This window comes from Patagioenas fasciata, chromosome W (genome assembly GCF_037038585.1).
Source record: "Patagioenas fasciata isolate bPatFas1 chromosome W, bPatFas1.hap1, whole genome shotgun sequence".
NCBI lineage: Eukaryota > Metazoa > Chordata > Aves > Columbiformes > Columbidae > Patagioenas > Patagioenas fasciata.
In genome coordinates, this window is record NC_092559.1 from 53624238 (window position 1) to 53696326 (window position 72089).

Sequence of the window (72089 nt, forward strand, 5' to 3'; positions counted from 1 at the left end):
TAGACAATGCAATACATTTTTTTGAATCGTACTATGCCTCCCTCCTCTATCAAAGCAGTGGAAAAATGCTTTCATGTTCCAGATTCACTATCTCAGAGACCAAAGGTTTTGTACTGGGATCCCCTATGCAACAGTCAGTGGCAAGGGCCTGTAGAGTTAATCACCTGGCGAAGGGGATCTGTGCGTGTTCTTCTTCCAACAGGACTGAAGTGGCTTCCTGCAAAATACGTTAAACCTGACTATGAGTTGGACGAACGAGACGCAGGACCTAATGCCAGAGATACAGCGTCTGTCCCTGCAGCAGAGGGCAACAAAGAAACAGAAGAGACCAAAGGAAGAAACCAGTGATGTTACCTGGAGGCAGCTAAAGAAGTTACAACAAAACGTAAGCACTATGATGGCAGCAGCAGGCCCCTCACTCCAATTAACACTTCCTTAGCCTATTTGGCTATCATGTCCTGCAACAGTGAAGTAACAATGACATGCACTGGGTAGGTGGTGCATGGATACCACCAGGTCAGTTGCTGGAAAACAAGGATTGGATTAAATTTGATCAAATACAAAAGTATTTTATTGAGACCCCTCCTGTATGTATTTCTGAGAAACCAATTAACAGGTGTTTGTTAGAGAAGTTTCACTTGTTTTATCAGTGATGGGGGATGGAGGGGTGGTTCAGAGAAATTTCGATTTTGTTTCCATTCTGGGTCTTAACGTGCAAAGTATCTAAAATAATCACAGAAGTCTGGGTCCCTTGTAAATTAGAGGCACTAGCATATGAGAATGATACAGATTTACATTATTTGGACCGGGGACTAAGTGGTGAAAAACTTTCAATGCATTTGTTTTCCTTATCAGGATGACTAACCTGCCTTCTTCAATATTTGTTAATAACTGTAATTGTTGTAATTTGCATTAAGGTATGATGATCCACAGTGGGCATTCAAACTCACCAATAGAATGCCCCGTTTTGACTTTGGAGGCAAGAGGTGACTGCACCACCACTCCGAAGTAGTCTGTCAGATGACTGTGGTCACAGTGGATTGTGTGGCAGTTGCACATCCCCCTGAGATCTGGAGCCTTCAATGGGGCTTTAGCACTTTTTGTGCCCCACTGTGCCTGTCCCCACATACATACCTAAGGTGGTACCAAGGTGCTGTCAGTCACATCCTTCCCTGCCTCGGGGCAGGGTGATTTCACCTCTACCAGCTGGTGGGACAGGAGAGGTGGGACCCTCCGTCAGTTGACAGGGTCCTCAACAAAGGAGGTGCCCAGAGCAGCTGTGAAGCTTCTGGACTATGTTGTAATGCCCACAGCCACATCTGACCAGACTATAAAATGGGGTTCCCACCGAAGACGCCCTTTGAGTGGTCTTCTTGGAGCTGCGAGTCTGTAAACTGGAGCCCTTGTCTTAGACAGGAACACCATCTAAGGAGACTTCCTGGGACTGAGAACACCTCACCTCTTCATTTGGGTGAGTGACTATTTGCTAGATATATCTTTGAATCAGTCCTCGCCTAATCTAGGCGACTGATTATTTATTGTGAGTATCCTGAAGTGAGAGACCTCTTGTTTCTTGGAGTAGCTATATGCATGTTGTGGATCCTCATTATTCTTACGTTGTTGCACCCCAATAATCTCCTCAACTGATATCTGAACCTGTATTTTCTGTTGCTGGAGTGCTAAATAATTGTACAAACCCTGTTTCTAGTCGGTTTACTGGCTACACATTTCCAGCTAGAATTAAGTCTGTTTTGGAACTTGTTGTCCACCTAAAGCTGACTTTCAAGTGCCTCAGATAAAGAGTCAAACTTCTTTCTGTAAAGACAGTTTCTGCTGAGACTGGAGAGCAGTCACCTAAGAGGAAGAATAAAACTCAACAACTATTCACACCTCTGCAATAAATATATGTGAAGCAGCCCTGTTGTGGATAGGAGAGGTGGGAGATTTGAAGGATTTTCTTGAAGTTAATGTGTGGATGGGTGGGTGGTGGGAGATATCAGGGATTTTCTTGAAGCTAATGTGTGGATGGGTTTCTATTAGATGGAGATTTGTTATTAAACTAGCCAGGCCCAAAAGAATTTCAAGGCCACCTTGGAAAGCTGAAAACATGATGTAAATCAACAGACTTATTAGCAGTGAGACTTGGGCGTGTGGACAGCTCGTGAACATGGACAATATCCAATCAGCTAATGCATGCTTGGAGCGTGGACGCATGATCAGGAAATAACTGCATATATAAGGAGGCTTGTTTCTGTAATAAATGGCTTCACTTGAATTCATATTGGATTGTGTGGAGTCCATGATTTTTTGCCCTCGCAGGAGATGGACAGAACACTTTGGCTACCAGAATAAAATTGCATTGTGATTGGGAATATACTCAAAAGAATTTATGTGTAACACCATTGAAATGGAATTATAGTGTTCATGGGAAACAACATCTCCAGAGAATTTTTCCAGCTAATATGCAAAGCCTGGTTCAGGATTTAGTCAGTGCCATGCAAAAACAACTGCATGATTTGCAAGAATTAACACTGCAAGACATAATGGATGACATTTACTAGTAGCGTAAAGTGGTTGGTCCCAAAAACATGGTTTTCAGGCCTCAATCTGCATATATGGGTTGTTGTGGGAATTGGATGTGCTTGTGTAATATTTTTTCTTGTCGTCCTCCGAATCATCTGGAGAATGATACAGAATGAAAAGAAGAATAAAGCCAGGGTTCTTGCTGCACTCACTGTGAACCTGATGTTCAAAAACAAAAAATGGGGAGATGTGGGAACAGCAGGATGTGCAGTTCCAGCTAAAGGGTCTTGGACAGATTATACAGAAGTATGTTTTTGTGAGTGTAAGGAGTGATAGCCCAGGCCAGTGAGAATGATATATTGAGTCAGAAAACCACCCCCATATGTATGATATGTGAATGTTGGGCCTGGGTGTGTGAATGAGCGGGTCGGAACGCCACCCACAAGACATGCATGGGAACGTGACTGAAAACAGTCACAAGATGAGTGTGGTGTATTTGGAATAACATTTTTTGAAAAAATGTCCAGGCCCGTATCTGTAAACCTATAAACTGAGAACTGTTAATAAAAGTGAGCTCAACCTGGCTCAGATTTCTGCTCTGCCCAGCTCTACTCTTGCTGCTAACAAGATCTCTGCCTGTGTGTGCATCTTTGTCTGCGTCCCAGTGTGCGTTTTTCCTCATTGCTGCAATATCAGTGTTTGTGTGCAGCAGTTTTAACAGAATATGATGAACCTGTTGAATCTGTATTGTCCCGTGGAAATCAGTGCACAATTGACGAGGATATTGATTTAGTGTGGCAGATGGGGGTGGCATCTGCATTGATTATGGGATCTGATCCAGACAGGGTAACAGTGACAAGAAGTATTAAAATACAACTTCTGAGAGGAGCATCTGCCTCAATAAAACCCATGATTCTCCCAACAGTGACAAATGCCATGGGTAATGCAGGCACTCTAGCAAATGCCTTGAAAGGAATTGGGGCTGTAAGTTCAGAACCTTCTGTTTGGGTGGTGCATAAAGGAAAGTCGGCAAAACCAAAAGGAGTTATAGCACAAGTGATGAGAATACAAATGTGGAATGATTTTGTACAAGCTGGTATCCCACAATCAAAAATAGGTGGGATCATACCATCAAAAATGTTTTGCTGCTTGTAAAAGTTAATACTTATGCAAAAAAAGCCAATCATCCCTAGCCCCACTGTCAACACTGCACCCACCCTCCACCCTGCCTGCCACCTCAGTGCAAGACCAGTTTGCCTTTACCTGGCAACAAAAGCAATATACTTGCCGAGTATTGTCTCAGAGATACAAACACAGTCCCTCCGTTTGCCACCAAATGATAGCAGCTGATATAGCGCTATGGTCGGGTACCGTTACTGATTGCCATGATATTGATGATCTGTTGATAATGGCAGTGTCACAACAAGAAACTGAAGCAACTGCTGAATTTTTGAAGGTGCATTTGCAGGACCAAGTCTGGGAAATTAATCTGACTAAAACGCAGGGCCCTAGTGCTACTGTACTGTTTTTAAAAATAGTTTGGCATGGACAGCTTAGAGGAATACCAGATAAGGTACAGCACACAGTCCAGCAGGTTTCTGTACCAGCCATAGTAAAACAATTACATGCCTTTTTAGGATTTTTAGGGCACCGGAGAACTTTTATCCCTACATCTTCTGTGGAGGAGGATTCCCCTTGTGAAGGGCTAATAGAAGAGCACGATAAATTTGATTCACTTGAGTCTCAAAACAGTAAGAAAGAAGATATGATGTCTGCTGAGCTGCATGCTCAAGTTCTAAGTATGCATATAGCTTGTGGACATGGATCAGCTTATACTGCATGTGCATGGGACATTGCTCACAATCAAACCCCTTTGCTATTATATACTTATAAAACATGCTCACATCATTGCACTACTTGGACACAGTTACATTTAAGAGCATGGGGAAAGGTAAAACGGGGTCAGTGGGCCTTGAATACCTGTCAGGTTGATTATATCAGCCCCCTGCCCCTGTCTAGGGGGTGGCAACATGTAGACTCTTCTGTGGATACAGTGTCAGGACTAACTACAGGGGAAATGGAATTATTCACACCAATGGATTGTGAAGTGGGCCTGCAGCCTATTGATCTAGATGTAAAAATTCATATGACTCCAGAGAATGCTGTATGGTTTTGAATCCTGACTTCTCCTCTTATGTTACATGCTTTGCTAATATCAGATTCTCGAGTTCTTGCATTTCGAGTATCTTCAGTGAACACCTGTGTTTTATCTAGAGAAGACAGCACTGGAACAATGTTCTTGGTGCCACAGACCCAACATCTAACTGAAGTCCAATCTGAAAAAGTGCAGACCATGACTTTCCAGTCTTTGTGGGCAATTAACCCACACCAGCTTTTTGAACCCAGAGTAATACTAGCTGAAGGAGCTGGAACAACAGTGTATGTATTACTGGAAAGTGACAACACTCCTGTTGATTAACTTAGATTTTTCCTGGTAAATTTAATTTTGTTCAGCTGCTACTGTACCCTAATAATTTGCCTTTAATGTTTAGGAGAAATTAACAGCTGCAGATCTCTTAACAATGTGTTTCACTAGCATGACAATCCTTGTAACTATATTACAGAATTGTGCTATGCTAAGGGATTTTAAAATTAAACAAGCTGTGACAGCTGTACTGGAACAATGAGGACATCAGTGGATATCACCGAACCATATGGTACAGTACCAGGTGATTTTACTGGAACAAGATGATATAAGTTTAAAGGTAACCTCCTCTTTAAATTCTGCTACTTCACTACCAATATCGACAGGTGAGAATCCGGAACATGACTGCATATTAACCATTGAACAAGTGTATTCCAGCACGTCAGACTTGAAGGATACCCGACTGGAAAATCTGGATTGGACTCTCTACACGGATGGAAGCAGTTTCAACTGTGAATGGAGAATGGAAGGCTGGCTATGTGGTGCTAACACTGAAAGAAGTGGTAGAATCTAAACCTCTATCACCTAACAACTCTGCACAGAAAGCTGAGTTGATTACTTTGACCAGAGCTTTAGAATTGTCACAAGATAAGCAAGCTAATATATATATATATATATACATAAACCCTAAATATGCTTCTGGAGTGGTGCATGCACATGGGGCAATATGGAAAGAAAGAAGACTTCTGACTTCATGAGGGTCACCTATTGAACATGGGCAAGATATATTGAAGCTATTAGAAGCCGTTCTAAAACCTAAAGAGGTGGCAGTAATGCACTGTAAGGCTTACCAATTTGGCCAATCTGAACTGCAAAGAAAGTGTTCAGTGGAGTGTCCTGATTTCACAAAACCCATATGAGAGCAGAATCTATAACAGCAAAGTTTAATAGATATGCAATTGGATCTAAAATACAAAGTTGTGTGTGCTGGTTTGACTGAAAATGAGTTCATTTTCTTCATGCAGTTAGAAACCTTTCTTTTTCATAGCTAGCACAGTCATTATTTGGACTTAGTTTGAGAAGAAGATATAACACCCCAGCACAGAATTAATGTTTTTAATTGCTCTTGTCTGAGAGCCAAGGATACTCTGAGCGCTCTGCCCACAGGTGTGAGGCATTGAGGAAGTGGGGCATAGACGGGTCAGGCCTTGACTGATATCCAGAGTAATCAATAAGAGTATTCCATCCCATTATGCCTTCTTTGCTCTTTTTGTCAGGACATTTAGTTCGGCTTTTTGCCATATTGCAGAGGCCTCTGGGCCTTTCTGCCTCTTTTTTCCTTTTTTCTCTCGCTGGGATCAGCTGTTTGGGACCAGGGTGCTGCTTCCTGGGACTGGCTACTTGATGTGGACCGAGTTAGTGAGGAATTGCCTTGAGTATCATTTATTTTATATTCTATTTCTATTATATATATATATTTACTAGTAGTGTATTATTATTTTGCTATTTTATTAAACTGTGTTTATCTCAATCCAAGTTTCTCCCTTCCCTTTCAATTCTCTTCCCTATTTGGGGGGATGGAGAGGGGGGCGAGTGAGTGGCTATTGTGGCTGTATTGCTAACTTGGGTTAAACCATGACATTGTGCTAATCAAGTAGTGGAGCAATGTGTAATATGTTTTAAAAATAGTCCTAAGATAGGGTTAAAACCTCCACTTGGAGAGGTAAAAAGAGATAATTTTCTGGGACAATATTGGCAAATTGATTTTTATAAATATCTTTTGGTATGAGTAGATACCTTTTCTAGATGGCCTGAAGCTTTTCCATGCTGGACAAACAAAGCTAGAGAAGTAGCAAAGAAATTATTGAATGAAATCATACCAAGGTTTGGGGTTCCATGCAATATCTCATCAGATCAAGGCACACATTTTATAGCAGAAGTAATACAAACAGGAACCAAATCCTCACTGAATATATGTCGTCTTTGGAAAAGAAAGCTTTCTTGTCATTACATGTGGAGAGGTTTCGTTAGGAGGAGATATGTTGTTGAATTAGTCAGGCCCAAAGGAATCTCAAGGCCACTTCGAGAAGCTGAGAACAGAATCTGCTGTGAGAAAGAGGGGCGTTTCTTCATTAACAGGGCCTCAGCATGGCGTGAGTCATCGGACCTATCATCGGTGGGGCTCCAGCGTGTGGACTGCCCATGATACTCATTTAGCAAATCCATGCTTGGAGCGTGGATTCGTGATTAGAGAATAGTTGCGTATATAAGGAAACATGTTTCTGTAATAAAGGGCTTTGCGTGATTCACATTGAATCGGAGTGCTGAGTCCTTTATCGCTCCAACAAATGGTGACCTCGACGTGATACTCCGAACGGCGGCTCACTAAGATCGGGGAAAAGCCTGGAGCGGCCCAGCCGGAGGCGGATCAGCTGGACTGAGAACTGGGCAGAGGCGTACGGACATTCCGCAGATAAATTTGCTGAAGAAGTCCCCGGAAAAGGTGAGCGGCTGGGAACAGGAGGAGGGAAGAGTGAAGTTATGGGGCAAAATATATCCTCTGAGGAAGAAGTCATAGTTAAACTCCTCCTGCATATTCTCTCTATGAGAGGACTTAAATATGAAGAAAGTAACATACGTAGACTGTTGGTTTGGTGTAGAACTAACGGCTACCCGACAGAAGCTGAGAAAGCTTTTAAAATTGAACTTTGGGATGATAAAGGGCATAAATTATGGGATAAGGTTAGCGATGGAGATAAAGAAGCTAAATCATTAGTAACTATATGGAAGCTTATAATTTCCACCTTAAAAGAATTTAAGGCTGAACGGGCTGCGGTTACCAGAATTTTTGCAGCGTTGCAGTCTGATAAGAACTCTAAAAATAACTGTGAAGCTTACCCAGTTCGTGTTTTCGATACCCTTCCTGCTCCATCCCCTGTTGTGCCTTCGGCACCCCCAATGTTAAAACAGTCTGGGGCGGAGGGAGGAAAATTACCGAGTGGATGACCTCCTGTACCATCACACGACCTTAGAGAGACCAAGAAGTCCAAAGAACTGGAGTCAGATAATTTGTCAAAAGGACTGGTGAAAGTTGAGAATGCTAAAGTCGTAAATAAGCGTAATATCAATTCTTTTACTGATTCGTGTCCGCCTTCGCCACCTTCTACCCTTCTAACTCCTACAAGAGAACAGAAGGAGTCGCCGGATAAGAACTGGGCAAAAGAACTGTGTGAAAGATCAGATCAGCTATTAGCGAGTGAATCCAACAGTCAGCAATATCAAGCTATGAGAGAGGTGCCTGAAACCAACAAAGCAGCCAAATCATTTGCAACTATTAATCAGGGTCCCAATGAGAACTACATGCAATTTATTGACCACCTTCAAGAGGCCATCAATAAGCAGGTTGAAAACTTAGAAGTTAAGGAAGCACTGGTGTTGAAATTAGCAGTAGAGAATGCTAATGATTGCTATCAGCATGTTATTTGCGAGTTTTACAGTACCTATTATGTGCTCCTGTGTACCGTCTCTCTGAAAATCAAGCAGCTTGTCAGGAATGTGAGTTAATTGTTTTACTAGTTGTTTTTAAGTGCGCCATAAAACCTTCTGCCTGCTCTTCCCACTCAGGCTGCAAGCAGCCCTGTGCTCCCCACCCCCACCTTCTCAAGGTTTTTACTTTCAAGATGAGGTCAGGAATGATTGTTTTCAGTTGTGTTCCTAAAAAATCGGTATTGGGAGGTGTTTTAAAACATAGGAAAGAACTCGAACAAGAAATCATTAAATCTTTTCAGACAGTTGTACAGGCGGGGCGATTTGAACTTCAACAAGCTGAGAGAGAGTTAACTGATAACACACAGGTCAGAAAACTTGTTAAAGTCTGCAAGATACTTTCCTTATTAACCTGTTTTCTTTGTGGGTATCTGTTTAAGCATGTTGCAATTTTGGTAGGTCTTTGTTATATAGTATGATAAGTTCACAGTCTGTTAAATCATGAGATTTTATTGGCTCAAAATGTGCATTTTGTGATAATACAGAAGAACATGAGTAATTTAGTTCTTTACTGCGTGAATGTGATGTCTATCCCTGTTTCTCTATTAGGACGGGATGTGTTAGGACAACTAGGAGCAACTCTGGTGACAAAACAACAGCATTTCTAGAAGCGACCATTGATGATGGGCGACCAGTACTGAAATTACAGTGGAAAAATGATTATCCAGTACGGGTAAATCAATGGCCACTCAGTAAAGAAAAACTCGCCCATGTCGAAGAGCTAGTACAGGAACAGCTTGAAAAAGGGCATTTAGAGCCGTCTACCAGTCCCTGGAATACTCCTGTGTTTACTATTCAGAAAAAATCAAACAAATGGAGGTTGTTACATGATCTTCGAAAAATTAATGATACGAGAAACTAGTGGGTGATCTGAATTGGGTCCGGACCATTTGTGGGATCACTAATGAGAATTTAGTTCCAATTGTAAAACTGCTAAAAGGGGATAGTGACATTAGCTCTCCTAGAACGCTTACTGCTGAGGCGGAAGTTGCTCTGAAAAAGATTATGTCCAAACTTGTAAAAGGTTTCAGCCATAGGTGGAACCCAGATTATGTAATCGGACTACTAATTGTAAACAATACTAACTATCCTTTTGCTCTCATAATGCAATGGACAACTGGTAAGGAGCTGTTAAAGATCTTAGAGTGGGTGTTTTTGCCTTTTCAACTCAAACGAAGCATTACAACCAGGGCTAAGGTCTTTGCTCAGCTTATAATGAAAGGTAGGCAGAGAATAGTTGAAATTTCAGGGACTGAGCCTGCATATATCTTTGTTCCCCTCATTTCAGAATATTTACAGTGGGCTTTGCAGAACTCCTTACCTTTTCAGATTGCGTTATTAGATTCTCAAGCTTCAATTAAGACATTTTTCCCTCCACACAAGTTAATGTCAGTTTTGAATATGGGATCAATGGAGGAGGGTCCCCCTCTTCTCTCAGAATTTCCTGTTAAAGGGCCCACAGTGTTCACTGACGCAGGGGGTAAAATGCAGAAAGCAGCAATTACATGGAAAACAGATGGAAAATGGCACGATGTGATACTAACTGACCTGAAAGGCTCGACTCAGCATTTGGAACTCAGGGCTGTAATAGAAGTGTTTATCAGATTTGCTCACAGCCCAGTGAATATTGTTTGTGATTCTTTGTATGTGGTAGGTGTGGTAGCTCGCATTGAAAGATCATTGCTCAAAGAGGTTCAGGATGCACAACTGATGTCTTTGTTCAAGCAACTATGGTTGTTGGTCGAAGAGAGACAACACCGATACTTCATAACACATATCCATAGTCATCTGACAATTCAAGGCGATTTAGCTGAAGGAAACCGCCGAGCTGATTTTCTTGTATCTCCTGCCTGGGTTCCACCTCCAATAGATAGGTTTGGGCAAGCAGTACACTCTCATAGTTTCCTCCATCAGTCTGCTCAGGTCTTACAGCGGCAATTTTCATTGTCCGAAAGTGAAACCCGAGGTATTGTTAAAAGTTGTGCAGATTGTCAGCGCATCTCACTAGGGCTGGGTGCAGGAGTAAATTCAAGAGGATTAGGAGCCTTGGAATTGTGGCAAATGGATGTCACACATGTCCCTGAATTTGGCAGGCTGAAGTATGTGCATGTGTCGATTGATACATATTTTTACGCCATATGGGCCACTGCTCAGACTGGTGACACTAGTTCACATGTGCAACGACATTTACGTTCTGCTTTTGCAGCTTTGGGAGTTCCTGCACAGGTCAAGACAGACAACGCACCTGGTTATATCGCCAAAGCTACTGCCACCTTTTTTCAGTTGTGGGGTGTTAAGCATATTACAGGGATACCAAATTCTCCTACTGGTCAGGCCTTGGTAGAAAGGATGAATCGAACTCTCAAGCATCAGCTTGACAAACAAAAAGGGGGAACTGACTGTACTACTCCACATGACAGACTAAGCAAAGCATTATATGTCTTGAACTTTTTACGCCTTCCGCAAGGGTTCGACATTCCACCTATGATTCGTCATGGAACAAGCTTAAAAGGACGCTTGACAGACCTTAGGGAAAATCAATGTCAGGTCAAAATACGCAATGGAGTTACTGGTGAATGGGAGGGTCCTTTCCAATTAATAACTTGGGGAAAGGGTTATGCTTGTGTCATTACAGACCAAGGATCAAAATGGATTCCTGCGAAATGGATCAAGCCATGGCTGAATAAAGACAACAAAGATTCGACAGATGCAGAAGGACAGGAGGGAGATAAGTTGTGAGAATTGTCTCAAATGTAAACCATGAATTCTTATTCAGTGTTATAGATGCTCTTAGACCCAGTGGTCTAAAAGCTTATTAGTAAACAGATAAGGTACCTTCCATAGAGAATGCTAATTTGAACAGATAGTAAGAGTTCCAAAAGGGTGATATAACAATTAGACAATCTATGCATACATAAGGTAAAAGTATAAGATATTTCTACCATGGTAACCTAATTTAGCAACTGGTAAGATTTTAAGAGAGATATTAAGATTAAGCTATAGATCTTTTAAATAGGTTAATATAAGTTTTAAGATATTAAGTCAATAATTACCATATGCTGATGGTATTAAGAACATTACTCTATAAACTGCGCAGTTATAGATCTTTTAAGAATTTAAGAGAATATATTATATTAAGTTGTCTGACTATTCTAAAATAGTGCATTGGTAAGGTTGTCATAAGTAGAATTAAGGTTTTACATATGATATGAAGGTTTGAGTATAAGCAGATAGTTGTTTAATCTTATTAAGTAAGGTTTAGCTACATTATATGTAATTGTAATTATGTTGTTAATCACGTGTCCTATGTTGCAGTGTATTTCAAAGACGATTCAGCATGCTGTTTAAGGGGCCTGACTAGTTCAAGAACAAAAAGGGAGAATTGTGGAGGGGTTTCGTTAGAAGGAGATATGTTGTTGAATTAGTCAGGCCCAAAGGAATCTCAAGGCCACTTCGAGAAGCTGAGAACAGAATCTGCTGTGAGAAAGAGGGGCGTTTCTTCATTAACAGGGCCTCAGCATGGCGTGAGTCGTCGGACCTATCATCGGTGGGGCTCCAGCGTGTGGACTGCCCATGATACTCATTTAGCAAATCCATGCTTGGAGCGTGGATTCGTGATTAGAGAATAGTTGCGTATATAAGGAAACATGTTTCTGTAATAAAGGGCTTTGCGTGATTCACATTGAATCGGAGTGCTGAGTCCCTTATCGTTCCAACAATTACATATGTATATCCAGGAGAAAGCACCTGTGGCAATGGATATGCATGTACATCCCTTCTGACCTGGAGATCAAGTCTGGAGTCAATTCCTAGATTCACTACACTAGAATAAAGAAAAGTACAGAAACTGGGTGGAAAGCAGAAGAGATCACTCCTTTAAAACTAAAACTTAAGAAAACTTAATGAATTGCACTTGGACTGAAATAGAATCTTATAAAAAATTTAATTGTATTCTAGGAGGTTTATTAGTACTGATCGTAGCGTTAATATTAGCCTGTTTTCTTTGTAGATATCTGTTTAAACATGTGTTACAGTTACATAAGTCTTTGCCTGTTCTATAGTATAGTAAATTCACAGACTGTCAAATCAAGAGAATCCATGGACCCAAAATGTACATTTTATGATGATCCAGAAGACAGAAAGACAATACCTCTTATAAATGTCAAGAAATTTGGACATGGTTGGCATACTGGATTCCTGATTTACAGACATGGATTAAGAGGTTGATTGTAATTATTGTATTAGCAGTTGTTATATTTGTATGTTATGTTTCAACATATAGTGAGGTGGTGTGTTGCAGTCACTAAAAGTTTCGAAAAGGTGGGACTTATTTGATATATACAAATAAGTCCCAAAGGGGGAAGCTGTTGCTAGATAGGCCAAAAGACCTGACCATGAGACCTACTAGAAAGTTTCAATTATAGAATAAAACTTATCCTAGAATTGAGAAGTCAACCATGAACAGTTGATTATCTAGGGATTATAGCATCCAGACTCGCACAACTCTGTAATAAACCCAATATCTTGTCTCTGTGTGCAGAATTTGGCTCATTTGCATACACACCGGGTAAAGAACCCTGTTTTAGGGACAACACTACCATCATCACTGAAGTGCTAGCTTTGGCTAGCACTAGGTCTGTTTTGGAGCTGGCTGGAACTGGCTCTGTCTGACATGGGATCAGCTTCTAGCATCTTCTCACAGAAGCCTCCCCTGCAGCCCCCTTGATATCAAAACCTTGCCACATAAACCCAATACAATACTTTACAGATTTGCCTTTTTTTCCCCACAAATTGTGTGTTTTAACATTTAATATACTAATATTTAATAACATTTAATGTACTGACAGAATTAATATGATGCGAAATTCTTTGAAATGTCTAGGTACCAAAACAAAGGGAGATCCTGAAGACATCTCCTAAAGATTACATTTATGCTCCACATAAAATATTTGAAAAAGAAAACCAACCAAACATGTCTTGCTGAAAATTTAAACTTCTATGTTTCTCATGCAAAAACCAAGGCCATTAACCTTTACCAAGATTAAGACTACTGTATTTCACTGTTATTACAGTGCTTAAAATAATCTTAAAATAATCTAAAATTTTACATGCAGAACAAAGATATGCTGAGGTACTTGGGCTTTGTTTTCCCCTCTTAAAAACTGATTAACAGTATTAGATGCTGCTTGAACTTGCAGAAAAACATAGACCATTACAGGTTAGCAGCTACTTTAGATGTTCTTTCTATTATCACCCTGACCAAAATATCAAGTACCTAAATCTCATGGTAGCTTTGCTCACAAGTGGGTTCCTGCATCAATAACAGTCAATTGCACTGACAATCAGGTTCCATTTCTTTTCCATTATAATTTCTTTTGTATTTATTATCTTTAGACAGTCTTTATGAAAATATTTTTCTTCTTTGCTTTTCTGTATTCCAAGCTTGTACTGTTATGGTGATTTGAGAATTAATGAAGTTACTAAATCACAAGGGCTGAAAGCCCTTTGTTTTTATGCCCATGGATTTAATTGCAAACCCTAATTGGCCAAACAACATATTTTATTAAATATTCAGTCTCTTCTCCCTTATTAGGGATTATAGCCATTGTCCTGGAAAAAATTTTTCATTGCTAGAAATCCATAAATGTGGAGGGGTTTCGTTAGATGGAGATATGTGTTGAATTAGTCAGGCCCAAAGGAATCTCAAGACCACTTTGAGAAGCTGAGAACAGAATCTGCTGTGAGAAAGAGGGGTGTTTCTTCATTAACAGGGCCTCAGCATGGCGTGAGTCGTCAGACCTATCATCGGTGAGGCTCCAGCATGTGGACTGCCTGTGATACTCATTTAGCGAATCCATGCTTGGAGCATGGACACGTGATTAGAGAAAAGTTGCGTATAGAAGGAGGTTTGTTTCTGTAATAAATGGCTTTTGCGTGATTCACATTGAATCGGAATGCTGAGTCCTTTATCGCTCCAACACATAAGGACATTTGTGTTTTGTGGGGGACTACGGTGGGTCCGTGGATTCCCTGACGGAGGACATGGGAACAGAAATTAGCCTTGAAGATATGAAGGCCTACCCATGAGAAAGATGAGAGTAAAGGAGTATCCGGAGATATTAAGGATGTACTCGTGAGAGAGAAGGGAGTAGAAGAGTAACACTGATGACAGCAAAATTAGCCAATGAGATGTTACTGCTGTAACTTGTAACCAATAGTGAAGAGACACATGAATTGGTAAAACTGTATAAAAATGCACTTGTGGCAATAAATGGCATCTACTACTTTCATCCTGGAAGAACTTGGTCCATGTCGTTTGTCCATCTCAACCACGACATATGGTGACCCCGACGTGATCCTGCCTGAAGAGGATCTCGCATGAAGAAGGGGACAGCGTGAAGCTGTGACAGCCGAAGGAGAGCTGTGGAGACGGAGCCCGGTACAGCTGATAGAGCAGCCGAGGAGAGCTGCCGAAGATCCGGATTGTTGAAAAGACACCTCGCTAAGGAGTAGGTGAGCTACTGGGAACAGGAGGGGGTGGAACTTATCTAAAGAAGAGGGTATTATATTATCTACATGAAAGTTGCTTCTGAAGAAGCAGGGTATTAGCCCTCTGGAACTGACTTTATGAAGGAAGGACTGTGTTACTATGGGGCAAAGCACTGGTGAAAGATGCAAAGAAACAACTGAACTGCTAACAACATGTCACTTTTTGCTAGAGACTTTCAGAGGATTAAAAGACCAACGGGAACATGCAGAAACAGCGGGGAGGGATGGTCTTCCTGGCTCTCCTGGGCCAGATTTGGAGGAAAAGGCGAGATTAAGTACTACTCCGACCCCCCTGTTCCTAAAGGTTCGTCAACACTGCCCAAGTCCATATTATCTGATACGGATAAGGATCCGCGACACTTTCTTGGAAAGTTAAAAGGAATAGAGGAGGAGCGTACGTATGTGTGGCCCCAAGATCAGATAAAAGCTATGAAAGACTCACATGAAAAAACAGCGTTGGGTTATATACGATCTCGGGAGGGGCCCCCGGAGCACCGGTCGGAGCAGTGCATTCAACCGATTGCTCCGCTGTCATCAATCACGTCTCAAACGTCTGCTCCACCATCATCAGTCGTAGTTCCACCGTCTGCGTCACCGCCATTGATCACAGTTTGGCCTTCTGTCCTGCCGCTGTCAGTCGCAGAAGGAAAAAGTGGACTTTTTTTTTCCTATCCCCCCTTGCCTGGAGATTTAGGTGGGGAAGATCCTCCCGTGGTGAGCCAGACTGAGCCAAATAACGTAATTTCTATGAATTTGGGTCCCCCCAGCCTGCCCCCGCCCCCCTCCCACACTGCTGCAGAGCAAATTCCTGAGGGTGGGGGTAGAGTTCAGAGCGTAAACCGAACTTACCAAAAAGCTGGGATTTACCCCCCAACTCTTGGAACAGACACTAATTGACATACCACAATTACAGGCACGATAAATTCCTGAAATCCTGAGACAGTCAACAGACCTCGCATATCAAGCTATGATAAAGGTGCCTGAAACCGACAAAGCAACCAAATCATTTGCAACTATTAATCAGAGTCCCAATGAGAATTCATTGCAATTTTATTGACCATATTCAAGAGACCATCAATAAGCAGGTTGAAAACTTAGAAGCTAAGGAAGCACTGGTGTTGAAATTCGCAGTAGAGAATGCTAATGTTCGCTATCAACATGTTATCCGTGAGTTTTACAGTACATATTATGTGTTTCTGTGTGTTGCCTCTCTGAAAATCAAGCAGCTTGTCAGGACTGTGAGTTAATTGTTTCACTGGTTGTTGTTAGAATTGTTTCTTTGTGGTATAAGTGCGCCGTAAAACCTTCTCCCCACTTTTCCCACTTGCGCTGCAAGCAGTCCTGTGCTTTCCCCCCTCCCTCCCTCTTCTCGTAGTTTCTACTTACAAGATGGGGTCAGGAATGACTGTTTTCAGTCGTGTTCATAAGAAATCGGTATTGGGAGGTGTTTTAGAACATAGGAAAGCACTTGGAAATATGAGGAAGGAAGATCTTGTGAAATATTGTAATTAATGGTGGCTGCTGTGTGAGTTTGATGATTGGGAAAAGTGTCCTGAGAATAGAACCTTGAAGTATAACTCTTTGTTGTTTCTAAAGTGAGAAGAGCAGGACAAAAATACAACTCTAGAAGAGATCATTGAATCATTTCAGACAGTTTTACAGCTGGAACGGTTTGAACTTCAACAAGCTGAGAGAGAGTTAACTGATAACACACAGGTCACAGTAAACTTGCTGAAGTCTACAAGATGCTTTCTTCATTAACCTGTTTTCTTTGTGGGTATCTGTTTAAGCATGTTGCAGTTTTAGTAGGCCCTTTGTTGTGTGGTCCAGTGATTTCACAGACTGTTAAATAATGAGAATGAGACTCAAAGTGTGCGTTTTGTGATAATACAGAAGATCATGAGTAATTTCGTTCTTTCCTGCGTGAATGTGATGGTAAAATTTTGTGTGTAGTAGCTGTTATTTTTCCTTCTAGCATGCTAGATTTATTCCGGCATTCAGACTTGCACAACTCTGTGATGGGCTGTGTTTCATCACTATGTACTAAATTTGGCTCTTGTGTATGCACACCAATTAAAGAACCCTGTTTTTGGGATAACAGTTGTAGCACCCCAGATGAGACACTATTAAAAGCCTTGCCTGGTCCAGCTTGCTGCTGCAGTGGGGGGGCAGGTGCCGATGGGGCTCCAGCGCGCACTGACCTGTTTTGTCAGGGAGACCCAGCAGCACTGCTACCTGGTTGAGCAGTAAGTGGTTCAAAGGTGCAATGCAAAATATTGAGATATTGTCTTGAATAAGTGTAACTCTGATCTATCTGCATATTTGAACTTGGTATTTGGTTTTCGTATCTGAGCTCAGTATTTTAATTTGCATATTTCTATTTGGTACCAAAAGAATTTTGTTTGGGGAGATAATTACAAAACGGGAACCGGTTCCACTGCTAAAATTCCACCTTGCTCCCCCTTAGAATGCATCCTTCCGCATTAGAGTAATTGCTTATATTGTTATCTAGTAATTTTGAGACCAGAAAAGAATTTAAATTGTTAAATTCTGCTTTGCATTGAAAAAAAAAAAAAAAAAGACAAGCACTTAAATGGTATGATGGATGTGAACTTGGTATTGTATGAAGATGTATTTAAAAGTTGCTACAATATGAACTGATTTGGATTTAGGAAAATGGATAATGGATTGATGTTTAATATGCTGGTTTTTGACATCTGTAAAGTGTGAAAGGTAAATGGGGCTGAGGAATGTAACAACTGTTGAGCTAATTGGAATTGTTTATAAAACTAGCTCATTCAACCGAGGAGTTTGCCAGAGCCTCCTACTTCATACCAGCGATTACGTCAACTGCGTGGCCTTGGTACATCTGAACTGCAGTAAGAAAAAAGAAAAAAAAAAAAATAAAATGGAAAAACCTGTTTTCCTGCTGCTAAGCGGAGAAAGAGGGGCTTTACTCCCCCCGCTCTGTCTTTTATTTTCCCTGGAGTATTGTCACCCATCCTTGTTGTGGCACTGTGTTGCTTCTCGGCTTTGAATCAGGGGTTGCTGGTGTTGTTTCTTTTTGCTTCTGTCTTGTTTCCTAGGTTTTGGAACATCTGAGGAAAGAGCTCATCATTTTCCCTCCTTGCTGAAGTCAGTCTTTTCACACTGGTCAGCTTTTGGGGGTCAGAGCGCTCAGTGCTTCTCTGGGTCAGACTGGTACTGGTTTGGGTGTGGAGTGCAGCCAGGCTGGTTTGGCGTGGAGTTCAAACTGATTTGTTTTCATGCTGAGCTGGACGTCTTGCCATCTCAGATGGGGGTGGAGGGAGGTTTTATTCCCCCTCGTGCCCCTGCCCTAAGCAATGTTACTGCTAGAGACCTGTAATACTGCATGAAGGAGTCTGAGGGTGAAATTTAAAGGCATCACCAGTGGATCCATAGTTCTAGTGAAGCTGGGAAATTAAACAGAAATATTATATATATATATATGTATATATATAGACTTATTCTGTGGTAACTGGTTGTAAGAGACTTCTTAGTAAATTCACTGTGCTAGTTTTTGAGGTCATGGAAGAAAATGAAAGAAAAACTGTTTTTTGAGACTAATAGAATGCCAAATTTGGAACAAAGTTTTAATACGTGAATTCTTGTATTTGCCAGAAAGCCCTATACCTCTCTTGGGTCAAGATTTGTTAAGTAAATTGTAAGCTGAAATAACGTTTTCTGACAATTCTGTTTAGTCGCATGTCCTACAAGAAGCTGCTTAGATGGTGCAGATCTGCTTGCTGCAAGTCAAAAATCTCCAAGGAAATTTCAAATGCTGTATTTCCACTAATATTAAGAGCCAATGTTTCGATAAAGCAAACACTGCACTGATAGATCTGAAACAGGACTTCGATCCAGTAAGGGGAAACAATATCCAATAAATACGACAACCAAAATGGAGTTAGAGATTTTGAGGAATAAATTTATGACAACCTTACAGGCTGACTGCATTCGATTGGACTTGCAGATTTGTCTGTTTATAGCTACAACATAGAAAAAACCTGTGGCTCTTGTGGGACAGTATGATGAGATTGCTAACAGAATGATATACTGATTGTTACTCTGATCAAGAAAAGCAGGGAAAGAATTTAAGTCTCAATAGACCATGATCCTTTTGTCCTACATGTACCATTTGTGAAGTTTAATTTTTATTTTTTTTATTTGCAATCTATGTCTTTGTAAATTGCACTAACTGATTTTCTTAACAGCACAGCTTTTGGCATGCATAAATGTAAAATGTAAATTGCTCAGAACCTGTAATTCTTTAACATCAGGTCATAGACCATACTTGTATCTGGTCTGATTCTACATACTTGCACAGTTTTTGTTGATGGTTCTGGGATGTCTCATAAAGCTGTAGTGGTTTGGTGTGAAGATAACAATCGGCATCATTCTGTAAAAATTATTGAAGGTTCAACCCAATTAGTAGAACTTGGCGCAGCTTTACATTACTTAGAGTTTTTTAAGGAGGAACCTCTAAATTTGATTTGTGATTCTGAGTACGTAGTCAAGGTCCAACGTACGTATCTGATTCTGAACTGTGTTTTTGTTTTTGGTTTTTTTTTTTCTTTTTTTAAACAAAAAGGGGGGAGAAGTAGGGAAAACACCACAAAACCAATTGTCAAAAGTATTGAATGTGATGAAACACTTTGCAAGTATGACCCAAAAACATGCTGAGTCAGAAAGAACCTACATTAGTTGTGGTCAAATCACTAGTTAATGGTCAATGGAAAAGGCTGCATCAATTGATAACCTGGGAGAGAGGCTATGCTTGTGTCCTTACAGATGAAGGGCCACAATGGTTGCCAGCATGAAATGTGAAATCTGTGTTATCTTCCTGACAATGATTGCTGCATCTGCTGCACTTTGGATGCCTGCACAGACAAAGACTAACGTGGATTACTTTAGCCAACATGGCTGACCAGGACTGTACATGCCTAGCTATGGCATCTCCGGAAAACCTGTTCCACACATGCTTGGTTGGCATCCCCCTTTGTGAAGGGGTTTCGTTAGAAGGAGATATGTTGTTGAATTAGTCAGGCCCAAAGGAATCTCAAGGCCACTTCGAGAAGCTGAGAACAGAATCTGCTGTGAGAAAGAGGGGCATTTCTTCATTAACAGGGCCTCAGCATGGCGTGAGTCGTCGGACCTATCATCGGTGGGGCTCCAGCGTGTGGACTGCCCACGATACTCATTTAGCGAATCCATGCTTGGAGCGTGGATTCGTGATTAGAGAATAGTTGCGTATATAAGGAGACATGTTTCTGTAATAAATGGCTTTTGCGTGATTCACATTGAATCGGAGTGCTGAGTCCTTTATCGTTCCAACACCCCTTGATAACTACAGCAGCATCACACGACTGTTTCAAAATAGTGGTTGATCCAGAGGCATTGCAACAAACTGTAATAATACCAGCATGGCACTTTGGATTAATTGCCTCCTGGAAGCAGATATTGAACCACAGGAACTAGAATTGCTGGCATCTATGTCCGTGGACGCTTGTATCAGCCTGGTTTGTGAAAAGTGTCAGAACAATATACGAGAACATGAATGGATAAGACTGAAAAATGTTAATGCTACCCTTGGTGACTATAGAAATGAAACTCGATGGTGTAACACCTCGCAGAAGAATCCAAGGGCTGTCATTGATAATGTGGGACAGCGACCCCAAAAACCTCCTGTATGGTGTATTCTTGATCTGTGGAGATAGAACCTGACCAGGAATTCCTTCTAATGCTGTTGGAGGACTGTGTATTTTGGGACTATTAACTCTCTTAACGCCCAATGTATCTATGATAATAGATCACAGAAGAGCAAGACGAGAAAAATACTTTTTGCATGTATATGAGTCAAATGTGATGATAATGTAGACTTTTGGGGATCAGGGTTAAGGGTTTTAGAACCTCATGTATCTGGTGTTGGCACAGCTAAAGCTTTAGATACTTTAGAAAAATTAGGATGCTGGTTAGTTAAGCAAACTAACAGAACTTCTAAGGCTTCAAGTGGACTTTTATTAGATGTAGATTCTGTAAGACATGCCACATGGCAGAGTAGAGCTGCGATAGACTTCTTGTTATTAGCATTGCTTAGTGGTTGGGGGTTTTTAGGATGGTTGCTATCAGTAGTGAAAACGGGACTGACTGTTTTGATGATTGTTGTGGTTGTGTTAGTAATGTTGCCATGCATGATTTCTCTGCTGCAAAGGGCCCTGCAGTGGACAATGGAGGCAACTTTTTTTAGCACAAAAACAAAAAGGGGGAATTGTGGGGGACTACGGTGGGTCCGTGGATTCCCTGACGGAGGACATGGGAACAGAAATTAGCCTTGAAGATATGAAGGCCTACCCATGAGAAAGATGAGAATAAAGGAGTATCCGGAGATATTAAGGATGTACTCGTGAGAGAGAAGGGAGTAGAAGAGTAACACTGATGATAGCAAAATTAGCCAACGAGATGTTACTGCTGTAACTTGTAACCAATAGTGAAGAGACACATGAATTGGTAAAACTGTATAAAAATGCACTTGTGGCAATAAATGGCATCTACTACTTTCATCCTGGAAGAACTTGGTCCATGTCGTTTGTCCGTCTCAACCACGACAGTGTTTGGTCGTTTTTTTTTTTTGTTTGTTTTTATTTGTTTGTTTGGTTTTTTGTTTGTTTGTTTGTTTTTTGTTTGTTTTTAAAGAGGAAGAAAACAATTCTTGAAACATCCTAAACTCACAGGAGTGGTGCATAATATAAAAAATATATGTATCAAATTTAAAGCATATAGGAAAAATTGGTTTTAAAATTCTAAGACAAGTCAAACAGCAACTGGTAATAAAAGAACATATATGTCACACTCAAAACTGATTAACAGATTCCTATAATTGAAATTATCTTCGCAAAAGCTAACACTGCAGTGGAATAAAAGAAGCATAATTTTGGCAATGCAGCAGCACTGAGAGGGGGATGTTTGATGTAGTAGTATAACTTCTACATTTTAAAAGATCATAAAAGAACTGAACATTTTTATATTAAAACAGTCAAAAGTATATGTCATGGTTACATGTGTATCCATTCAAAGGAGATGGTTTTGTAAATATTACATCTATGGCAGCTATTGTTATCAGGAGAGCTAAAAATATTGGCCAGCAGGCAGAGCTCAACCCCTTCAAGCTACTGCCTGCTAGAGCCTTCGAATCCTAAAGTTTTGTCTTGAGCTTGCCCTGACAAATAGCTGGAAGAGATACTCCCCCTGCCGGGAATACTGGGTGAAGATGTCTGGTCTCTAAGCCCCTGCAGGTATGTCTGCAGAGGATGCTGGGTGACATATGAGAGAAGACTCAAGCCTCAATAGAGCAGCTTAGTTGTGTGGAGGCTCTAGAAAAGGCAGATGCTGCTTCACCTCCCCTTTCCTCCTCCTACAACTATTCTTTTGCAGGTTGAGGGGGTTCCCCCATGTCTGCTTTTTGCCTCCTTCCCTGCTTCTCTGGGTATATGGATCCCTCTCTTTTGCATTTTTTATGAAAGCTTTCTTGGAAGTTTGGGATAGTACTTTTCCCTATGATTGTGCAAAGGTTTGCTTTCTTTTGTCCCGTTTGGGGGACAAGGCTCAGTCTTTGCTTGCTCAAGGAGATGAGGTTTTGGATGATTCTATCTCCTTGCTTGTGACATTGATGTATTTCTTTGGGGGAACTTGTGTTTCAACCACATTTTTAGAGGTGAAGCAAAGAAACAAAGCATTATGAACTGACTGTAACTCGCATTCCCCAAACCCCTGTGCCTCTTGCAGGGAGGAAGTACAAAAGTTGGAAGTAAAGTTGAACTCAGGAACAAGGGAGGGGGGCAGGAAAGGTATTTTCAGATTTGTTCTTATTTCTCATTATCCTGCTCTGATTTTAAATGGCAATAAATTAAATTAATTTCCCTAAGGTGAGTCTGTTTTGCCCATGACAGTAATTGCTGAGTGATCTCCCTGTCCTTATCTTGACCCTCAAGCTTTTTCATCTTATTTTCTCCTATTCACTGGCAGGGCAGTGTGAGAAACAAAAAAGGCAAAACTTCATTCAAAACTCGCCTGGACGCCTTCCTGTGTAACCTCATCTAGGTGTTCCTGCTTCGGCAGGGGGATTGGACTAGATGATCTTTCGAGGTCCCTTCCAATCCCTAACATTCTGTGATTCTGTGATTCACTTTTGAAGCACTGGTTGTGTGACTTGTGGTCGGGCGTTGTCGTGGAGAAGAATCAGGTCCTTTCTGTCGACTGATGTCAGCTGCAGATGTTGCAGTTTTTGGTGCATCTCATTGATTTGCTGAGCATACTTCTCAGATATAATGGTTTTGCTGGGATTCAGAAAGTTATAGTGGATCAGACCAGCAGCAGACCACCAAACAGTGACCATGACATTTTATTGGTGCGCGTTTGGCTTTGGGAAGTGCTTTGGAGGTTCTTCTCGGTCCAACCACTGAGCTGGTCGTTGCTGGTTGTCATATAAAATCCACTTTTCATCACACGTCACAATCCGATTGAAAAATGGTTCATTGTTGTTGCATAGAATAACAGAAGACGACACTTCAAAACAATGATTTTTTTTGATTTTCATTCAGCTCATGAGGCACCCGCTTATCGAGCTTTTTCACCTATCCAATTTGCTTCAAATGCTGAATGACTGTAGAATAGTCGATGCTGAGTTCTTAAACTACTACTTGTGTACTTGTAAGAGGATCAGCTTCAATGATTGCACTCAATTGGTCATTGTCAACTTTCGAAAGCTGGCCATTACACTCCTGTCCTGGTTTTGTTAAAAAACAAGTTTCTCTTTTAGTGAATTTGCCTGTCAGCTAAAGCCTTCATATTAGCTGCATTTTCCTGGAGAACCAGATACATGTTTTGGTAAACATAGCAATGGAATGCAAAGTTATTGATAAGGACAGATTCACATCTCGCGAGAGGGGCAACGAGAAACAGGTGACCAAGAAATTGACCAACTGTGTATAACATTCCATTCACATGAATACTTCATATAAAAGTGGGAGATCACGAGGATCTTGTCCCTTTTCCCTTTTGCTTATGGCCGACATTAGAAGAGGATCTTGCTAGTTGTCCCTGCGAACTGAGGCCTAGTAACAGACTGAATCCAGCTCCGGTTGGCTGCAGAGTCCAATCCAGGACTTTGGGTGCCGGCTCTGCAGTTGCTGAGACTTACAAGATTAGTTTTGTATATTTTGTATTCTTTTCTCTCTTCTTATTAGTAGCATTAGTAAAACATCTTTAATTTTTCCAACTCTCTTCTCTCTGTTCTTCTTTTCCTCCTGATCGCCTGTCCTTAGTGGGAACGGGGGAGAGGGAGGGGCAAAAGGGGGATGGGGTGGAGGAGAGGAGGTTAACAATACATCTGCCAGGGTTTGATTGTGCCCCCGCAATCAAAACCCTCGACAGACATTTGGTGCCAAATGTGGGGTGAGAGAAAGGGGTAAATCTGGAGATTTTTGGCTTTTCTACTGCTCTGACGCACCTTCCAATTTTCTTGGCACGGTGCCAACTCATAGAGTTGTGATACTCGTGTCTGTTTGCTTTGGATATTATTTAGTGGTATTAAGACAAAATGAATTATAACAATTTAAAGATATTATGGCATAAGTTGTATCAGTTATTTTCTACATTGTGCTCAGTGATCTCATATCTGTGTTGGGCTTTCTTTCTGAATCGAAGTATTCATTATGTAACAAGAAACTGGACGATGGTTATGATGACGCTGTGTGGTTTGGCACTGGTTTATTTCATTATACTGCAGCCGCTAATGAATTTCTACTTGTTTCTGCTTTACCTTGAAAAACCTTTGGGAGAGATCGAAGAGCAGTACGGCTCTGTGCTTGCTAATTGGTCGAGTGAATCTTTAGAAAGGCTGACTAACAATACTTTCATTTTTTCACTAGGACAGTTTGCAAATATTTTAGAGAGATTTGAATATCCTTAGAGCTTTGATAGAACTGTGATGGTGTTATCTGGTTTGCTGAATGTGTGTCAGTTTGTGTTACTGTTAAGAGAAATGAGGTTCAATAGGAGGTTTGCGTCTCTTTTTAGTCCTGAGATTTGCGGTGCGTCTTCGGAAGCTTTAGCAAAAAGCACTCCTGGCTGCTCGAGAAAAAGAAAAATGGCAAAAGCTGCCGCTGCAGCCAATGCCTCCCCAACAGCAGCTTCACAGGCTGAAGCTACAGCTCCTCCGCAGAGCTCCTCTGCCAAGGTCGCTGCAGATAATGTTACTTCTCCAGCCTCAAAGGCTAACAAGGCAGCCCCCCCATCTTCACACACTGGGCACTGTTGCTGCTGTAACCACAGCAATCACTGTGACAGTCATTCAGACTCTGGAAATGAATCAAATGATGGTGAACCCATATCAGCATCAGTTGCCAGTTGTAAGAAAGTCACTAGAAAGACCACTCGAGCAGCAGGTGATGGCACAGGGGCTACAGGGCCAACATCAACCCAAGGGGCATCATCAGCACAGGGAGGAGATGAAGTGACCACCACTCAGTCCTTTTCTCCAGGTGAGCTAAGAGATCTGCGAAAAGACTTCAGTCGTCGTGAGGGCGAGAATATTGTAACCTGGCTGCTCCGATGCTGGGACAATGGGGCAGAAACAATCGAATTGGAAGGTGGTGAAGCCAGGTAGCTGGGATCTCTGTCAAAAGATTCCACCATTGATAGGGCAATTTCAAGAGAGTCTAATGCCACTACCCTCTGGACCCGACTCCTAGCAGCTATGAAAGTCAGATTTCCCTACAAGGAAGACTGTATATGCACATTAAGGAAATGGAATACTATGGAGAGAGGTATCCAGTTCCTGAGAGAATTAGCTGTGCGAGAGATCATCTATTTTGGACCAAACAGCCAAGAGGGGACAGACCCAGATAGAATCAATTGTACACAACCTCTGTGGCACAGATTTGTACAAAGTGCACCACCTGCATATGCTAAGTCATTGGCAGGAATGGTCTGGTCAGTTGGAGGTGTACAAAATATTACTGAAGTGATTGAGCAGCTCTGGGACTTTGAGGACAGCCTTGCTGGTTCTCTACGGGCTTGTGTCTCTGCTGTGGAGAAACTGTGTGAAAAATCTGATGACCGGTTTGAAAAGCTGTTGCAAGAAATCAAAGAACTCAGAGAAGACATGTACCATTCACAACCTGCACAAACCTATGTTTCAGCTATTAGGAGAAGGCGTTTCCAATCTCGAGAGAGAGGGCAGAGGCACCCCACAAAAAGAGGTTCACTGTGGTTCTTCCTACATGAGCAGGGAGAAAACATGAATAAGTGGCATGGGAGACCCACCTCAGAACTTCAGGAACAAGTACGTGAGATAAAAGGAAAAACCCCTAGGAAAGTGGCTGCTCCAGTTTACAAAAGGAGCAGAAGAGATTCTGATGCTCTTGAAGGAACCTCTAATTCACACCCAGAGACTGTGCAAAACAGGAATTAGAGGTGCCCTGCCTCCAACCAGGTGGAGGAAAGGGATAACAGAGTTTATTGGACTGTACAAATACTATGGCCTGGTACAACACAACCCCAGGAGTACAAAGCTTTAGTGGACACTGGTGCTCAGTGCACATTAATTCCTTCTAACTATAAAGGAATGCAATCCATCAATATTGTTGGAGTGAGTGGGGGATCCCAGGAACTGACTGTGTTAGAGTCTGAAATGAGCCTAACTGGAAAAAACTGGCAAAAGCATCCCATTGTGACTGGTCCAGATGCTCCGTGCATCCTTGGCATAGACTACCTCAGGAGAGGGTATTTTAAGGACCCAAAAGGGTATAGGTGGGCATTTGGTATAGCAGCTGTGGACACTGAGAAAATTGAACAGCTGTCTGATTTGCCTGGTCTTTCAGATGACCCTTCTGTTGTAGGACTGCTAATGGCTGACAATCAGCAGGTGCCAATTGCTACCACAATGGTGCATCGCCGGCAATATCGCACCAATCGAGACTCTTTGATTCCTATCCAGAAGCTGATCCGTCAATTGGAAAGCCAGGGTGTGACTCTTTGATTCCTATCCAGAAGCTGATCCGTCAATTGGAAAGCCAGGGTGTGATCAGTAAGACTCGCTCACCTTTTACACACTCTGGCCAGTGTGTAAGTCTAGTGACGAGTGGAGACTAACTGTAGACTATTGTGGCCTGAATGAAGTTACACCACCATTGAGTGCTGCTGTGCCTGACATGCTAGAACTGCAATTTCAACTGGAGTCAAAGGCAGCTAAGGGGTATGCTTGCCCCAGGGGTGGAAACACAGTCTCACCATCTGCCATGGACTGATCCAGACCACGCTGGAGCAAGGTGAAGCTCCAGAACACTTGCAGTATATTGATGACATCATTGTATGGGGCGACACAGTGAAAGAAGTCTGTCCTTAGTGGGAAGGGGGGAGAGGGAGGGGCAAAAGGGGGAAGGGGAAGAGGAGAGGAGGTTAACAATACATCTGCCAGGGTTTGATTGTCATCCCGCAATCAAAACCCTCAATAACTCCTCATCTTCAAGGCTCTTGTCTTTGCGAAACTTCTTGAACCACCACTGCACTGTACATTTGTTAGCAGTCTCTGGGCCAAATGCATTAATGATGTTGCGAGTTGTCTCTGCTTCTTTACGACCCCTTTTGAACTCGAATAAGAAAATCACTCTAATTTGCTTTTTGTCTAACATCATTTCCATAGTCTACGATAAATATAAAATAAAGAGCACGTAATAAGTCAGTAGCAAAAAAAAATAAAGTGAGAAAAGCTTATTAAAATGATGTATAACATAACCAAATTTATTTAAGAATGTATTCCAATATTAAATGGCAAATTTCAACAATGCAAAAACTACAGTTCCTTTTGCATCAACCTAATACAACCTCAGCAACTGGAAACTCAAATGATCTTCCTTGGATTCTTGATTCTACTGTATTAGACCTCTTTAAGCTACTACCTGGTAGAGCGTTTGAGCCCTAAGTTTTCTCCTTTTGCTTTGATCCTGCCCTGACAGTAGAAATAGTATCTACTCCCATGTGATTTATTAACACTTGCAATCCAAAACCAAAAGTTTAGTAATTTTTAACAGATCTTACAAGGATATTTGGCTAAGTTGAAATATGGTAATAATTTATTTAAAACTTAAACATAATGTCTTACGTATGCCATTTAATATAATCCCATCTTTATTTTTTCTATTACAGTAGTAAAATTAATTTTAGAGAGTGTAACAATTATTCCTCAATTTGCTTTTTTGGCCAAATTAACTTTTAGCATAATTAAGCTGACTTTAGTAGGAATTAGTGGCAGTTCACACAGAAGAGCACAAAGAAGGGGGCCTTTGCTGAATTCGCACCACTGTAACAGTCTCTGATATGGTGGCGACATGCCACAGAACAGTTTCCCCAGCTGGTGTTGCAGCACCTGTCCCTGCTGGGGTAGAGGCTTCAATGCAGATGAAGTTCCAGATGGTGGATGCAGTCCTACAAGTCCCAGGCTGGAGGGAGTGCTTGGGGGCCTCTCTTGTAATGAGAGAGATGTCCCTCTGTCTTTCAGGTGTGCTGTTTTAGAGGAGCTGTGCCACTGAGTGGAGGAGTTACAGGAGGAAGTTAGTAGGCTGCACAGCATCAGAGAAGATGAAAGGATGATAAACAGGATTTTCTCTGAAATGCAGCAGCTTGAAAAGCCCCAAACCCCTAAATCATTAGAGAAGAAAGCAGTGTCTACCCCTAGTATTAAGGTAAGGATAACCTCTGGAGAAGGTGAACAATGGAAGTTGGTGACTTCTGGCACCAAGAGCAAGTTAATATATATGCAGACTCTAAGTATGCTTTTGGAATTGTACATGCACATGGTTCAATATGGAAAGAAAGAGGACTTCTGACTTCACAAGGTGTTGTGGTTTAACCCGAGCTAGCAATACGACAGCCACTCACCCTCTCCCCCACCCCACCCCCCAATAGGGGAGAAAATCAAAAGGGAAGTGAGAAACTTGGATTGAGATAAACACAGTTTAATAAAATAACAAAATACTAATACACTACTAGTAAACATATACATAACACAGAAATAAAAGATACTCACAGCAATTCCCCATGAACATGCTGAGCAGTCAGTCCCAAGAAACGGCACCTGGTCCCACAGCCCAGAGAGAGAAAAGAGAAGAAAAAGGCAGAAAGGCTCAGAGGCTTCTTTAAAATGGCAAAAGGCTGAACTAAAACTCCCGATCCAAACTCTCCTGGCTCTAACAAAAAGAGCAAAGAAGGTGAAGAAGCGAGAGAGAGACAGAGAGTGAATGAGTGTGTGGAAAATCCCAACTCTCCTTATATCTGAAGCATGATGCTAATGGGATGGAATACTCTTACTGATTAGTCTGGATGTCAGTCAAGGTCTGCCTCATCTATGCCCCCCTTCCTTGATGCCTCACACCTGTGGGCAGAGCACTCAGAGTATCCTTGGCGCTCAGACCAGAGCAATTAAAAACATTAACTCTGTGCTGGGATATTATCTTTTTGTTCTCAAACTAAGTCCAAATAATGAGCATGCTAGCTATGAAAAAGAAAGGTTTCTTTGGGGGACTACGGTGGGTCCGTGGATTCCCTGATGGAGGGCATGGGAACAGAAATTAGCCTTGAAGATATTAAGGTCTACCCAATGGGAGTAAAGGAGTATCCGAAGATGTTAAAGTGTACTCGTGAGAGAAGGGAGTAAAAGAGTAACATTGATGATAGCAAAATTAGCCAATGAGATGTTACTGCTCTAACTTGAAACCAATAGTGAAGAGACACATGAATTGGTAAAACTGTATCAAAATGCACTTGTGGCAATACATGGCATCTACTACTTTCTTCCTGGAAGAACTTGGTCTATGTCATTTGTCTGTCTCAACCACGACAGGTTTCTAACTGCATGAGGAAAATTAACCCATTTTCAGTCACACCAGCACACAAGGGTCATCTATCTAGAATGGGCAAGAAATATTGAAGCTATTAGAAGCTGTTCTAAAACCTAAAGAGGTGTCAGTAATGCCCCGTAAGCCTCACCAATTTGGACAATCTGAAATTATACAAGGTAATTGTAAAGCCGATGAAACTGCAAAGAAAGTTGCCAATGGAGTGATAATGTGTGCCCTGATTCCATAAAACCTATATGAGGACAGGTGCTATGATAGCAAATGTTAAGAGATATACAATTTGACGTAAAATGCAAGGTTGTGGTAATCAAATAGTGAAAAAAAAAAGCTTGATATGTTGCAAAATTAAATGTAAGATAGGGTTAAAGCCTCCACCTGGAGAGGTAAAAAGAGGGAATTTTCCAGGAGAATTTTGGTAAATTGATTTTTCTAAATTATCAAAGTGTAATAATTCTAAATATATTTTTTATTTTAGTAGATAGCTTTTCTGGATGGCTTTCCTATGCTAGACCAACAAAGCTAGGGAGGTAGCAAAGAAATTATTGAATTAAATCATACCAGGGTTTGGGGTTCCAGGTGGGATCTCATCAGATTGAGGCCCACATTTTATAGCAGAAATAACACAGAGCATTTCTACGCTCCTGGGGGTAAGATGGGATTTGCATACCCCTTGAAGACCTCAGTCTACTGGAAAGGTAGAAAGAATGAACCAATCTGTAAAAAGGCAGTTAGCTAGATTGTGTCAGGAACCTCATTTAAATGGATAGATGTATTGCCAGTTGCTCTGCTGAGAATTCACATTACCCCAAGAGTAAGAGAAAAAGCTCTTTTGAAATATTTTATGGGAGACCCTATTCAGTAAACCTGATAGGAAAAGCTGATCAAATGCATATTTCAGGGAACCAAATACTCACTGAATATATGTTGTCTTTGGAAAAGAAAGCTTCCTTGTCATTACATAGGTATATCCAGGAGAAAGCACCTGTGGCATTGGATGTGCCTGTACCTCCCTTCTGACCTGGAGATCAAATCTATCTTTGGACATAGAAGGATGACCCTTTGAAAGAGCAATGGAAAAGACCCTGTACAGTATTGTTGGTAACTAATACAACTGTGAAACTTAAGGGAGTCAATTCCTGGATTCACTACACTAGATTAAAGAAAAGTAGAGAGACTGGGTAGAAATCAGAAGAGATCACTCCTTTAACACTAAAACTTAAGAAAACTTGAACTGAAATAGAATCTTATACAGAATTTAATTGTATTAAAGGAGGTTTATTAATATTGATTGTAGCATAATATTTGCCTGTTTTATTTGTAGATATCTGTTTAAACATGTTTTTCTCTGACACTGTGCTTGGTGCTGATATCACCAAGGTCAGGACCAACGGAATGCTGAAGAAACCTCATGTTTAGATTTATTGCTATGACAGCCAAGAATTCCATACATCCCATAACTGAGAGGGGCGTTTGAGGAGGGGCGGATGGAACAGGTGACTAAAACTGACCAACCGAGTATTCCATCCCATAATCGTCATACCCCCTATATAAGATAGGATCACAAGGGTCTCAGCCCTCTTTGACCGTGGCTGACATCTAGAGAGGACCTTGTCTGTCTGCCTGAGATCTGGAAGGCCTCAGGCCCTGCATCCCTGAAATTCAGTTTCCGGTTTGCTGTGAAGTCCCACCCCTGACTTCCGGGTGCCTGGAGCCAAGCCAGCTCCTAACTCCGCCGCTGCTGTAGTGATGCCAACTCCATATTGGGCATTCAAGATTGGTTTTGTATATTTTGTATATTTTCTCTATTTATTAGTAGCATTGGTAAAACCCTTTAAACCCTTCCAACTTGAAGGCTAAGCCTCTCTTCCTTCCTCCTTATCTTATCATCTTATCTTCCTTATCATCTTTCCAATCTAAGGAAAGGTTGGGGGAAGAGTAAGGGGGTAACAAGGAGCATCTGCCACGCTTTTTTGTTGCCTTGCTCTAAACCTTGACATGCTCATCATATGCTAAAAGGATTATGTAACGCAATATGCAAATGTGTAACCAGTTGGCTCTTTAGGGTGTGAAAGTAGTGATAAGATTTTGTATATAATGCCATTTACTTTTCTGGCTTAATTCCAGCATCCAGACTTGCGCAACCCTGTAATAAACAATATGTCATCTCTTTGTGCTAAATTTGGCTCATTTGTATGCACACTGGGTAAAGAACACGGTTTTCGGGAGAACGCTGGTGGAAATATTGCACCGAGACTCCCTGATTCCCATCCAGAAGGTGAATAGTCAACTGGGGTGTCAAGCAGTGATCAGTAACACTTGCTCACCATTTAACCATTCCATACTGCCACTGCAGAGGTCCACTGGAGAGTGAAGACTAACTGAAGACTATCATGGCATGAAAGAAGACACATTGCCATTAAGTTCTGCCATGACAGACATGATAGAACTGCAGTACAGAATAGAATCATGTTGGTTGGAAGACACCCTCAGGATCACTGAATCCAACCATAACCTAACTCTAGCAATTAACCATATCCCTAAGAAGCTCGTCTAAATGCCTTTTAAACACCTCCAGGGATGGTGACTCCATCACTTCCCTGGGCAGCCTGTTCCAACCTCGGACAACCCTTTCTATGAAGAATTTTTTTCCTAATATCCAGTCTAAACCTCCCCTGGTGCAACTTGAGGCCATTTCCCCTTGTCCTATCACTTGCTACTTGGGAGAAGAGACCAACGCCCTTCATGCTGCAACCTCCTTTCAGGTAGTTGTAGGTCTGCCCTCAGCCTCCTTTTCTCCAGGCTAAACAGCCCCAGCTCCCTCAACTGCTCCTCACTTGTACTCCATGCCCCTCATCATCTTCATCACCCTCCTCTGCACACTTTCTAGTACTTCAATGTCCTTCTTATGATGAAAGATCCAAAACTGAACAGAGAATTCAAGCTGTGGCCTCACCAGTGCCAAGTACAGTGTTGGAAAGTAAAATGTGGGAAAGCAAGATGTGCGGTTCCAGCCACCCGGAAGATAAAGAAAGATCAATACTAACATGACCATTTTGACGGTCGAAGACATAATACTAACATAATAATATATAAAGGGCCTTGGACAAATTACTTTGAAGTATGTTTCTTGTAACTGTAAAAAGTTATAGCCCAGACTTGTGAGAATGGTATCTCGGGCCGGATAACTGCCCTCAAGTGCATGGGTTGTGTGAATGTCCTTGGGCCTGGTCTGTGAATGAGTGGAAAACAAGTGAGACAAACATCACATGAGTTTAGTGTGTTCTTAATAACAATTAGTGGAAAAGCACCTTTTAGTCAACATCTTAGTCCATGCCCCTATCTGTAAATCCTATAAATTGTCAATGGTGAATAAAGAAGGCAGCCGAAGCCGAGGCCTAGGTCAGCTCTTGGCTTGGCCAGGCTCTGCGCTCCTTCCTGAACAAGATCTCTACCTCTGCGTGAATCTCTGTCTGCGTCCTGGTATGTGTCATTCCTAATCGCCGCAAATGGTGCCCCGTGTGAGTGTGTTACCCCTGGAAGCTCTTCATCGAGCAGTGTGTTTGGCGGCAACCACGCAATCGGACAGGTGAGTAAATTTCATTTGTGGCCACATTAATCCCTATGGTATAGATAGGGACAAGCAGTCCTTGTTGAACGAGAGAGCTGCGGGATTGCGTTAGTATAGGGCAAGCCACTTCTCAGGAACATAAATTGTATTTGCAGGTTTTACTCCAGCTATTACATTCTTCTGGGTATCGTACTTCTGAGAAGCAGGTAGCTTTGCTCCTCATATGGGTGAGAGAGAATTGTGCTTGGTTTCTGAGTGAGGGGATGTTTGACAGTAAAATTTGGAAACAGGTTGGGGAACAACTACACGCACAAAAGAATTCATTTCCCAATAGTTTACATATTACTTGGAGATTTGTATACTCTGCACTATCGCAGTTTCAGTCGGCAGAGAATATACTGAAAGGGCAAATGGGGAGGATGGACAGAAAAACACAAATGAGCAGGTTGCTAATGATTTGAGTCTTGATAGCACTCATCCTTTTGAGTCAGGCTCTGTAGATCTCAAAAAAGAGTCAGTTTTATATCCATCATTAATGCCATCACAGATAAGGCCGGAATTTGTGTGGAGCTGGGTCAGGAGTCTAAAACTCTGCCCTCAGCACCTCCTTTGCCTGATTTTAATGATGCTTATACAGCACCCAGTAACCCCTTCATGACTAAGACAGCAGAACACAAAGGGGTGATGCGAAATGCCGTGAAAAGGCTATGGAGCACTTTCCAGTTACTTACAAACCATAACAACCACCAGAACATGACAGAATACCTGCTTCTGTGTATTGCCTTTCTGAAAATCAAGCAGCTTGTCAGGAATGTGAGTTAATTGTTTTATTGGTTGTTGTTACAATTGTTTCCTTGTGAGATTTTTTGTATAAGTGCACTGTAAGCCTTCTCCCCACTTTTCCCACTCGCGCCGCAAGCCGCTCCGTGCTTCCCCCCTCCCTCCCTCTTATCATGCTTTTTAATTAAAAGATGGGGTCGGGAACGACTGTTCTCAGTCATGTTCCTAAGAAATTAGTATTGGGAGGTGTTTTAGAACATAGGAAAGCACTTGGAAATATGAGGAAGGAAGATCTTGTGAAATATTGTAATTAATGGTGGCTGTTGTGTAAGTTCAATGATTGGGAAAAGTGTCCGGAGAATAGAACCTTGAAGTATAACACTTTGTTGTTTCTAAAGCGAGAAGAACAGGACAAAAATAAAACTCTACAAGAGATCATTGAATCATTTCAGACAATTTTACAGGCAGAATGGTTTGAACTTCAACAAGCTGGGAGACAATTAACTGATAACACACAAGTCATAGAAAACTTGCTGAACTCTGCGAGATACTTTTCCTTATTAACCTGTTTTCTTTGTAGGTATCTGTTTAAGCATATTACAGTTTAATAGGTCTTTGTCTGTTATATAGTACAGTAAGTTCATAGACTGGTAAATCATGAGAATCCATGGACTCAAAACGTGCATTTTGTGATAATACAGAAGATCGTGAGTAATTCAGTTCTTTACTGCGTGAATGTGATAATAAGATTTTGTGTGTGACAGCTGTTACTTTTCTTTCTAGCATGCTAGCTTTATTCCAACATCCAGACTTGCGCAACTCTGTGATAGGCTGTGTCTCATCTCGATGTGCTGGATTTGGCTTTTTTGTATGCACATCAGGTAAAGAATCCTGTTTTTGCGATAACAGTTGTAGTGCACCAGATGAGACACTAATAAAAGCCTTGCCCGGTCCAGCTCGCTGCGGCAGCGGGGGGCATGGGTGCCGGTTGGGCTCCAGTGCGCACTGACCTGTTTTGTCAGGGAGACCCAGCGGCACCTCCGCCTGGCTGGGCAGTAGGCGGCCCAAAGGTGCAATGCTAAAATTGAGATATTGTCTTGAATTAGTGTAATTGTGATCTATCTGCATATTTGCACTTGGTATTTGGGTTTCATATCTGAGCTGAGAATTTTAATTTGCATATTTATATTTGGTACCAAACGAATTTTGTTTGGGGAGATAATTACAAAATGGGAACTGGTTCCGCTACTAAAATACCACCTTGCTCCCCCTTAGGATGCATCCTTACACATTAGAGTAATTGCTTTTATTGTTATCTAATAATTTTGAGACCAGAAAAGAATTGAAGTTGTTAAACTCTGATTCGCATTGAATTTAGATGTTTGTTGGAGGTATGGGAAAGAAAACTAAATGCTATGATGAATGTGAACTTGGAGGAGGTTGTATTTGAAAGTTGCTAGAATATGACCTGATTTGGGTCTAGGAAAATTAAAGTAATCGATTGATGGTTAATATGCTGTTTATTGACATCTGTAAGACATTGCAAATGGTAAATGGGGCTGAGGAATGTAACTATTGCTCAGCTAATTAGAATTGCATATAGAGTGTATTATGACTGGAATGAAATGGGAAAATAAAAAAAGCAAAATATCCCAGGCCTGTGCTGTACTGTTTTGAACATTTCAGGCCTGTGTCTTAGCTGCAAGATAAACTTAGCTGCCTGGTAGCTCCCACTTAGCACCAGCAATTAACACCACCTGCATGGCCTTGCCTGTATCTAAACTGCAGCAAGAAGAAAAAAAAAAAAAAAAAAGAAAAACCTGTCTGCCTGCTTTTAAAGTGATGAAAGGGGGGTTTTCTCTCCCCTGCCACTGCAGCAATGTTGTAATACTGAACAGAGCAGTGTGAGGGTGAAATTTAAAGGCATCCCTAGTAGATCCATTGTTCTAATGAAACTGAGAAATCAAACCAAAACTCTTTTAATAGACTTATTCTGTGGTAACTAGTTGTAAAAGACTTCTTAGTAAATTCACTGTGATAGTTTTTGAGATTGTGGGAAAGAAAGAAAGAAAGACCATGGAATGCTAAATTTGGAACAAAGTTTTAACAGCTGAATTATTGTATTTGCTAGAAAGCCCTATACCTCTTTTGGGTCAAAATTTGTTAAGTAAATTGTAATCTCAAATAACGTTTTCTGAGAATTCTGTTTAGTTGCATGTCCCACAAGAAGCTGCTTGGATGGTGCAGACCTTCTTGCTGCAAGTGAGAAATATCCAAGGAAATTTTGGATGCTGTATTTCCACTAGTATGGGCAACCAAAGTATCGGTAAAGCAAACACTACACTGATAGAACTGAAACAGGACTTGGATCCGGTAAGGGAAAACAATATCCAATAAATATGACAGCCAAAATGGAGTTCGAGACTTTGATGAACAACTTTAAGACAACCTTACATGTTGACCGCATTCAATTGGACTTGCATATTTGTCTATTTATAGTTACAACACAAAAACAGCCTGTGGCTATTGCAGGACAGTATGATGAGAATACAAACAGACTGATATACTTGGAATGGATTTTTTTTCCCAATTCTTTCCATAAAACTATTACTGAACCCCTGGAATTGATTGTTACTCTGATCAAAAAAGGCAGAGAACAGATTCAAGCTTTAGTACGCCGTGATCCATCTGTCATATATGTACCTTTTGTTAAAGCAGAAAGAAATTCACGCAGAGGTAGAGATCTTGTTCAGGAAGGAGCGCAGAGCCTGGCCAAGCCAAGAGCTGACCTAGGCCTCGGCTTCGGCTGCCTTCTTTATTCACCATTGACAATTTATAGGATTTACAGATAGGGGCATGGACTAAGATGTTGACTAAAAGGTGCTTTTCCACTAATTGTTATTAAGAACACACTAAACTCATGTGATGTTTGTCTCACTTGTTTTCCACTCATTCACAGACCAGGCCCAAGGACATTCACACATCCCATGCACTTGGGGGCAGTTATCCGGCCCGAGATACCATTCTCACGAGTCTGGGCTATAACTTTTTACAGTTACGAGAAACATACTTCAAAGTAATTTGTCCAAGGCCCTTTATATATTATTATGTTAGTATTATGTCTTCGACTGTCCAAATGGTCATATTAGTATTGATCTTTCTTTATCTTCCGGGTGGCTGGAACCGCACATCTTGCTTTCCCACATTTTACTTTCCAATAGTCAGTGATAGTTTGTCTCTTGATTTCATTTACATTTTACAAATGCATATTTTCTGCTACTAAAATGTTTTCAGATATGAATGCACAGAGTACACTGGAGTACATTTGCAATGTCCCTATACTAATATGTGCAGCGCCTTAGCCATCTCAGTAGAGGAGAAGACAAGACCATAAACAAAAAATCATGAATGAACAGAATTGTTTTACTTAAGCACAAGAGAATGCTGTGGGAAAAGGTGTCAAAGGCCTTACTGAAGTCTAAGTACACAACATCCACAGCCTTTCCCTCATCTACTAGGTGGGTCACCTTGTCTTAGAAGGAGATCAGGTTGGTCAAACAGAACCTGCCTTTCATAAACCTGTGTTGACTGGGCCTAATCACATGGTTTTCTTCTATCTGCCATGTGATGTCACTCAGGATCATCTGCTCTATGACCTTCCCTGTCATCAAGGTCAGACTGACAGGTCTGGAGTTCCCCAGATCCTCCTTCCAGCCCTTCTTGTAGATGGGCGTCGTGTTAGCCAAATTCCAGTCAACTGGGACCTCCCCAATAGGCCAAGATTGCTGATAGATAATGGAAAGTGGCTTAATGATCACCTCCACCAGCTCCCTCAGCACCCTTGGGTGTATCCCATCTAGCCCCATAGACTCGTGGGTGCCCAAGTGGTGTAGCAGGTCACTAACCATTTCCCCTTGGATTATTGGGGCTTCATTCTGCTCCCCATCCCTGTCTTCTGGCTCAGGGGGCTGGGTACCTGGAGTACAACTGTTCTATTGAAGACTGAGGCAATGAAGGCATTTAGTACCTCAGCCTTTCCCTCATTTTCTGTCACTATATTTCTCCCCACATCCATCAGGTGACAGAGATTCTCCTTAGCCCTCCTTTTGTTGCTGATATATTTATAGAAACATTTCTTGTTGCCTTTCACAGCAGTAGCCAGGCTTAGCTCTACTTGTGCTTTGGCCCTTCTAATTTTCTCCCTGTATAACCTCACAGAATTCTTGTATTCCTCTTGAGTGGTCTGCCCCTCATTCCAAAGTTTATAAATTCTTTTTATTCCTAAGTTCCATCCGCAGCTCTCTATTCAGCCAGGCCAGCCTCCATACTCGCCAGCTCGCCTTCTGGCATGTGGGGATAGCCTCCTCCTGTGCCTCTAAGATTACCTTATTGAAAAGAAACCATTCTTCCTGGACTCCAGCAGCACATCTCTCCTCCTTGGCTCCTCCACCATCTGCATCAAAGATTTGTCACCAATGATCTCTAGGAACCTCCTGGACTGTGCATGCATAGCTGTGTTGCCCAGCCAGCAGGTGTCAGGGTGATCGAAGTCTCCCATGAGAACCAGGGCATGTGATCATGAGGCTACTTCCAGCTGTCTGTAGAAAGCCTCATCAACTTCCTCCTCCTGATCAGATGGCTTGTAGTAAATACACACAACAGTGTCACCCTTGTTAGCTTGTCCCTTAATTTTTATCCATAAGTATTCAACTTGCTCGTCATCCCCCCCTAGGCAGCGTTCAAGACATTCGAGTTCCTCTCTCACATGAAGCGCAAATCCTCCACGTCTATTTGCTGGCCTGTCTTTCCTGAAAAGTACATAGCCCTCCATGACAACATTCCAGTCACGTGAGCTGTCCCACCACATCTTGTCATAGTCCATTTGGTGATGGACTCATGATGGTTCGTTTACCTTGATCTCAAAGCACAAAATTAAGGCAACCAAAATGCCAAGAGGTTATAATTCAGTCAAAGAGTATAACTATTATTTTGCCCATAAAGCGGCACACAATAGAGAAAGTGGAGAAAAAGGGAAAGGAAAGAAAGAGGATTATAGCTACCACCACGGGTCCAAAGGCATCCCTATGGTTCCAGGTCCCGAACAGTGTCCTGCCAGTCCTCCGTTGTGATCCGTGATCCTTTGGTGGGGAGATCTCTACTGAAGTTCGATTAGGAACCATCTCTTATGCTAAGCAACAGTGCTTCACCCCTCCTCTCTCCCATGGATTGAGGCCAATCTCTGCCTTTGTTTTGCAATCCATACTTAATTGCGCAGGCCCAAAAAGTCCCCGCTTTTCTTGCCAGAACTTGTCTGCGCCTGTGCTGCCTCGCGTTCAGGGGTCACTTACTTGTCTGCTGGGTGACCTCAAGACCCTCTGTGAGCCTCTGCGCATGCTCCTCTTCGTTGGCCTTAGTAACAAGGAGGAGGTGAGGCAAGTCTGGCTGAGACAGTAGGTGAAATCCATCTTCTGGACAGCAGCTATTGTTACCTGTAGTCCCAGGTCGGAGAGTCCCTGTACAACGCAGTTCTTTCTCTCAGGGCATTTATTCTCCAAGTCCCTGATGGAGAAGTTGAGGCAAAAACTGTTCTTCAGACAGACTCTTACATGTCTCCATAATAGCAATGAGATCATGGCCCTGTGAACATGCATAGATCTCTAATTCTTCCTGTTTGTTCCCCATGCTATGTGTGCGGCGATTAGAAATGACGCACACTTGGACGCAGACAGAGACGCACAGGCACAGAGTTCTTGTTAGCAGCGAGAGCAACGCCAGGCAGAGCTGAGCTCTCTTTTATTGACAGTTCTCAATTTATATGTTTACAGATACAGGGCTGGACCAAGAGGTTAGACAGTTTTTTCAAAAAATGTTATTCTAAACACACCACACTCATGTTGTGACTGTTTTCAGTAACGTTCCCATGCATATCTTGTGAGCGGCGTTCCGACCCACTCGTTCACAAGCCCAGGACCAACATTCACACATCATACATATGGGGGCGGTTTTCCAACCCAAGATATCATTCTCACTGGTCTGGGCTATCACTTCTTACACTCATAAAAGCCATATTTCTGTATAATCTGTCCAAGGCCTTTTAGCTGGAACTGCTGTTCCCACATCTCCCCCTTTTTTGTTTTTGAACATCTGGTTCACAGTGAGCACAGCAAGGACCCTGGCTTTATTCTTCTTTTCATTCTGTATCATTCTCCAGATGATTCAGAAGACTACAAGAAAAAACATCACACAAGCACATCCAGTTCCCACAAAAACCCATATATGTAGAGTGAGGCCTGAAAACCAAGTTTTTGGGTCTAATCACTTTGTGCTATTAGATAATGTTAACCATTATGCCTTACAGTGCTAATTCTTACAAATTATGCAATTGTTTTGCAGGGCACTGGCTAAATCCTAAATCAAGCCTTGCACATTAGCTGAGACTGTTCTTTGGACGTGTTGTTTTACTTGATTTCGCTCATAAAAACTATAATTCAATTTCAATGGTATTACACATATTTAGCACTCTGATAACATAAAATACAGGTTCAGATATCAGCTAAGAAGTTTATTTGAATACAATAACATAAGAATAATGAGGATCAACAACGTGCATGTAGTCACTCACAAGAAACAAAACTAGAGGCCTCTCATTTCAGGGTACTCACAAGAAATAATCACTCGCCTGGGTTAGGCGAAGTCTCATTCAAGGATACATCCAGTAAATAATCACTCACCCAAATGAAGAGATGAGGTGCTCTTAATCCCAGGAAGTCTCCTTAGACTGTGTTCCTGTCTAAGGAACGGGCTCCAGTTTACAGACCCGCAGCTCGGAGAAGAACACTCAAAGGGTGTCTTCAGCGGGAACCCCGTTTTATAGTCTGGCCAGATGTGGCTGTGGGCATTACAACATAGTCCAGAAGCTTCACAGCTAGTCTGAGCACCTCCTTTGTTAAGGATTCTGTCAATTGACCGAGGGTCCCACCCCTCCTGCCCCATCAGTTGGTAGAGGTGAAGTCACCCTGCCCCGAGGCAGGATGTGACTGACAGCACCTTGGTACCACCCTAGGTGTGTACTTTCGGACAGGCACAGTGAGGCACAAAAGGTGCTAAAGAGGCATCAATGGCCCCTTTGAAGGCTCCAGATCTCAGGGGAATGTGCAACTGCCACACAATCCACCCTGTAACCACAGTCATGTGACAGGCTACTTTGGAGTGGTAGTACAGTCACCTCATGCCTCCCAAGTCAAAACGGGGCATTCTGTTGGTGACTTTGAATGCCCACTGTGGATCATCATACCTTATCTGTCATTTTCTTGTTGCAAATCAACCTACAATAGAATAGAATAATGCAAATTACCACAATTACAGTTACTAACAAATATTGGAGAAAGCTGGTTAGCCATACTAATAAGGAAAACAAAATGCATTGAAAGTTTTTTCACCAGTTAGTCCCCAGTCCAAATAATGTAAATCTGTATCATTCTGATATGCTAGTGCCTCTTCCTTTGGTCTCTTGTTTCTTTGTTGCCCTCTGCTGCAGGGACAGATGGCTGTATCTCTGGCATTAGGTCCTGCGTTGTGTTTGTCCAACTCATAGTCAGGTTTAATGTATTTTGCAGGAAGCCACTTCAGTCCTGTTGGAAGAAGAACACACACAGATCCCCTTCCCCAGGTGATTAACTCTACAGGCCCTTGCCACTGACTGTTGCATAGGGGATACCGGTACAAAATCTTTGGTCTCTGAGACAGTGACTCTGGAACATGAAAGCGTTTTTCCACTGCTGCGATAGAGGAGGGAGGCATAGTATGATTCAAAAAATGTAAAGTATATGTTGCATTGTCTAATTGTTCCTGAGGCATCATATTCCCCCTTTTTTGTTTTAATAACATCTGTTTCAGGGTGGAATGAGCCTGTTCAGTAATAGCCTGTCCAGTGGAAGAATGTGGAATACCTGTGACATGCAAACCACCCCATTGCTGTAAAAAAAATATTGCGTGGATCTAGCAGTTTAACCAGGACCATTGTCAGTTTTAATATGTTGTGGCACATATATGACAGATGGGTCATGACCTATTAAGACCTGAATCCACTCTCTGTGTTTTTTGATCAGAGCAACAATCAATTCTAGAAGCTGAGTAATAGTTTTATGGAAAGAATTGGGAAAAAAAATCCATTCCAAGTATATCAGTCTGTTTGCATTCTCATCATACTGTCCTGCAATAGCCACAGGCTGTTTTTGTGTTGTAACTATAAATAGACAAATATGCAAGTCCAATTGAATGCGGTCAACATGTAAGGTTGTCTTAAAGTTGTTCATCAAAGTCTCGAACTCCATTTTGGCTGTCATATTTATTGGATATTGTTTTCCCTTACCGGATCCAAGTCCTGTTTCAGTTCTATCAGTGTAGTGTTTGCTTTACCGATACTTTGGTTGCCCATACTAGTGGAAATACAGCATCCAAAATTTCCTTGGATATTTCTCACTTGCAGCAAGCAGATCTGCACCATCCAAGCAGCTTCTTGTGGGACATGCAACTAAACAGAATTCTCAGAAAACGTTATTTGAGCTTACAATTTACTTAACAAATTTCGACCCAAAAGAGATATAGGACTTTCTGGCAAATACAAGAATTCATGTATTATAACTCTGTTCCAAATATGGCATTCCATTGGTTTCAAAAAATGGTCTTTCTGTCTTTCCCACAGTCTCAAAAACTCTCATGGTGAATTTACTAAGAAGTCTCTTACAAATATGTCCTGGTTTTGTTAAAAAACAAGTTTCTCTTTTAGTGAATTTGCCTGTCAGCTAAAGCCTTCATATTAGCTGCATTTTCCTGGAGAACCAGATACATGTTTTGGTAAACCTAGCAATGGAATGCAAACTTATTGATAAGTATGGATGGACATCTCGTGAGACGGGCAATGAGAAACAGGTGACCAAGAAACTGACCAACTGTGTATAACATTCCATTCACGTGAATACTTCATATAAAAGTGGGAGATCACAAGGATCTCGTTCCTCTTTTCGCTTTTGCTTATGGCTGACATTAGGAGAGGACCTTGCTAGTCGTCCCTGTGAACTGAGGCCTAGTGAGAGACTGAATCCAGCACCGGTTGGCTGCAGAGTCCAATCCAGGATTCCGGGTGCCGGCTCTGCAGTTGCTGAGACTTTCAAGATTGGTTTTGTATATTTTGTATTATTTTCTCTCTTCTTATTAGTAAAACATTTTTAATTTTTCCAACTCTTGTCTCTCTGTCCTTCTTTTCCTCCTGATCGCCTGTCCTTAGTGGGAAGGGGGGAGAGGGAGGGGCAAAAGGGGGAAGAGGGGGAGGAGAGGAGGTTAACAATACATCTGCCAGGGTTTTATTATCACCCCGCAATCAAAACCCTCGACAAACTAGTTACCACAAAATAAGTCTATTAAAAGATTTTTTGTTTAATTTCCCACTTTCATTAGAACTATGTATCTGCTGGGGATGCCTTTAAATTTCACTCTCAGACTGCTCCATTCAGTATTCACAGAATCACAGAATGTTAGGAATTCGAAGGGACCTCGAAAGATTATCTAGTACAATCCCTGTGTCGGAGCAGGAATACTTAGATGAGGCTACACAGGAATGTGTCCAGGCAGGTTTTGAATGTCTCCAGAGAAGGAGACTCCACAACCGCCCTGGGCAGCCTGTTCCAGTGTTCTGTTACCTTCACTGAGAAGAAGTTTCTTCTCAAATTTAAGTGGAACCTCTTGTGTTCCAGTTTGAACCCATTACCCCTTGTTGTCACCGAGAAGAGCCTGGCTCCATCCTTGTGACACTCACTTTTTATATATTTGTAAACATTAATAAAGTCATGTGGGAGATTTGAGGGATTTTCTTGAAGTTAATGTGTGGATGGGTTTCTATTAGATGGAGATTCGTTATTAAACTAGTCAGACCTAAATGAATTTCAAGGCCGTCTCAGAAAGTTGAAAATATTATCTGCTGTAGGAATAAAACAGTTCAGCAATTACAAGACAACAACACGACGTAAATCAACTGACCTATTAGCAGTGAGACTTGGGCGCATGGACAGCTCGTGAACATGGACAATATCCAATCAGCTAATGCATGCTTGGAGCGTGGACGTGTGATCAGGAAATAACTGCATATATAAGGAGGCTTGTTTCTGTAATAAATGGCTTCACTTGAATTCATATTGGATTGTGTGGAGTCCATGAGTTTTCGCCCTCGCAAGGTCACCCCTCAGTCTCCTCTTCTCCAAGCTAAAGAGACCCAGCTCCCTCAGCCTTTCCTCATAAGGGAGCTGTTCCACTCCCTTAATCATCTTAATCTCCTCATCATCGAACAAATTATAATAAATGGTATTAAGTGCTGCTATCCATGATTGGAGTAGCTTGAGTTTATTTCAGTTGGTGACCCCAACGTGATAACCTTGGATATTTCTGTTCCATTCTGAGCTTGGGGAGGTGCCCCACTCTAACCAGTGGCCCTAGTGCTCAGTGTCTGGAGATCCAACGTTATTACATGATAAAGCATAAGCAAAAGAACTGAGCTCCTCCCCATACTGCAGTTCACCCGTAATCCACAGTGCACAAAGGTCCCGATGGGAAAAGTGGACTGTAAGTACCGCTGGGTTGGGTAGTGTGCGTGACTGGTATTGGCTGAGATGCTCCGGGTCAGGTAGTGTGTGTGACTGGTGTTGGCTGAGACGCAACCTGGTTGCAAAGCGAGTGCGGAGTCCTTCTAAGTGCGGTTCCAACACCCCGTGAGGGGCTCAGCCACTGAAGGGACGAAGTGAGTGAACAATTTCTTTTGATCGTGGATTTGAGTCACATGTTGTGAACCAGTCAGGATAGGCCAGGGAACAAGCAAGTCCTTAGGTCTAGCAGGACCCATGGAAGAGGCCCAAGAGGTCGCAGGGGAGCGACCTGCTGGAGATACCCCCCTGACGGTCCCTGGCGGGGGGGTCATGTTAGAATTTTATAATGAGGAATTTACCCAGGGGAAGGGTAAAGAGAAAATGGTCTATTACGGTATGTAAATGGTAAAGAACCTTTTGGTCAAGAAGAAAGTGATTATGTTTCATGCTGGAAAGGAAGTTTGAGAACCGTAGAAATATATGTATTTGAGAAAAAGGATAAATATACTCAGGAGTAGACCCCTAGTTTGTAGCAAAATCCTGGGGAGATATAAGAAAGAAATTAGAAAAACTTGAAGAGATGGGGAGAAACAAAGAGCAAAGGAAAAAATTCTTAGTAGCCACAGTAAGGGAGAGTCAAAAGAAAAAGAAAATAACACCAGTTAGAGAAGAACAAAGTGAGCAAAGGGGGAGATCGGTCCCGGTAAACAGACCTCCCATGAATCGAATAGAGAGAGAGAATATCCCTATCTGTTATTATTGTGGGAAAAAAGGACATATGCAGTGAAGTTGTAGAAATAGAGAGCAAGATAAGATGTTTAGAGGAGCAGGGGCTCTATATATATTAGGGGCAAAGACAACAACAGGGTCCTTAATAAAACTCAAGATAGGTCCCCATAAAGAAGAAGTGATCTTTTTAGTGGATACGGGGGTAGGAAGGTCTACCATACAACGCCTTCCCAGAGGATGCATTTTAAAGAAGACTGCCCTCATAGTGGAAGCAAAGGGAGAACCCTTTAAAGTTCTCATACTGGATGGTGTAGAAATTGAATCTAAATAAGAATTTGCCTGGGTGACTTGTTGTTAGTCCCAGAGGCTGAGGGTGGTCTATTGGGGAGAGATCTGGTTGTGGCATTGGGCATGACTGAGGAGATTAAAAAGGAAATATTGAAAGTGGGACTATGCCTGTTGGTGCCGCAGGACAAAGTTAGGGCCAGCCATGTCCCGATTTCCTGTGGTGGCAAATCTGTGTGTATTGCTGGACCAGATGTCCCCAGAGAGCATTTGGTATAGTGTAGTAGATCTGGGGGATGTATTTTGGGCCTGCCCCTTGGATGAGGTTGGCAGGAATTGTTTTGCTTTTGAATGGGACACAAACAGCGGCTAGGATGGACCGTGTTGTCATGGGGTTTTACAGAGTTGCAGAATTTACTTGGATAGGTGTTGGAAAAAATATTGGAATTTGGACCCCCTTCTGGGGTAGAGTTGATGTAGTAGATGACTTATTGATTGCCAGAGGGAGCAGAAAAGACAGTATGAAGGGGAACCATGGGGTTGTTGAACTATTTTGGACATAGACGACTGAAAGTATCAGAGAGTGGATTGAGGCTTGTAGAACCAGAGGTAAGATATTTAGGACATTGGCTTATAGGGGGGAAAAGACAGTTGTTGGGATTGTTGGGATATTGTAGACAGTGGATAGAAGGTTGTGGTGAGGGGGTAAAACTCTGTATAAGAAATTGGCTGTAGACTCATCAAGACGAGGTATTGAAGATGAAGAATGACTGGAAATTAAAAAGAAAATATATATATATATATTTTATGACCACTCCTGTTTTGAATGTGCCAGATGTGGGGAGACCCTTTCAGTTCTTTGTACCAATAGCGGAATGTTGAGGTATGAAACAATTCTTTTAAGTTTTCCGTGTTTAGAATTGATGACCACAGGAGCTAAGAACCCAACACAGTTGGTATATAGATAATTGAGTTGCAGACAAAGATTAGACCAGACCTGGAAGAAGAAGAATTAGATAAAGGAGAAAAATATTTTATTGATGGGTCTTCAAGAGTAGTGGAAGGAAAAAGAAAATCAGAGTATGCCATAGTAGATGGTAAGACCTCTAGTGTTGTAAAGTAAGGACCTTTAAGTCCCTCTTGGCCGGCACAGGCCTGCGAACTCTTCACCCTATATCGACCATTAGAACTTCTGAAAGGAAGGGAAGGAACCATATATATCAATTCAAAATATGCTTACGGAGTAGTTCACACATTTAAGAAAATTTGGAAGAGAGGGTTAATAAATACCCAAAGAAAAGAATTAGTACATCAAGAACTAGTGTTTAGAGTTTTACAAGCCCTTAGGGGACCATCCGTAATAGTAATAGTCCACGTAAAAAGACATCAGAGGGGAACCAGATTTAAGATTAGAGGAAACAACTTAGCTGATCAGGAAGCTAAACAGGCAGTGGTGTTATCCTTAAACCCTATTGTTTTACAGCCCCTAAGAGATAGACAGACAGAAAATATAGAAAAGAGGTTGACTACAAAAGAAAAAAGAAAAATTAGAGAAGATAGGTGCAGAATTCAAGAATGGGGCATGTTGTTTTTTTTTTTTTATGGGATAGTAGAGAGATAGTCCCCAAAAATTAGGTTAAGGGAATTCTAAATTTACTCATTGGGGAACCAGCGCTCTCCGTGATAAGTTTTTGAGGTGTTTTGGATGTTTTGGGATATTTGAAATAGCTAAGCAAATTATGTATGGGTGCTTGACTTGTTAAGGGGTAAAGAAAGGAAGTAAGGAAAAATCACCCACAGAGGGAGGAGGGACAGCATAGATCTTTTAAAAGGATTCAAGTGGATTATACTGAACAACCCAAAGTGGGAAGATATAAATACTTATTGGTTATAACAGACTAACTAATGCACTGGGTGGAAGCCTTTCCTACCACGAGAACAACTGCCTAATTTGTAGTTAAAAGGTTATTGGAACAGGTTATTCCGAGATTTGGAATGATTTTAGTTATTGACTCAGACCAAGGTACTCGCTTCATTTCTAGAGCTTTAAAAACCCATAGTGTCTGTCTTAAGTATAATATGAGAATACCATACCTCGTGCACCCTTAAAGTTTTGGAAGGGTGGAAAGAATGAAGCAAACTTTAAAACAGCAGTTGTCTAAACTGAAAGTCGAAACAAGAAACAAGATTAGCTTTCCAGCACTATATCACCACTCTAAGTAACCCCACAATGGGAAGGACCTTTTCTTGTTTTGTTGACTACAGAAACAGCTGTCCACACAGAAGAAAAAAGATGGACTCATGTATCTCATGTTAAATGACTCATAAAGATCAAAGACCAGTGGAAGTAAACCAAGGACCAGGAGAACTGCGAATGAAGATCACTCAGATGCCCAGGAACCCGGTGATATAATTGTATTTTTGTCTAAATGAATGTTGATAGCAGGCGTATTCACCAAGCAGTTATGTGTTTAGAACCTAAATGTGTTTGTAACCCTTTTGCATGTATTCGGTGTCTATATTGTAAAGAATTGTGGTATAAGCACATACATGGTGAATATTTGCCATCGGGATTATATTTTAATTGCCCGAGAACAGAACATAAAGAGACAGAAGCCCGGCTAAGAGTATTGATATCCACAGGGAAGATAGAATTAGATAGCCAAGAGTGGTGAGAATTGTTTTTAAATGGAAAGAAAGGGGGTTTGGGAAGTGAACCCGTTATAGAATGAATCGAGTGTAGAAAGAAAAAACATGTCCCATGCTGTTCCTGTCATTCATGGGAAGTTAAAGCCAAGAGTTGGGAAAAGATAAAAAGCCACCATGTGAAAAGGCAGGATAAATGGGAAAGTCAGGGACACTACCCTTGCTGCCGAGAAGACAAGTCACTCGGCTGCCGGTTGCAACCCGGTAGGCCAGAGAGGCAGAGGGTGTAGGAACCTGAACCTGTTCCCTCTGCTATGGCTGGTGTGCTGCTCCCATCTTGGCTCAGCCAATACCAATTAGAATGGGATCACAATATGGATTAAAGCTGATAATTGTAATTGTTTGAGATTTTTTTTGTAAAGACTGAATGTAACGTCTGTAAGGAGAAGTAGTAATTACCATTGCCGTAGGAGTTATCCTCCTGGAGGGTTGCATCCACCGTGTGAACGGATTAAGCAAAGAACATATTGGGGGGAAGTAGTACAGAAGAGAATAATAAGAGCCCCTCTTAACCAAATAAGGCATGGAACTAAGATAAAGGCAATAACGGCTAAGCTTTGAGCAAACTGTGTGGCTAACTATAAACCTGGTTTGCTTTAAACCAACTGTAAGACTAATTGTGAAACTAGAAGGTAACAAGAAAGAAGACACGGAGGAATAAGAGGAACTTCCTCCAGAATGACCAACTGCAAGAAGGCCTCCTGAAGACCGCAAAAGGAAAGGACACAAAATACTGAAGAAACAAAAATAGGTTGAAACTAACTGAAATTGGGAACTCAAGGACAATAAAAAAAGGCCAGTTTGGAGATCTTGGTGTGCGTGTTTGTGGAGCTCAGACTCCCCGTGCACCCAGCACTGTTTTGCTTATGCTTTATCGAACACATTATAATAAATGGTATTAAGTGCTGCTATCCATGATTGGAGTAGCTTGAGTTGTTTATTTCATTTCCTTCAGCCAGTTCGCAGTCTACCTCACTATCTGATCATCCAGACTGCACTCCCTCAGTTTAGCTGTAAGGATGCTGTGGGAGACAAGAAGGACAGGGAACTGCTGGAGAAGGTCCAGCGCAGGGCAACAAAGATGATTAAAGGAGTGGAGCACCTCCCTTATGAAGAAAGGCTGAGGGAGCTGGGTCTCTTTAGTTTGGAGAAGAGGAGACTGAGGGGTGACCTTATTAATGTTTATAAATATATCAAGGGTGAGTGCCATGAGGATGGACCCAGCCTCTTCTCAGTGGCAAACAATGATAGGACAAGGGGTAATGGGATCAAGCTGGAACACAAGAGGTTCCACTTAAATTTGAGAAAGAACTTCTTCTCAGTGAGGGTGACAGAGCACTGGAACAGGCTGCCCAGGGAGGTTGTGGAGTCTCCTTCCCTGGAGACATTCAAAGCCCGCCTGGACACATTCCTGTGTAGCCTCATCTAAGTATTCCTGCTCCGACACAGGGACTGTACTAGATAATCTTTCGAGGTCCCTTCGAATTCCTAACATTCTGTGATACTGTGATACTGTGACTGTGTCAAATGCTTTACTCAAGTCAAGGTAGACCACATCCACCGCTCTGCCATCATCTATCCACCTTGTTAAGTCCTCATAAAAGGCTATGAGGTTGGTCAAGCATGACTTCCCCTTGCTGAAGCCATGCTGACTGCCCCAATGACCTTCTTATCCTTGCTATGCCTTGAGATGGCACCAAGGATAAGTTGTTCCATCACTTTCCCAGGGATGGAGGTGAGGCTGACCGGTCTACAGTTATCCGAATCCTCCTTCTTGCCCTTTCTGAAGACTGGAGTGACATTTGTTTTCCTCCAGTCCTCAGGTATCTCTCCCATTTCCCAAGACTTGGTAAAGATGATGGAGAGTGGTCTAGCAATGACTTCAGCCAGCTCCCTCAGCACCCACGGGTGCATCCCATTCGGACCCATGGATTTATGGATGGCCAGATTGCCTAATTTCTCCCTAACACAGTCCTCATCAACTAAGGCAAGCTCCTCCGTTGTCCTGACTTCCTCTGGGGCCTCAGCGCTATGGGGCTCCTCAGGACAGCCTCCGGCAGAGTAGACAGAGACAAAGAAGGCATTCAGTAACTCTGCCTTCTCTGTATCTTGTCACCAGGGCACCCACCTCATTCATCAGTGGGCCTACGTTGCCTCTAGTGTTAGTTTTATCTGCCATGTATTTGAAGAAACTCTTTCTGTTGTCCTTGACCCCTCTCCCCAGGTTTAATTCTAAGGAGGCCTTAGCTCTCCTAGTTGCCTCCCTGCGCCCTCTGACAACAGCCTTATATTACAACATTGCTGCAGTGAGGGGGAGAGAAAAACCCCCTTTCACTGCTTTAAAAGCAGGCAGCCAGGTTTTTCTATTTTTTCTTTCTTTTTCTTCTTGCTGCAGTTTAGATAGAGGCAAGGCCACGCAGGTGGCGTTAATTGCTGGTGCTAAGTGGGAGCTGCCCAGGAGCTGCCAGGGAGCTAAGTTTATCTTGTAGCTTGACACAGGCCTGGGATATTTTGCTTTTTTATTTTTCCATTTCAGTCCAGCCATAATACATTCTATATGCAATTCTAATTAGCTGAGCAATAGTTACATTCCTCCACCCCATGTACTTTTTCCCATTTCTTACAGATGTCAATAAACAGAATATTAATCATCAATCCATTATTTTCATTTTCCTAGATCCAAGCCAGTTCATATTCTAGTAACTTTCAAATACAACCCCTTCCAAGTTCACATCCATCATAGCATTTAATTTTATTTCCCATACCTCCAACTAACACATAAATACAATGCGAATCAGAGTTTAAAAACTTCAGTTCTTTTCTCGTCTCAAAATTATTAGATAACAGTAAGAGCAGTTACTCTAATGCATCCTAAGGGGGATGTCCTGGTTTTGTTAAAAAACAAGTTTCTCTTTTAGCGAATTTTTGCCTGTCAGCTAAAGCCTTCATATTAGCTGCATTTTCCTGGAGAACCCGACACATGTTTTGGTTAAACCTAGCAATGGAATGCAAACTTATTGATAAGCACGGATGGACATCTCGCGAGAGGGGCAACGAGAAACTGGTGATCGAGAGACTGACCAACGGTGTATAACATTCCATTCACGTGAATACTTCATATAAAAGTGGGAGATCACGAGGATCTCGTCCCTTTTGTCTTTTTCCCTTTTTTCCTCATGGCTGACATTAGGAGAGGACCTTGCTGGTTGTCCCTGCAAACTGAGGCCTAGTGAGAGACTGAATCCAGCTCCGGTTGGCTACAGAGTCTAATCCAGGACTTTGGGTGCTGGCTCTGCAGTTGCTGAGACTTACAAGATTGGTTTTGTATATTTTGTATTATTTTCTCTATTCTTATTAGTAGCATTAGTAAAACATCTTTAACTTTTCCAACTCTCTTCTCTCTGTCCTTCTTTCCCTCCCGATCGCCTGTCCTGAGTGGGAAGGGGGGAGAGGGAGGGGCAAAAGGGGGAAGTGGGGGGGAGAGGAGGTTAACAATACATCTGCCAGGGTTTGATTGTCACCCCGCAATCCTAACCCTCGACAGATAATTGGCGCCCAACGTGGGGCGAAGAGAACGGGGTAAATTTGGAGATTTTTGGCTTTTCTACTGCTCTGACGTGCCTTTCAATTTTCTTGGCACGGTGCCAACTCATAGAGTTGTGATACTCGCGCGTCTGTTTGTTTCGGATATTTTTTAGTGGTATTAAGGCAAAGTGAATTACATTGATTTAAAGATGTTATGGCAAAAGTTGTATCAGTTATTTTCTACATTGTGCTCGCTGATCCCATATCTGTGTTGGTGTTTCTTTCTGAATCGAAGTATTCATTATATAACAACAAGAAACTGGACAGCGGTCATGATGATTCTATGTGGTATGGCACTGGTTTATTTCATTATACTGCAGCCGCTAATGAATTTCTACTCGTTTCTGCTTTACCTTGAAAAACCTCCAGGAGAGATTAAAGAGCAGAATGGCTCTATATTTGCTAATTGGTCAAGCGAATCTTTAGAAAGGCTGACTAACAATACTTTTGTGATTTCGCTGGGACAGTTTGCAAATGTGTTAGAGAACTTTGAATATCCTTGGAGCTTTGATAGAACTGTGATGGTGTTATTTGGTTTGCTGAATGTGTGTCAGTTTGTGTTACTGTTAAGAGAAATGAGGTTCAATAGGAGGTTTGCGTCTCTTTTTAGTCCTGAGATTTGCGGTGCGCCTTCGGAAGCTTTACCAAAAAGCACTCCTAGCCGCTCGAGAAAAGGCAAAACAGCCAAAGCTGCTGCTGCAGCCACTGCCCCCCCAACCACGGCTTCACAGGCTGAAGCTACAGCTCCTCCGCAGAGCTCCTCTGCCAAGGTCGCTGCAGATAACGTTACCTCTCCAGCCTCAAAGGCTAACAAGGCAGCCCCCCCGTCTTCACACACTGGGCACTGTTGCTGCTGTAACCACAGCAATCACTGTGACAGTCATTCAGACTCTGAAAATGAATCAAATGATGGTGAACCCATATCAGCATCAGTTGCTGGTTGTAAGAAAGTCACTAGAAAGACCACCCGTGCAGCAGGTGATGGCACAGGGCCAACATCAACCCAAGACGCATCATCAGGACAGGGTGGAGATGAAGTGACCACCACTCGGTCCTTTTCTCCAGGTGAGCTGAGAGATCTGCGAAAAGACTTTAGTCGTCGTGAAGGCGAGAATATTTTAACCTGGCTGCTGCGATGCTGGGACAATGGGGCAGAAACAATTGAATTAGAAGGTGGTGAAGCCAGGCAGCTGGGATCTCTGTCAAAAGATTCCACCATTGATAGGGCAATTTCAGGAGAGTCTAATGCCGCTACTCTCTGGACCTGACTCCTGGCAGCTATGAAAGTCAGATTTCCCTACAAGGAAGATTGTATATCCAAGTTAGGGAAATGGAATACTATGGAGAGAGGTATCCAGTTCCTGAGAGAATTAGCTGTGCGAGAGATCATCTATCTAGGACCAAACAGCCAAGAGGGGACAGACCCAGATAGAATCAATTGTACAAAATCTATGTGGCGCAGATTTGTACAAAGTGCACCACCTGCATATGCTAAGTCATTGGCAGGAATGGTCTGGTCGGCTAGAGGTGTACAAGAAATTAATGAAGTGATTGAGCAGCTCCGGTACTTTGAGGACAGCCTTGCTGGTTCTCTACGGGCTTGTGTCTCCGCTGTGGAGAAACTGTGTGAAAAATCTGATGACCGGTTTGAAAAGCTGTTGCAAGAAATCAAAGAGCTCAGAGAAGACTCGTACCGTTCACGACCTGCACAAACCTATGTTTCAGCTGTTAGGAGAAGGCATTTCCAATCTCGAGAGAGAGGGCAGAGACAGCCCACAAAAAGAGGTTCACTGTGGTTCTTCCTACATGAGCAGGGAGAAAACATGAATAAGTGGCATGGAAGGCCTACCTCAGAACTTCAAGAACGAGTACGTGAGATAAAAGGAAAAACTCCTAGGAAGGTGGCTGCTCCAGTTTACAAAAGGAGCAGAAGAGATTCTGATGCTCTTGAAGGAACCTCTAATTCACACCCAGAGACTGTGCAAAACAGGAATTAGAGGTGCCCTGCCTCCAACCAGGTGGAGGAAAGGGATAACAGAGTCTATTGGACTGTACAAATACTATGGCCTGGTACAACACAACCCCAGGAGTACAAAGCTTTAGTGGACACTGGTGCTCAGTGCACAATAATTCCTTCTAATTATAAAGGAACGCAATCCATCAATATTGTTGGAGTGACTGGGGGATCCCAGGAGCTGACTGTTGTAGAGGCTGAAATGAGCCTAACTGGAAAAAACTGGCAAAAGCATCCCATTGTGACTGGTCCAGATGCTCCGTGCATCCTTGGCATAGACTACCTCAGGAGAGGGTATTTTAAGGACCCAAAAGGGTATAGGTGGGCATTTGGTATAGCAGCTGTGGACACTGAGAAAATTGAACAGCTGTCTGATTTGCCTGGTCTTTCAGATGACCCTTCTGTTGTAGGACTGCTGATGGTTGACGATCAGCAGGTGCCAATTGCTACCACGACGGTGCATCGCCGGCAATATCGCACCAATCGAGACTCTTTGATTCCTATCCAGAAGCTGATCCGTCAATTGGAAAGCCAGGGTGTGATCAGTAAGACTCGCTCACCTTTTAACAGCCCAATCTGGCCAGTGCGTAAGTCTAGTGACGAGTGGAGACTAACTGTAGACTATCGTGGCCTGAATGAAGTTACACCACCACTGAGTGCTGCTGTGCCTGACATGCTAGAACTGCAATTTGAACTGGAGTCAAAGGCAGCCAAGTGGTATGCTACAATTGACATTGCTAATGCATTTTTCTCTATTCCTGTAGCAGCAGAGTGCAGGCCGCAGTTTGCTTTCACCTGGAGGGGCATCCAGTACACATGGAATCGCTTGCCCCAGGGGTGGAAACACAGTCCTACCATCTGCCATGGACTGATCCAGACCACACTGGAGCAAGGTGAAGCTCCAGAACACTTGCAATATATTGATGACATCATCGTATGGGGCGACACAGCGAAAGAAGTCTTCGAGAAAGGTGAGAGAATAATTCATATTCTTTTGGATGCTGGTTTTGCCATAAAACGAAGTAAGGTCAAGGGACCTGCACGAGAGATCCAGTTTTTAGGAATAAAATGGCAAGATGGCCGTCGTCAGATCCCAATGGATGTGATCAACAAAACTGCAGCAATGTCTCCACCTACTAATAAGAAGGAGACACAGACTTTCTTGGGCGTTGTAGGTTTTTGGAGAATGCATATTCCTGACTACAGCCACATTGTGAGCCCTCTCTATCGAGTGACTCGTAAAAAGAACCAATTCGAGTGGGGCCCTGAACAACGACAAGCCTTTGAACAAATTAAGCGTGAGATAACTCATGCGGTGGCCCTTGGACCAGTCCGAACTGGACTAGATGTTAAAAATGTGCTCTACACCGCAGCCGGAGATAATGGACTTACCTGGAGCCTCTGGCAGAAAGCACCAGGAGAAACCCGAGGTCGACCCTTAGGTTTTTGGAGTCGAGGATACAAAGGATCTGAGGCCAACTATACTCCAACTGAAAGGGAGATACTAGCAGCATATGAAGGAGTTCGAGCTGCTTCAGAAGTGATCGGCACTGAAGCACAGCTCCTCCTGGCACCTCGACTGCCGGTGCTGAACTGGATGTTCAAAGGGACGGTTCCCTCTCCACATCATGCAACCGAAGTTACATGGAGTAAATGGATTGCACTGATCACGCAACGAGGTCGAATTGGAAGTCCCAACCGTCCAGGGATATTAGAAGTTATTACAGACTGGCCAGAAAGCAAAGACTTTGGGATGTCTCCAGATGAGGAGGAAGTAAAACGTGCTGAAGAAGCACCACCATATAATACGCTTTCAGAGACTGATAAGAAGCATGCACTGTTCACAGATGGATCCTGTCGTCTTGTAGGAAAACATCAAAGGTGGAAAGCTGCTGTGTGGAGTCCCACACGACAAGTTACAGAAGCCACTGAAGGACAAGGTGAATCCAGTCAGTTTGCAGAAGTGAAAGCCATCCAGCTGGCTTTGGACATTGCTGAACGAGAGAAGTGGCCAATACTTTATCTCTATACTGACTCATGGATGGTAGCAAATGCCTTGTGGGGGTGGCTACAGCAGTGGAAGAAAAGCAACTGGCAGCGCAGAGGTAAACCCATTTGGGCTGCCACACTGTGGCAAGACATTGCTGCTCGGCTAGAGAGCCTGCCTGTGAAAGTTCGTCATGTAGATGCTCATGTGCCTAAAAGTCGAGCCACCGAGGAACATCTAAACAACCAACAAGCAGATCAAGCTGCTAAGATTAAAGTAGCTGAGGTGGACTTGGACTGGCAACATAAAGGTGAACTTTTCCTAGCTCGGTGGGCCCATGATGCTTCAGGGCATCAAGGTAGAGATGCAACATACAAATGGGCTCGTGATCGAGGGGTGGATTTAACTATGGACACTATTTCACAGGTTATTCATGAATGTGAAACTTACACCGAAATCAAACAAGCAAAACGGTTAAAACCTGTATGGTATGGGGGGCGATGGTTAAAGTATAAGTATGGAGAAGCTTGGCAGATTGATTATATTACACTTCCACAAACACGTCAAGGTAAGCGTTATGTACTTACAATGGTGGAAGCAACCACTGGATGGTTGGAAACATATGCCGTACCTCATGCTACAGCCCGAAATACTATCTTGGGCCTTGAGAAGCAAGTCCTTTGGCGGCATGGTACGCCAGAAAGAATTGAATCAGACAATGGTACTCATTTCAAAAACAGTATTATAGACAATTGGGCCAAAGAACATGGTATTGAGTGGGTATATCATATTCCATATCATGCACCAGCCTCTGGGAAAATTGAAAGGTACAATGGTTTGTTAAAAACTACACTAAAGGCACTTGGTGGCGGAACCTTTAAAAACTGGGATTCACATTTAGCAAAAGCCACTTGGTTGGTCAACACTAGGGGATCAACCAATCGAGCCGGGCCTGCCCAATCAGAAATTCTACGGACTGTAGAAGGAGATAAAGTCCCTGTAGTACACATGAAAAATATGTTAGGAAAGGCAGTCTGGGTTACTCCTGCCTCAGGCAAAGGCAAACCTATTCGTGGGATTGTTTTTGCCCAGGGACCTGGCAGCACCTGGTGGGTGATGCTTAAGGATGGAGAAGTTCGGTGTGTACCTCAAGGGGATTTGATTTCAGGTGAAAATATGCAATGCTGAACTGTATGATGTGAATTGCTGCACTAACAATGTTTAATAAGTGTCTTTCAGATCAAGACAATGGTGATGAAACTAGAGCTAGCTTCTTCGAGTGGCGCCCGACACCTTCTTTGAAGTTCATGTCCTTAACCCACAAACAGTGGTCATGAGATGCACTTGGACCATTTTTCCTGCCCTGGGAGACTGTTGTGACAAAATGAACTTAATGAACTTTTCAAAGGATGGTCCACTGATTAATTACTCCTGTGTATATATGTACATATATATATATATATATATAGTAGTAGTGATTAATTAGATTGTATTGATAGATTGTATTGATAAGGTTTAAGTATTCAGTGAATGTCATATTATAAGGGGTGGAATGTCCTGGTTTTGTTAAAAAACAAGTTTCTCTTTTAGCGAATTTTTGCCTGTCAGCTAAAGCCTTCATATTAGCTGCATTTTCCTGGAGAACCCGACACATGTTTTGGTTAAACCTAGCAATGGAATGCAAACTTATTGATAAGCACGGATGGACATCTCGCGAGAGGGGCAACGAGAAACTGGTGATCGAGAGACTGACCAACGGTGTATAACATTCCATTCACGTGAATACTTCATATAAAAGTGGGAGATCACGAGGATCTCGTCCCTTTTGTCTTTTTCCCTTTTTTCCTCATGGCTGACATTAGGAGAGGACCTTGCTGGTCGTCCCTGCGAACTGAGGCCTAGTGAGAGACTGAATCCAGCTCCGGTTGGCTACAGAGTCTAATCCAGGACTTTGGGTGCTGGCTCTGCAGTTGCTGAGACTTACAAGATTGGTTTTGTATATTTTGTATTATTTTCTCTATTCTTATTAGTAGCATTAGTAAAACATCTTTAACTTTTCCAACTCTCTTCTCTCTGTCCTTCTTTCCCTCCCGATCGCCTGTCCTGAGTGGGAAGGGGGGAGAGGGAGGGGCAAAAGGGGGAAGTGGGGGGGAGAGGAGGTTAACAATACATCTGCCAGGGTTTGATTGTCACCCCGCAATCCTAACCCTCGACAGGGGAGCAAGGTGGTATTTTAATAGCGGAACTGGTTCCCATTTTGTTATTATCTCCCCAAACAAAATTCTTTTGGTACCAAATATAAATATGCAAATTAAAATTCTCAACTCAGATATGAAACCCAAACACCAAGTTCAAATATGCAGATGGATCACAATTACACTAATTCAAGACAATATGTCGATTTTAGCATTGCACCTTTGAACCACTTACTGCTCAGCCAGGTGGAGGTGCCACTGGGTCTCCCTGACAAAACAGGCCAGTGCGCACTGGAGCCCAATCAGCACCCCCCCCCGCCACAGCAAGCTGGAATGGGCAAGGCTTTTATTAGTGTTTCATCTGGGGTGATACAACTGTTATCCCAAAAGCAGGAATCTTTATCTGGTGTGCATACAAAAGAGCCAAATTTAGTACACCGAGATGAGACAGAGCCTATCACACAGTTGTGCAAGTCTGGATGTTGGAATAAAGCTGGCATGCTAGAAAGAAAAGTAACAGTTGTCACACACAAAATCTCATCATTTCATTCACGCAGTAAAGAACTTAATTACTCACGGTCTTCTGTATAATCACAAAATGTACATCTGAGTCTCATGATTTAGCAGTCTGTGAACTTACTGTACCATGTAACAGGCAAAGACTTATTAAAACTGTAATATGCTTATAACAGATACCTACAAAGAAAACAGGTTAATAAGGAAAAGTATCTTGCAGAGTTTAGCAAGTTTTCTATGACTTGTGTGTTATCAGTTAATTCTCTCCCAGCTTATTAAGTTCAAATCATTCCACCTGTAAAACTGTCTGAAATGACACAATGATCTCTTGTAGAGTTTTATTTTTGTCCTGCTCTTCTCATTTTAAAACAATATTAATTGCAATCAAGTGTTATACCTCAAGGGTCTATCCTCTGGACACTTTTCCCAATCATCTAACTTACACAGCAGCTACCACTGATTATAATATTTCATAAGATCTTCCTTCCTCATTTTTCCACGTGCTGTCCTATTCATGAAGGGGTTATTGTGTGCTGTATAAGCATCATTCAAATCAGGCAAAGGAGGTGTTGAGGGCAGAGTTTTAGACTCCTGACCCAGCTCCACACAAATTCTGGCCTTATCTTTACACAGTTGTGATAGCATTAATGATGGATATAAAACTGACTCTTTTTTGAGATCTACAGAGCCTGACTCAAAAAGATTAGTGCTGTCAAGACTCAAATCATTAGCAACCTGCTCATTTGTGTTTTTCTGTCCATCCTCCCCTGATTGCCCTTGCATTATTTGCTCTACTGACTGCAACTGTGATAGCGCAGAGTACACAAATCTCCAAGTTACATGCAAACCATAGGGGACTGTAAAATCGGAATTCTTTTGCGCATGTAGATGTTCCCCAACCTGTTTCCAAATTTTACTGTCAAACATCCCCTCACTCAGAAACCAAGCACAATTCTCTTTCAACCATACCAGGAGCGAAGCGACCTGCTTTTCAGAAATGCCATACCCAGAAGAACGTAATATCTGCAGTAAAACCTGCAAATACAATTTATGTTCCTGAAAAGTGGCTTGCCCCATACTAACGCAATCCCGCAGCTCTCTCATTCCATGAGGACTGCTTGTCTCTATTTATACCGTAGGGATTAATGTGACCACAAATAAAATTTACTCACCTGTCGGATTGTGTGGTTGCCACCAAACACACTGCTTGATGAAGAGCCTCCAGGGGTCATACACTCACACGGGGCACCATTTGCAGCGATTAGAAATGACGCACACTTGGACACAGACAGAGATGCACAGGCACAGAGTTCTTGCTAGTAGCGAGAGCAATGCCAGGCAGAGCTGAGCTCTCTTTTATTGACAGTTCTCAATTTATATGTTTACAGATACAGGGCTGGACCAAGAGGTTAGACAGTTTTTTCAAAAAATGTTATTCTAAACACACCACACTCATGTTGTGTCTGTTTTCAGTAACGTTCCCACACATATCTTGTCAGTGGCGTTCTGACCCACTCGTTCACATGCCCAGGACCAACATTCACACATCATACATATGGGGGCGGTTTTCCAACCTGAGATATCATTCTCACTGGTCTGGGCTATCACTTCTTACACTCATAAAAACCATATTTCTGTATAATCTGTCCAAGGCCCTTTAGCTGGAACTGCTGTTCCCACAATGCGCATTGGTGTATAGACGCTTCAGAGAAATACTCAAGCATGTGGGTTTCTCATGAGGCGTGCAGAAAGATCCACCATAGCCATACGTACCCTTGAGGTGATTGGCCTTCTGGTTCTCATCTTGGGAGGCAGCTAAGGAATATTTTTCGCTGCTCTCATTGGTCTGGCATGTTCCCCAGTTGGATGGGATTGAATGAGCATCACCACATTGGACCCCACCCTCCCAAGCTCATCTGTTGAGACCCTGCTTCTCCTTGCCCCTCTATGCTTGTTGTCTCATCCCACAGCATGTCACAGGCGATTCTGATTACATCCCCCTCCCCCATCATGTCTAGTTTAAAGCCCTGTCAATGAGTCCTGCTAGATTGTGTGCAAAGACCCTCTTCCCATAACGTGAAAGGTGAACTACATCTGACGCTAGTAAACCTGGTGCTGTGTAGCCCATCCCATTATTAAAAAAGCCGAAACTGTGGCAGTGACACCAACCACGGAGCCATGTGTTAATCGAGTGCACCCATCTGTTTCTCCTAATGTCACTGCCCATGACCGGAAGAAGAGAGGAAAAAAATAACCTGTACACCTGATTCCCTCATCTACCATCCCAATGTCCTGAAGTCTCTTTTGATTGCCCTTGGATTACGGGTTGCAACCTCATCACCACCTACATGAAAAACCAGTAATGGGTAGTAGTTCAAGGGCCATACCAGGCTAGGAAGTTTCCTGATGATGTCCTTAAACTGGGCCCCAGGAAGGCAGCAGACCTCCCTAAGAGGAGGATCCTTCTGACATATTGGTCCCTCTGTATCCCCTAGAAGGGAGTCACCTACATCTATAACCCTTCTTTTTTTTCTTGTGAACGTTGTCATAATATGGTGGGTAGGCCTTTCAGATCATGTGAACACCTGTGGTGTAGATGGTTCTTTGTTTTCATCAGCCATTGGTTGGCCTTCCACTTCCAGAGCCTGATACCTGTTGCATAGAGGCCCCTGGGAGGGTGGGGTGGGCAAGGGGATGTTTCACCTGCTACCACGAGTGTGGACTTGTTTCCATTCACCCCTTTCCCTTGACCTATTGTCTTCAGTCATTCAGGGGGAGGGTAATGGACTCTCTTGGTCTTGGTTACTTGGTGGTGGTCTTTCTTGTCTCAAGGAGGCGAGGACTTGATCCCACCAGTCTATTTCTTTCTCTGTCTCCCTGATACTTTGCAACCTTTTTCCCTCCTCTTTTAGCTCCACCGCCAGGCTGAGCAGGTCATCCACCTGCTCACACCTCACAGAGCTGTTCTCTTTCTTACCATTTCTGCCAGTGAGAGACTCTGGCATTCCCTGCAGCCTGAGGTCTGGATGTCTGCATATTTCCTTAGTAGCTCTGCCTGTATTGCTGCCTCCTTCATGGCAGATGCAGGGGATGTACCTTTCTTCTGAGTGGCTACCATAGTTAGGCTCCTCCTGCAAGGGTGATAACCACTAACTGCACTAATCTCTTGAGCTGGCAGAGCTTCCTCGCCCTTGCTGCTAGCCCTTCTGCACAAACTGACACACTAACTGCCTCACCCCTCTTTGCTGGTCATTAACCTGTTTTCAGGTTAATGAAAAATGAACTTCGATAAAACCGCACAAAGTGCAGCAATGATGGAACCAGACCTGGCTTCAACAACTGGCATCCATCTACCTCATCGAGGTCAACATCTTTAACTTGCAGATCGTGAGCACAAACCATGCCAGATACACCAGCTACAAGTTCCAGGTGCAGCATGCAACACTCCAACATGACAGTCCATCTTTCTTGCCCTGGGAGACTGTTTTGGCAGATAGAACCCAAAGTCATTGACTAAATGGACTCAATGAACATTTTAGAGGGATGAAATGATGCCATGGACTAAGGGAATAATATCTGTGTATATATGTGTGTGTATATATGTTGGAGCGAATAAAGGACTCAGCATTCCAATTCAATGTGAATCACGCAAAGCCATTTATTACAGAAACAAGCCTCCTTATATATGCAACTATTCTCTGATCACGTGTCCATGCTCTAAGCATGCATTCACTAATTGGATATCATCTATGTTCACGATCTGTCCACGCACTGGAGTCTCACTGCTGATAGGTCCGTTGATTTACGTCATGTTGATGCCCTGTTATTGCAGGACTGCCTCACCCCCACAGCATGTCCTGTTTTCAGCTTTCCGAGGTGGCCTTGAAATTCCTTTGGGCCTGGCTAGTTCAGTAACAAATCTCCATCTAACAGAAACCCATCCACATCTATATATATAGGAAAAGTGGTGGTAATTAATTGGAATGTATTGATAAGTGTAAGACCTGGGCATGACATAAATGGTATGGAATAAGGGCTGGAATGTGCTGGGTTGGCCAAGATAGGGTTGATTTCCACAGGAAGCTGGGGATAAGACACAGCCAGGACAGCTGATCCAAAACTAGCCAAAGGGATATTCGATACCATATAAGGTCATGCTCAGTTTTAAAACTGGGGTCTGGCCAGGGGGAGTCTCTCTTTCTCACTGCCAGGGATCATAGCAGTTTGAGACAGTCTTGGTTCTCTCTGGACTGCGCGGTTCAGTGCTGTTGTGTTTCAAGTGACAGCTGCCATCCAGGACAGGGTGGGAGGAGGTTTCAGTGTGAGTTGCAGTCAGGAGTTTGTGATTGCTGTTCAGGTGAATCATTGCTTGGAAAGGTGGACTGCACATCGGTATTACCACGTGGTGAGAGACTGCAATGTGCATCCCTCACTTCGTGTATTCTTTCATTTCTTTCATCATTCTTATTGTTTTTTGTGGGTTTGCTTTTTTCTGTTCTGTTAAACTTATTATCCCAACCCACAAATTTTGACTTTTGTATCCTGATTCTTCTCCCCATCCCAGTGGGAGTGGGGGAGGGGTGAGCCAGTGACATGTGGTTTTAGTTGCCAGATGGGGGTAAGCTTGGGCTAAACTACAACAGGATGTTTAAGAAACTTGGGAGACCATGCAACAAAGCTGGACATATCCATCCCAGAGGAGAAAAGGGAAGTGTAATCGCTCATTCTCTCTGCAAGGTAGCTTGCAGAGTGCAGGAACAGCAGCAATGGCAGGACCATATGTCAGCCCGAGCATATCTGATCTTTTGCTGAGATTTAACCCCAGCTAGCAATGGGAGTTCAGGGTTGCGGCTTTGGGGGAATAATTTGCTTGGTGTCCTGGTTTTGTTAAAAACAAGTTTCTCTTTTAGTGAATTTTCCTTTCAGCTAAAGTCTTAGTAACTGCACTCTTCTGAAGTGGGATACATGTTTTGGTAGACATAGCAATGGAATGCAAGGTTACTGATAAGAATTCATGTCCTGTAAGTGAGAGGGGCAAGGAGGAGCGAACTGAACAGGTGACTAAAACTGACCAACTAAGTATTCCATCCCATTCAGTTGATACTTCATATAAAAGTGGGAGATCATGAGGATCTTGTCCCTTTTTTCTTCCTCTTGGACTATGGCCAACATTAGGAGAGGACCTTGCGAATCGTCCCTGCGAACTGAGGCCTAGTGACAGACTGAATCCAGTTCCAGTTTGCTGCAGAATCCAGTGCTGAACTTCTGGGTGCAGGCTCTGCTGCTGCTGGAACAGTGCTGATCTTTGCCGAGACTTTCAAAATTGGTTTTGTATATTTTGTATTTTTTTCTCTATTTTATTAGTAGCATTAGTAAAACATTTTTAATTTTTTTCAAGTATCTCTCTCTTTGTCCTTCTTTGCCTTCCTATCACCTATACTTAGTGGGGAGGGGGAGCTAAGGGAGGCTGGGGGGGAGAGGGGGTTAACAAAGCATCTGCCACAGTTTATTGTCGCCCTGCAATCAAACCTTGACATTTGGAAAACATGAATTTCACATGGGGATTACCACATGGCAAGAGATTGCACTGTGTATCCTCAGCTTTGTATATTCTTTCCTTATTATTACTAATATTGTTGTTTGATTGTTTTTTTTTCTTTTTTTTCACTATTTTAACTGTTCTTAGAACCATAGTATCATTTTGGTTGCAAAAGACCTTTACAATCATCAAGTCCAACTGTTAACCAAATACTGCCAAGTCCACCTCTAAACCATGTCCCTAAGAACCTCATCTATGTACCTTTTAAATATCTCCAGGGATGGTGATGGTGACTCCACCACTTCCCTGGGCAGTCTGTTCCAAAACCTGACAACCCTTTCTGTGAAGAAATTTTTCCTAATATTCAGTCTAAACCTCCTGTGGCACAACTTGAGGCCATTTTGTCTCGTCCTATTGCTTGCTACTTGGGAAAAGAGATCAACAGTCTCTTCTCTACAACCTCCTTTCAGGTAGTTGTAGACAGCGATAAGGTCTCCCCTCAGCCTCCTTTTCTCCAGGCTAAACAACCCCATTTCCCTCAGCCTCTCCTTGTGCTCCAGACCCTTCACCAACTTCCTTGCCCTTCTCTGAACTCACTCCAGTACCTCAATGTCTTTCTTGTAGTGAGGGGCCCAAAAGTGAACATGGTATTTGAGGTGCAGCCTCACCAGTGCTGAGTACAGGGGGAGGATCACTTCCCTAGTCTTGATGGCCACACTGTTTCTGATACAAGCCAGGATGCTGTTGGCCTTTTATCCCAACACACAAATTTTGCCTTTCATTTCCTGATTCTCCTCCCCATCCTATTGAGGGTTGGGGAGGGGTGAGTGAGTGGCATGTGGTTTTAGTTGCTGGCTGGAAGGGGCTGGGGCTAAACTACGACAACTTTTTATGGGATTTTAAAAGTGTTGTGGCTTAACCCCAGCAATTTGCAATTGCACTTTTGAACCATGAAATTTAAATCATTATAACTAGACTCAAATGCATCTTTATTAATCAAAATAGGAACCATTACAATCAACACAGTTTTGCCCAGGAGAAATAAGTTTGTTTACTCTTGTAGCATAAAAATTCGTGCTTTGGGATTCAACAAATTTTTGGAAAGCACTCCAGTGCACCACAGGGACTTTATCTCTTTCTACAGTACATGGAAGCTTTGATTGGCCAGGGCCAGCTCAATTGGCAGATCCCCTACTGTTAACTAACCAGGTGGCCTTTGCTAAATGTCAATCCAAATTTCTGAAGGTTCCACCACCCATTGCTCTTAGCGTAGTCTTTAACAGTGCATAGTACCACTCTATTTTCCTGGAGGTTGGTGCATCATAGGTGTTAGGGAATAGACTACCTGTCATGGGGGAGTAATTTAGTGTTCTGCTTGCTTCAGAACAGTGTTTAGATTTCTTGATGAGAAGTGCGACTTAAAAGAGTTCGGTGGTGGGTTTACTCTATTATTAACTGCATGTTGGAAATATGCCAAGCCAAATGCTGCTTGCCTTCTCTCCAGCTGCCTGGAGCAAACTTTCAGGTGTCTTCCCTCCCTGATAACCGTTCGCTCTGGGGGCTGTGTCTTGGAGATCTGGAGACAAAATCTCAGGTGAGGCCTGTATCCGTCATGGTGCAAACTTTCAGGATTCTTCTCTCTCTGATAACCGTACACTCCGGAGTCGATATTTAGAGCTCTGAAGGCAAACTTTCAGGGGAGGCCTGTAGCTGTTTGCAAAAGCAAACATTCAGGCATTCCCTCCCTGATGACCGTTTGCTCTGCAGTCTATGTTTAAAGCTCCAGTGGCAAACTTTCAGGCAAGGACTGAAAACTGTCTGCAGAGCAGACTTTCATGAAACAAAATTCTCAGGAAAAAAAATTAATGGAGTAGAATAGCAGGAGGGCTGGCTTGAGCTGAATACCTGCACAGAGGTCCAACCGAGTATAGAAAACTACAAACTTTTATATCTTTACAGACCATTCATATCATGACTCAGTCCAATAGCAATATTTCACTTTTAGGTCTTCTTGCTCCTCATCGGATCTTTTTTCTCTGATTCCACGTGAGCCTTCTTTTTGTTCAGTTATAGACATTGGTTTTGGTCCATATCGTTGCAGATGCTGTTTTGTCTGGATAAATCCTTTCTTCTCAGCAAAGTACAAAATAGGCTCCGTTTTGCAGCTGTATGTAATGTCTCCGCGTTGGCCTTGGATCATTGTCTTCCCAGTCAGTTCCATTTTTCCCAACAAAGTGCAAACTAGACCTTATCTTACAAGTGTTCGGTGTAGTTTGTAATTGCTTCTGGTAAATATGAGCAGAACTTTTGTCCCGGTTTTGTTAAAAAACAAGTTTCTCTTTTAGTGAATTTGCCTGTCAGCTAAAGCCTTCATATTAGCTGCATTTTCCTGGAGAACCAGATACATGTTTTGGTAAACATAGCAATGGAATGCGAAGTTATTGATAACGAATGGATGCATATCTCGCAAGAGGGGCAACGAGAAACAGGTGACCTCACTGTCCTTCTTTTCCCTATTCTTATTAGTAGCATTAGTAAAACATGTTTAATTTTTCCAACTCTCTTCTCTCTGTTCTTCTTTTCCTCCCAATCGCCTGTCCTTAGTGGGAAGGGGGGAGAGGGAAGGGCAAAAGGGGGAAGTGGGGGGGAGAGGAGGTTAACAATACATCTGCCAAGGTTTGATTGTCACCCCACAGTCTAAACCCTCGACAATGCCCCATCCCTGGAAACATTCAAGGCCAGGCTGGATGGGGCTCTGAGCAACCTGATCTAGTTGAAGATGTCCCTGCTCATTGCACAGAGGTTGGACTAGATGACCTTTGAAAGTCCCTTCCAACCCAAACTGTTCTGTGATTATATAATTATTTTATCTGTATAACAGTTGCTGGTCATGATGTTGACTTATCTGTTCTCAACATTGTTTTTTCTGATCTGTGCCATGCTCCCTTTTTTGCTGCACATCAAATTTGAGAGCTTGTTAAAGGCTGGTTTTGACTTTTGCAGGTTGCTCTACTTCTACTTCTATGGGTACTAAGGGAGGCAACTAGGAAAGGTGCCCTTCTAGATCTGTTGTTTGTAAATAGAGACAATGATGTCATGTGTGAAGTGATGATTGGTGGCTGTCTTGGCCACAGCAATCATGAAATGGTTGAGTTTAAAATCTTTGGTGATATGAGAAAAACTGTCATCACAGCTACTAGCCTGGATTTTGGGAGAGCAGACTTCAAGCTGCTCAAGGAAGCAGTTAGTAAGGTCCCCTGAGAATCTGATTTCAAGGGTATTGGGATCCCTAAATGCTAGTCACTTTTTAAGAGCCATCATTTAAGAGCACAAGAACAGGCAATTCCAATGTGTCAGAAGTCAAGCAAGCGGGCCAGAAGGCCAGCTTGGCTGAATGGGGATCTCCTTCTGGAACTCTGGTAGAAAAAAAAATGTATGAACTTTGGAAGCAAGGTCAGATTACCCAGGAGAACCACAGAGATGCTGTACATCACTGTAGGGAGAAAATTCATATGGCCAAAGCTCAAGTGGAGTTGAAGCTGGCCAGTACTGTGGTGGACAACAAAAAAGCCTTTTTTAAGTACGTTAACAGCAAAAGGAGGACTAAAGAAAACATTGATCTGTTACTTGATGAGGTTGGTCACCTCACAAATAAGGATGGAGATAAAGCAGAGACAATTAATGCCTTCTTAACCTCTGTCTTTAACACCAATGATGAGCCCTGGGTTGAAGGACCACATCCAGGGTCACAGATAAGCTCCCAGTTGACTCTGAACTTGTATGGGATTTGCTGCTGCAGCTGAATGCACATAATTCTATGGGGCCCAATGGGATTCATCCCAGGGCACGGAAAGAGTTGACTGATGTTATTGTGAGACCTCTCTCATTTATCAGTGGTTTTGGGAATCTGGAGAGGTCCCAATAGACTGGAAGCTAGCAAATGTTATTCCAGTTTTCAAGAAGGGCAGGAAAGATGAACCTGGTAATTATAGGCCTGTTGGTCTCACTTCGATGCCTGATAAATCTATGGAGAAGATTATTCTGGGAGTTATTGAAAACCACTTGAAAGACAGTGCAGCCATCAGTCAAAGCCAACATGGGTTCATACAGAGAAAGTCATGCCTTAATTAATATCCTTTTATGACAAGTTTAGCCTAGTGGACAAAGGGAAGGCAGTGGATGTGGTTTTGGTTTTATTTATTTTAGTAAAGCTTTTGATACTGTCTTTCACAGCATGTTTCTGGACAAAATGTCCAGCATACAGCTATGTGGATGGGTTTCTATTAGATGGAGATTTGTTATTGAACTAGCCAGGCCCAAAGGAATTTCAAGGTCACTTTGGAAAGCTGAAAACAGGACCTGCTGTGGGAGAGAGGCATTTCTACAATAACAAGGCCTCAACAAGACGTAAATCAATGGACCTATCAGCAGTGAGATTCCAGCGTGTGGACAGCTCGTGAACATAGATGATATCCAATCAGTGAATCCATGATTGGAGCATGGACGCATGATCAGAGAATAGTTGCATATATAAGGAGGCTTGTCTCTGTAATAAATGGCTTTGCGTGATTCACATTGAATTGGAGTGCTGAGTCCTTTATCGTTCCAATAAATGGTGACCCCGACGTGATACTCTGAATGGCATCTCACTACAATCGGGGAAAAGCCTGGAGCGGCCCAGCCGGAGGCAGTTCAGCTGGACTGAAGACCGGACGGAGGTGTACCAATGCCCCGGGAATAAATTTGTCAACGGATCACCGGAAAAGATGAGCAGCTGGGGGCAGGAGGAGGGAAGAGTGAAGTTATGGAGCGAAACGTATTTTCTGAAGAACAAACCGTAGTTAAGCTCCTCCTGCATATTCTCTCTGTGAGAGGACTTAAATAGGAAGAAAGTAACATACGTAGACTGTTAATTTGGTGTAGAATTAACGGCTACCCAGGAGAAACCGAGAAGGCTTTTAAACGTTAACTTTGGGACGATATAGGGCAGAAATTATGGGATGAAGTCAGCAATGGAGATAAAGAAGCTAAATCATTAGCAACTACATGGAAGCTTATAATTACCACCTTAAAAGATTTTAAATCTAAATGGTCTGCTGCTGCTGGAGTTTTTGTAGTGTTGCAGCCTGATAAGAATCCTGAAAGTCGCTGTGAAGTTTACCTGGTTCGTGTCTTTGATACCCTCCCTATTCCATCCCCTGTTGTACCTTCGGCACCCCCAATGGTTCAGCAGTCCGGGGCGGGGGGAGGAAAAATGCTGAGCAGATGGCCTCCTACACTGTTACCCAACCCTGATGAGAACAGCAAGTCCAAAGGATCGGAATCAGACAACTTGCCCAAAGAAACTGTGAAAGCTGAGAATGCTAAAGTCGTAAACAAGTGTATTCTCAGTCCTTTTACCAATTTGTATCTGCCTTTACTGTCTTTTAACCCTCCAACTTCCACGAGAGAGCAGAAGGAGTCGCTGGATAAGAACTGGGCAAAAGAACTGTGTGAAAGATTAGATCAGCTAATAGCGAGTGAATCCAGCAGTCACGCTGATTGTGATGGGAAAGGGGGTGCACCTGTGGACTCAGGTTATACAAATAATTATGATGCTAGAAAGTATTGGCGAGAATGTGCACTGTTCCGAACCCCCCTGTTACTAATGATTCTCCAGCATCGTTCAAGTCCGTGTTATCTGATGACTTGGAAGAGGATGAGGGTTTGCAGCATTTTCTTCAAAAGTTAAAGGAGTATGTGTACGAGTTGTCCCAAGATCAGATAAAAACCATGAAAGACTCAAGCAAAATTAGACCTATGCAATGTAACAGCTATAGATCATTTAGGATGTAACGATGGGGATTCATTGAAAGGGGCAGGTATCCCCCAACTCTTGGAAGAGACACTAATTGACATACCACAGTGGCCCATGTCGACAAGCAGTGGCCTATTTCTCCAAACAGAAGAAACTCAGTAAACAGTTAGGTCAGATTTTCAGCTCATATGAAATTTTATATGCAAGACCTTCAGTTTTATTCTATGATGTTTGCATAACTTTGTGGTATTCAGTCCTAAAAATAGGTCATTGTATTTAAAGTTACTGGATTGAGTGCTTGTAAAACATGTCCACCCACAGAGAAGAGGCAGGAGAGGAAATACTGTCTCTAGTTCAGCTGCTGGATAGGTGAAACAAATCAGAACATCAGCATCCTTCCCCCACCCCTCCTTCCCTGCCTGCCCCCTCCCCTGCACACCCCCCACCCCACCCCTTCCCCCCCAACCAGGGATAAAGTGAATCTTACCTAAAAATACATTGACTGAGAAGCTAACTTTATAGGTGTGAATTAACAGTAATTATCTCATTAAGACTTGTATTGGGCTACTGCCTGGCAGCAGATCTGGCATTACACACATAGGGAAATACAGGGGTTGAGATATGCATCTTCCTCTTTGCTGACAAGTACACTGGATGACTTGCATTGTTACCTAACTTAGCCTAACAACAACCCAGTTGTTTTGGTGGCTTGATTCACTTTGGCCTAGAAAATCCTTTTCATAGACCATACCTACACTGGCTTTGGACACTGAGCAGAAAGGGAAAGGAGAGAAGGAAGAGAAAGAAAAAGCAATGTTTCTACCTGAAGTGTAACTGTCTGAGAGCTCTCTCTGCCAATATAGTAAGTAGAAATAAACTTGTTGAAAAGAAACTGATATCAGAAAGTCATGATGAAAAATAATTAACAGCTAAGATAAATACAGAATAATTACATGCAATATGATGAATTTGCCATCATCTGAAGCCTTTAAATCCCAGCAGAAAGGTCTTTCCAGAAGAGATGTTATAGCTCAGTTGCAAGGTTTGGGCTTGACATTTGCTCAGCATGGTGCTATGGCCTGGGTTAAGCAGGCCAGAGTAAGCAACTACAGCTATTCATTATGGCCTTAAAAGTATGCTATATGGTATATTGATTAGCCCTAATAACTTTTGTGTTTTAAGAAATAAGTAAACCCACAAAAAAATAAAAGCTGAGACATAATGGTGAGGTTTTGCAATATATTTCAAGAAGAAATTTAGTGGTCTATGAAGATAACATATATGTTTTTTCTGGTGTCTCCAGAAAATATGGTGATGATTCCGTCTAGTAGAAACTCATGCCTAAATTCAGACACACACACAGATATATCAGTAATTTCCATCTTAAGAATAAATTCTGCAGCAAATTTCAAGGTGTCTCTCTTCAATGGAATTTGATACTAGCTTTTCTGTCTCTATTTGCCGACATCTTGAGCTGATATGGAAGCAAAGCACAATCATGAGATTAAAAATGCTTAAATGTCTGCTTGTAGTCTCTACAGGGAATGATAGCACAGATAGAAAACTTGTATCTTTAGCCACCGTTACAAGTTAGTTTGGAATAAAGACAATTTATTCACATGAAAAGTTGTGGCATCATTAGCCAAAAGAAAGAGAAGCTACTTTGTCTTGAGTGAAATATTAAAAGAACTTTTAATAGTAGCATGCAACTGTTTGGGGAGGCTAAGTGTGGAGTGAATAAGCTGTATATTCAGGATGATTTGGCAGGTATACATAGG